Below are 70,295 nucleotides of genomic sequence, written 5' to 3' on the forward strand. Positions count from 1 at the left end.
TAAATGATCCCTCTCAGGCCTTAAGACTCCATGACTCAATTAATTAATTACTAACGATGATCCATCCCAGCCCTGCACCCCCCGGTTTGCTATTTTTAACTCCGTGTTTCCAACCCCCTGTGTTAAAAAAATCATGAGTCAGGCCTCAAAAACCTCCTGAGCGGGGCGAAAAAAAATCACCTTTTTCTTCCTTGCCAAATCCCTGCCGGGCTCTTTGCCGGCACTTCCCTGCCCGTCATGGCAGGAACCGGCAGCGCTGCGGAGCTCGGTGCAGCACCCACCTCGCTCCTGGCACACAGATGGCCATTATTAAGAAACAAAATTAAGTCTTTCACCCTCTTGTGGCAAACTTCAGAGCCTCGGATCAGCTGCACGAGCCTGTGTTAATGAATAGCGGATTGTTCCTATCATTTTGCTGAAATACACATTAACCACTAGGAATGGGCTGCACAGGAGAGTTTGGCACTTGAGGAAGAAAGGAGCAGGCTGGGGGTTGCCATCCCCTCCCACTGGGTTGGGAAAGGGGTAGCAAAGGATCCAGCGGTGCCCGGTATGAGCAGCATGGTGGCCTCTCGGGATGTCACAACACATCCCGGTGCAGGGGAAGCTTTGGCATGGATGGGTGAGCAGCGACAGTGCCCAGGGAGATGCTGGGATGTGCAAGCCCCGAGCGCCCGCCTGCCAGCCAGGCTGCAGCACCTCCAATAATTAAGTACTATCAACAATTGCATATTAATTAATTGAATATCCATTATTATTAATTAACACAGTAATTAAATCCTTCCCGTAATTAACACACCCCCCAGCAGAGCGGTCTGGCTTCACAGCCCTGGTGCGCCACGGGAGAGGCTGCGATGGGGACCAGGGACAGAGTCAAACGTGGATCCCTTGGGGCTGGCACTGGACACCCCCCCCCCCCCCCAAACCCCCCCAGGGACACGGCAAAGTCATTCCTCCAAAGCAAGGGCCTCGCACGACATTTATTTGTATTTTATTATAAAAAAATACAGAATCCAAACGGGGGGATCCGGATAGCACCAGCACGACGTCGAGGACGAAAGCGGCGTGTCTAAGGACAAAGCTAGGCAGAACGGAGACCAACACGCAGAACCAGCGCCAGCGATGGGCTGCTCCCGAGGGGCAGCCCGGCCCACAGCGAAAGCCCCCCCCCCAGGCCCGCAGCACCCGCTCGGCCGCTCTCCCGCAGTCGCTGTACACGATATAGATATTTATATATATAATCTATATATATATAAAACACAGACCAAAGGCCAGGGTTTGCTGCTCCCCTTTGCGAGCTCGGGTGGGTGCTGCCAGCCCCTCGACGGAGCCCTCCGTCACCCCCTGCATAAACACGATGCTTTTGCTCGCCTTCAAGAACCACATCTTGGTCTGGACACACACAGGGACTGGGACGGGAGGCAGGGAACGGCAGGGAATGGGGGGATGCCAGGGTTTATTGTTGGGGTTTGGGGTTTATTTTTTTTATTATTTTTATTTATTTTATTTTTTTGGTATGTTTCGGATGGTCGAGATGAGCTTATTGCGAGATTTCAGCTTCCTAGTCTAAAAAAGAAAAATAAAATAAGATAAACCCTTCCATAAAATTCATTCTCAACAATACATTAAAAAAACCGCTCACAGTACAGCGCTGTATGTACAGGGACAGAGCCCCCCGCGCCGGAAGGGTCTGGGGTGCGTTCATAAAGGTGCCCTCAGCCGGGGGCTTTGGCCGGGTCCGAGCCCATCATCACCATCCCCAGGGACCATCAACCCCCCAGGGCATGGGGGGGCTCTCACAGGATGCCCCCCCCCCGGGGTGGGACAGCTCCAGATTTAAGGCGAGGAGGGGTCAGGCCCCAAGGGGACCCCTCCTTGGGGATCTCCCACCGCTAGGGTCAACCTCGGATCGGGGTTTCACTGGGTTCTTATTAATGCAAAGAAGGAGAAGGAAAAACTTCCCAAGTGCAGCCCCAGGGACACGGATGAAGGGGCGACCATGGGGAGCACCGCGATGGTCCCGCACACGGCCAATGAACCCCTCCGCCATGGGCATTCTCACACCCCCAAGGTGTTGGGGTTGATGTGGTGCAGAGCAAGAGAATGCAGAGGAGGAAAACCTGCTCCGTGCGATCAGCCCTGCCTGGATGGAGAATCCAGCCCCAGCTCCAGCCAAACACCCCATGAGCAATCCCAGCATCCGGGCAAGCTCAGCCTGCCGGCTCCCAGCGCCTGGCGGTGCTCCTGGTGCCAGTGGCCATCCCTGGTGCTCCCAGTGCCGGTCATTCCTGGTGCTCCCCTCCAGTATGTCCGGCTTGCTTTGCTGTTCACGGAGCCGTCCTGGAGTCCCATGGGGACAGCAGTGGCACGCATGGTGCGAGTGATGGAGACAGGGTCACCCCACCAGGCACTTGGTGGGGGCTCGTGTCCGCCCAGGCCCCTCATCACCGTGTCCCCATGGTAGGTGGATGCCTGGAGAAGCGCCTTGGGGCTGGCACCATGACATCCTGGTGCCGGAGCGGTGGCTGGGCTGGGAAGGAGTCTGTGACAATGGAGCCGTCGGCACCATCACTGTGCTGCTTGGTGTCCGGTGTGAAAGCAGGGCTCCGTGCGGGGCTGAGCCCGGCCCCGTGCGGGTCAGTCTGACACGGGGGAGCCCGGGCTGGAACAACCCAGCAAACAAAAATAAACCCCTTTTTTTCTTTACAAAAACAAAAAAACCCCCAAACCAAACAACGAGGCCTCTGTATTTGGTCTGGAAATGCAAAAAGCGACATCCAAGAGGCAGAGCCGGTGCTGAGCGAGCCGCAAGCACGGGGATGGGAGCCGTCGGCGTGTGCAGCCGGGATCCATCCCGTAGGATACCCCTTTGCTCCCGGTGCCATCCCCCGGCGCAGTGGCCGTGCGGTGACAGGGACTTCCCTCGGTGGCAGGATCAGCAGCACCAACCCTCCCCGGGAACTGTCCCGGGGCACCGGAGCCGTGGCTCGGAGGGGGTAGCCGGAGGTGATGCTCCCCGGAGCTGCTCCCCGGCGCGTCGGTGTCAGCGCTACGAGGCCAGGAGTGTCCAGACGACCGGCACCACCACAAGCACGGCGCGCGGCACCCTGAGGCTGCAGCAGGAGTTGTTGCTGGTGAAAATGGGCTCCGGGGACTCGTACAGGGAATCGTCTGCAGGAGAGGAAAGGAAGGAGGTGTGAGCCGGAGCCCGAGCCCACCTCAGCATCCCAGGGGCTGGGGTCCAGATGCTGATGATGATGCTGGCTTCCCCCATAGCAAACAGCTGGGTGCTGGTGCCCCACCAATCCCAGCTTCCCAAAGGCATCGCTGCCATATGCACTGGAAACTGAGAATGTTTCAAGGACCCAGCCAAGGGTCTTTTGTGCCCAGGGTAGCACAAAGGCACCCTCTCCGTGAGGGAATAAACCCCCAATCGTGTTAACACACTAAAAACACTACCGGGAGAGCTTTCCCCACCTCCCGCTATGCCCTAGTCCTGAACAAAACAGAACGATTTTTTACAGATGGTTTCATTATACTGGGTTTTATTTTATAGCCATGCAAACACACAAAAAAAAGAAAGACATCCTTTCTAAACGGTGACATTTCGCAGGCACTCGTCCCCAGGGAGAGCTGCTGCCATTTGCTAATTACACGTTAACAGGAGAAGAAAATTATTAATTTGTTTTTTTAAATGGCTGAGTTATTTGATTCTGAAAAGTAGCCACTGTGCAGAGATTATTATTCATTCACCCCCCCCCCTTTGGAACTCGGCAGCAAATGGCCATCACCAGGCACAGCGCCTGCCATGGCACAGGCACCCTGGCACGGCTGTGACATGGATGTGGGCATTGTCCCCATCCCCATCGGGTGCTAACCAGGTGGGACCCGCAGCATCCCGTCCTCCCCCAGTCACCCAGGGCCACCACCCCCTTGCCCCATGGGCTACCCAGAGCCCCCCCCGTCACTTACTTGTTGGCCGAACATAAACCTTCAGCTTCAGGCAGGACCTGTCCACTGTGTTTGGGGGGGATGCGGCTGCAGGGAGGCAAAGGGGAGAAGCAGCAGGTTAGGGGGGGATGTGTCCCCACAAAGGGTCCCCAATGGACAGGGAGTGATGGCTCATGGGGCTCTGTCCCTGTGGTGAGGGGCTGCGAGCACAGGCAGGGCTGTGCTGCTTCCCTCAACAGGTAAAACAAGGATAAAGGCACAGAATAATACTCACTGGGAGAGAGAAAGGGAGTAATTGCAATAATTATCTTGGTGAAAGTCCCCTCTCAATAGGAGAAAATGTGATTTATATATACGTTTTTAAAAGAATTTCATATTGTCTCAGAGTGAGGGTTTTCTTTGCATTAAAGAAGGGCAGAGAGCATTATTTGCAATGAAGTTTCATTTCAGCTTAAGGAAGGAAGGGGAATTGGGACGCTGCTTGCAGGAGAGGCAGCAGCAAGGGGCACATGCAGTCCCCTCGGCTGGCCATCACCATCCCTCCCCTTGGCTCTGAGGGACGGACACAGCAGGTTCCTGTTCCAATGGTGACACCCGACAGGACCCATGTGGGTTATTATAACCACATAAACCCATGGGTCAGCTGCAGAGGGGCTGCAGCCCCCCCCGTCTCCACATGGCCCCTTGCAATGGTACCCCTGGACTCCTTGACAGGCACATCCAGCTCAGCATCATGCCCATGGGAGCGGTGGCATCCAAGAGGGGATGCTGCAGAGCCTCCACGGTTGGGAGTTTTCCCTTTTCCCCCATGGTGCTACCAGCCCCACATGGGAAGGAGAAGGTCATGCCTGCCGTGCCATGCCCCGGTGTGCCGCGCTGAGCCGCATCCCGCAGCAGCTCCATCCGCTGGCTCTGTCCCCAGGGCCAGCCCATGCCCTTGACCCAGCACCGGGAGAGTGAGCGCGTCCCTGTGCCCGCGAGGTTAATGGCATTCCAATTTGCGAGCTCGAGGAGGAGGTAATTTCTTTTCTTTCATGTCTGCTAAATACGGTTCCTCAAAGAGGCATAATTTCTAATGTTCCGCATGACAGGAATTCTAACCGGTTTAGCAATGATCAGCTTCACCATTTACTTCTGTGTAATCTCTCCCTAACGACATTAAAAATAAAAAAAAATAATAAAATAAAATAAAATAAAACTGGGGGGGGGAAGAAGAGAGAGTTGTAGCTGCTGTTATTTCACAAGTGACATTTTACAGAGGGAAAGGGAGAGGGGGGCAAAAATGGTAATTTAATATAGATAAAAGGAACAAATTAAGTGGGCTGAAAACAGATGCTTTAGGAAAAAGGGGGAGAAATAATAAGGCAGATAAGCACACGGCTGGCTCCGGCACGGGAAGAGGCCCCCCTGTCTCCTTGTGACATCGCTGAGTGCTGGGGGTCACGGCTTCTCGTTTATGGTTCTTTCACCCTTTATTGATTGCCAGACTCCCAGTGATGGATCTGAGCCCCATCAGCTGATTTTGCCATGGATCTGGTGCTCTGCCCCCCCCCCCCCCCCCGTGCCCAGTGCTCCAGAGGCAGAAATTCAATGAGGGGCCTGATCAGCCTGGTCCTGCCACCACTGCCTGGTGCCTATGGGAAGGTTTCCCCCCCGGTTGGCCAGTTTGGGCTTCATCTGTTGGGTGAGAAATAGGAGTGCAGTCTGGGAGCGCATGGGAATACACGGGAGTGTGGGGGGCCACTGCCTGGGGCTGGTAGGGCTGTGCCACTGCTTCGGTGCAGCACCATGACCAGTGCCTGGTGTTGGTCCCGTGGGGATGAGATCAGTGTCCCCATCATCCCGTGGTCCCTGGAAAGTCCTATGCACTCCTGTGGCCACCCCATGGCTGGGACTCAGCCCTGGAGAAGGCTTTTGGCACGAAGCGTGCGCCGGTTGGGATCCCCACCTCGACTTGGACATGCTGGTGCTGTCACCACAAGGATGGGTTTGGGGGCATGCAATGCAAACCGAGCTGTGGCTCAGCATCCAGGTCTGGTCTGCACTGCAGGGTGATGCGGGAGACATCCCTGGGGTGTTCTCAGCGGAACCCCCCTCCATCCCTCCCCACCATCCCTACTCACAGATGTAGTAGTACTCGTGGCCGGGTCTGAACTCAAAGCCCAATGAGAAGGGGGTGAAGAGCTGGAACTTCTCTGAAAACTTGAGGGGCCCGTTGGGGGAGTCGGGCCGGTTGCACTCCCAGCGCTTGAAGCCCCTCTGACGGTCGCAGGATGCGTGCCCCTCGTAGTTGACCATGTAGAGGATGTAGCGCTCCATCCGCTCGGGCAGCGGCTCCTCGTAGTGTGGGCAGTAGATGTCCAGGTAGTCGTTGATGCTCACTTCCACTGTGTAATCCCCGTGCTGAAACCTGAAGGAGAAACTGGCGTCAGAGGCACCACGTTTCACCGGATCCCACCATGGGGATCCCGGAGACCTCGGGTATGCCAAAACCCTTGGTTCCACCACAGCCCAGGGCCTGATCCAGCCCAGCTCTGCACCGCTCTCCTCAGCACTCCAGTGTCCCCATTAACCTACAAGATTAACCCAGATCCCCATGATAAACTGGCACCTTTTAAGTCACAAAAGGACCATTATTCACTGTGATGCTGCGGCGGCGCTGGCACCGCGCTGCAACCCCGGTGAAATCTGTGCTTCTGGCACTGATTACCTGAGACATCAAGGGATTAGCAGTGCTGGAGAGCTCTGGCACACACACTGGTAGCTCCCGGCTCCTGGGGGTGACCCCTGTGACACCCCCATCCCTACACTGCACCCTGAGGGGGGGCATTGCAGCCCACTGGAGCTCCTAGCACTGCAGGTGATGGAGCTGGCGGCCAAAGTGCCCGGCTCCCCCAGGAGCCAACCTGGCAGCTTGGCTTTAATCTCTGCTCATCGAGCTCGTTTTCTTTGCTAATTAATTTGAGGTCCCCCTCGGCACGAGCAGGGCTGGGGGCACGGCACGGTGCCAGGGCTGGTGGGGCAGCGCTGCAGGAAGGGGTGCTCAGCATGGCCTGCGGGGGTAGGGATGGTGGCCACTGCTCCCATGGCCACCCCAAACCAGCGGCCTGGGGGCTCCCTGTGCCCAGGGGGGTGTCGAGCAGGAGGGAGCGGGGCTGAGCCTGGCTCAAACTCATCACACACTGAGCACGGTGACCTGAAAAGGGAAGGGGGGGACCGCAGACAGCAAGGGTGGGGAGCAGCAGCGTCCAGCCCCATCCAGCTCATTACCTGCTTCATAAGCACTCTGAGCACACAGGGAAAGGCGCTAATTAAGGAGCAGGGTTTTTCTCTCTCTCCTTCTCTCTCCTTCCCCGAGTCAGTTGTGCCAACCCTGCCCCTGGCAAGGTAGCATTTTAAATGTAAAATTAATACAAAGGGCCAGGATTTGCTGGGAAACAATTTTCAAACGCACACAAAACAATACAAAAAAATCCCCCAAACAAAACACCTTTTTCTGCCTTTTGTTTAAAAAAGAAAATTACTTATTTTAATGATCATTATAAAAGCCCAAGCAAAGGCGACTGAAACAGGAGGGCACGTGCTTAGCAGGGGAATAATAATAATTATTCTTTTTGGAGGGGAATAAAAACATCACCTGACCCCAAGGGCCTTCGCTGGACTGGCAAATGCTGCATTAGAGCTGATGAGCTGTGATCAATGGCACCAGGCATAAAGTCGGGTTTTAAGCTAAAAACAGGTTTTTTTGGGGGGATGGATGTGGGGAAGGTTTGGAGGGATGGATGTGGGGCACGCTTTGATGGATGGATGTGGGGCAGATTTTGATGGATGGATGTAGGGCAGGTTTGGGGGACGGATGTGGGGCAGGTTTGGGGGATGGATGTGGGGCAGGTTTGGGGGATGGATGTGGGGCAGGTTTGGGGATGGATGTGGGGCAGGTTTGGGGGATGGATGTGGGGCCATGGTGGCAGCACCAGCACTGCGGCCCCAGCACAGCAGGCAAAGCCCAGCACTGGAGGAGGCAACCAGCACAGGGATGCCCTCAGGATGGGGATGTGGGGATGGGGGGACATGGGGATGGGGGTCTGTGCTACTATGCCAAGCACAGGGCACCCTATGGCTGGACAGAGCACCCAGTGCAAGGACAGCGCCTCATGGAGCTGGTCTGTGCTTGTTCCATCCTATCCCAGGCACTGGCCATATGGAACCACCAACAACCTCTGCTCAGCACAGGATGAGCTGTCACCACCTCATCCCCCCTTGGCTTCAGCTTTCCACGGCACCATAACCACACTGGCACCCCCGGTCCAGCACACAGCACCCTAAAACCTGTCCCCGAGCATCAGCGCCCACGAGAGACCCGAGCCGGAGCCCCGTGTGATACCCGAGCTAACGGCAGTGAGAGGGTCTGAGCTCATCCCTCATTCGGCTGCTGCAGAAGAGATGCCCCTTTCAGAGGGCAGCTTCCAAACTGGAGCGGGGTCCTCCCGTGTCCTGCTCCCATCTGGCAGCAGTGGGCATGGAGTGCACGCTGCCGTCCCTGCACATCTCAGACACACGTGTGGTTTCTGCCAGCCTTGGGGTGAGCTTTGTCCCCACCTCATCTGAGCCCTTGAGTCCCAAAGACACGGGGACACCAGCCCTTTGGTCCATTGGGAACTGCAGAAAGCAAGAGGAGAGACCTCCACTTTGGCACACCAATAAAGGCCAATTCACAACATTTTCAAGCCAAATGAGGAGCTCAGCTTTGAGCAAATCCATGTTCCTGTTACTGAGCATGGGCTTACCACAGCCGCACACATCATGGGGCAAGGACGATGCTATCAGCAGGAATGATGCCATGGGATAGGGATGATGCCATCACTGGGGCTGATGCAATGGGATAGGGATGATGCTATCACCAGGAATGATGTTGGGGCTGATGCCATGGGATAGGGATGATGCCATCTCCAGGAATGATGCCACTTCTGGGGCTGCTGCCAGAGTCCACCACGGCCACCAGAGCTCTGCCAATGGACACAGAATTTGCCCGCTGCCAAATGGGTTAACATGGGAGCTTTGTTTTTCCCTGACAGAGACGGATGGAGCAGCCTCCCGGCCTCACCCGGCGGGATGTTACACTTGACAATTGACTACTCTCAGCTTTCAGCTCTGTCAGCTACCATTAAGACCTGGATCCTGGCTAATTGGGTGCTTCATTAGGGGCATTCATTACTGTTAGCTCTGCCTGACAGCCAGGCCTGCTCTGCCAGCAGGGCAGGGGACACGGGCAGGCCCACAACCCCACTGCTGACCCCATTGCAGGGACTCCAGTGGTGGAAAACCCCCTGGGACACCCTGCTTGGCAAGGCCACGGCTCTCACCGATGCCAGCCCCACAGTGCAGGGGGCTGCATCCTGTATCGCTCTCCCACCCTCTGCCAGCCTGGTCCTGGCACCAGCACCACCACGTGCCGGGCCCCACGTTGTTGGCTCCATCTCGGATCACGTTTAATTGACAACTTTCCCGGTGCCATCACGCGCCGGCCCCTTTGCATGACAAGAGCAGGAACCCATTGGAGTGAAATTGCCTGGAATAAAACATTGGAGCTGGTGGAGCGGCTCCGCTGCCCGCCCTCCTGCCTGCGCTGCAGCGGCACCAAACCCTGCCCGTGTGCCCCCACACCACGCCAGGCAGGGAGACGGCTCCACGTCAGGGCCTTCCAAAGCTTTCACCTCTTGGATACTCCCTGTGAAGGGTAAAAAACCCCTCAAGACCCTGCCCTGCAAACCAGAGGCAACCTCAGCCTGAGCCCCCCGGCCCCCATGGGGCAGAAGCAACCACGAGAGCAAACCCTGCCCAGCCCAACAGCCAGGCTTGTGAGAGCCCAGCCCTGGTCCTGGTCCCCCGGCTGGGCAGGCAGTGCCTCAGCTTCCCCTCTGGGTACCAGGAGCATCCCCCAAAACTCCCAAACAAGGGCAGCCAACCCAGCAAGGGAACAAAGCCCATTTGTCCCTGGCCTCGCTGCATCCTGCAAGACCAGCCAGTGTCCCAAGGGTTAACTAATTCAGATTTTTCTTTCCTGAACAGCTTGAAAAGAGATATGATTGCACCCGCTGAAATATGGGGGGGGGAGATATATTATGGAAGGAAAAGAGCTATTTAAGCTGAAGAACAGCGTTGGCACATAAACAAATGGGTATAAACCGGCCATGAATAAATTGAGGCTGGAAATTAGGAGGTTTGTAACCCCAGGAGCGAGGGGCTTGCAGAGAGGCAAGGAGGGGGCCTGGGGCAGGGTGCTGCCGGCACCGGGGCCCTGGGCACAGGGATGCCCCAGCTCCAAGGGCACCCGTCCTTGCGGGACCAGACGCTGAGATCCTTAAAACCTCCCTTATGCTTTCATCTCCTGAAATCTCCTTCATTCAAATAGTCACAGCATGATCAGGAGTAATAAGCCTATTACAGAGCAAAATAAAACACAGCAGCCCCCCCTCCCCAAACCAGCCCCCAGCCTCACCCGCCGCCCTCTTGCTGTCTTCTAAACACAACCTGATGGAAATTGGGATGCTGTGCGGGCAATGCCAGCCCCCCGCCAGCCTCCGTTGCGGTCCCCCCTTCGGGAAATAGGCACAAAGCAGCTCCTGGGCACTGGGGGGGGGGGGGGGGCAGGGAATGGCCCCCGCGGGAGGAGGCATCCGCCCGGCCCCTTTCAGCAGCGTTACGGCTCTTTTCTCCATTAATCCTGTTGCTCGGCTGGTTGCTGGCACGTCCATAGCCAGCAATGGACTTCATGCCGGGAATGTTTAAGCTGGTTTTCCCATCTGTTTCTCTTTCTCCTTGGACAAGCCGGCAGCGCCCAGTGCCGATCCCGTGGGATGCTGCAGGCAGTGCCGGGAGCTGGACTTTGGCCATGTGTTGGTCACAGTGTCCCGGAGGCAGATTCATTCTCCCCATGCAAGAGCAGTAGTGGAGCTCAGGTCTAATGGAGGCTCTGGGAGGGGATGGAGCCAGAGCTGGATGCGCTCGGACACATGGGTCCATCCGATGTTGGTCTATCGGGGTTGGTCCTCCCACCCTGTCCCATCACCCTGCCAGCACCAAGGTTCATTGTAACCGTGCTGGTTGGTCCTGCATGGCCAGAGAACCAGCATGAGAACCCACTGCTCCCAAACTGAGCTGTGCCGGAGGATCCCAGCATCCAACCCAGCCAAGCCCAGCGGTGATGCTCTGGGGTTATGGCCACAGCCTGTCCTCAGCCTCATCTCTCCCATGGAGGTGGTGATGAGCCCTGGTCCCAACGGGGCTGTGTGTGTTCCGGCAGCATCCCCAGCACCGCAGCAGTGGGGCAGAGCGGGCTGTGGTTCATGGTACGCCTGTAATGTGGTCCTGAGGGACCCGCCGTACACACACCACCTAAATTATTTAATTTCTCCAAACTGCTGCACCTTTATAAATCATTAAAAGCTCCTTTTGATCTGTGTTAATGAGGTTTCCTCCGCGTGGTGGTTGGGAACACTCTCCGGCGCCAGATAGAGAATCAGCTAATTAAAAATATAAAGAAGGAACAAGTGGGAGGAGGGATGGGTCCGGCATGGGGCAGGCACAGGGCGATGGGCACAAGGGATCGCCACCGCCCAGCCAGGGTGCGGAGGAGGAAGGGATGCTTTAGGGATGCTCATCGTGGTTATGCCCTTTCCTCTTCTTCCCTCTCTTTTCCCCGGGGATGGGAGGATCCACGCTTGGCTCTCACCACCCATCCCCACCTCACCACATGCCCCGACAGGAGAGCAGCCAGCCTGGCAGAGCGGGAAAGACGGCGTCAAGCACAATCCATCAGGAAGGAGCCCACAGGCAGCGATGGCAGCAGCACCATCACATTTACTTGGGAGTGTCCCCAGTGTTCCAGCCCTGCGCTCTTTGGCCACTGCTCTGCTGGGCTGGCCGGGCTGCGGGTGCCACCCCAGGGGCTCCAGCACCCACTGCCCACTGACCCCCATCCCAGGGGCCTGGTTTTCCCCCCAGCCACCAAACCAGGAGCTTTCCAGCCGGGAGCCTGAGGAATGTGCTGGTCCCAGCTGGAACCGTGTCACTTGGAGATGCTCATGTTGGCCAAAACACAGGGCTGCTGGTCCTTCCTGACCATGTGTGTGGAGAGGGATGCGGGATCGCTCTGGTTTGGAACCTTGGATGCTATCCCAGAAGCTGAGAGCCTGGGGTTGTCCCTTTGTTTCAACAGCCCGGCCAGTGCTCAGGAAATGATCCCCCCTCTTTGGGAATGGTGCTGTGCAGAGCCATGGCCGCGGGAGCTGACGGGTCAGGCAGCGAGGTACCGGTGGGGCTGGTGTCAGCCTTGCTTTGCCAGCCCTGACAGCTTTAATATCAATATTTATCTCAACTACAAAACTCCAAGCCCAGCTACATATTCAGCAGCTCGATTACAGTTATCTGGAATGATGGTGACGGCTCCCACAGACGGGAGGTTAGTTTGGGCTTAATGCCATTTGACAGCCCCAGCGCAGCAGGGATGGGGACAGGGATGGGGATAGGGATGGGCAGCACCGCCTTCATCCATCATCCGACCTGAGACCGAGCTATGCCGAGAGCTGTCGGGATGGTGCTGGGACACACGACTGGCTCACATGGGGCAAGCCCCAGGGCCCCCAGCAGCCCATTGAGCCCCTTGGCACCACTCTCCCCACCAGCAGCTGGCACAGAGCAGCCCAACAGGGCCTGCCCTGATGTGCCCCACAAGCCTCTCCTGGCACCCCTGAGTCACCAGGGCCAGGCCGGCGAGCCCTGGCTTGGCTTTGGCATGAGCCTCCCTGCATCACCCCCAGCCCGCAGGCACAGAGAGTTCCAGCATCGGTAAATCATTGATGGAGTCACCATCAGCGTGGGTTTGTGCTCAGCCTCCGAAGGCTTCGCACCCTGATGGGGAAGGACCCTGAGAACCGGCTCTCTGCTGGTTTTAAATCCCTAAAACTCTGCCAACCACTGAGGCTGTGAGCCTCTACCCTGGCACTGGTTTGCAGCCCCAAGCAGCGTGTTCATGGCACAGGCAGCTCTGTGGTGAACACCATGCCCACCGCATGGGGCCGGCTCTGCTGCAAACCCCAGGCTTGCTCCTTCAGAAACCTGCTTTCTGCTCACTTTCTGGCGGTGCCACAGAAGCCACCGGCTCCCCTGTGCCGGCACCACGCGGTTCCAGCAAGCTGGAGCATGCAGCAACAGGATGAGCCGGAACATGCAGCATCCTGGCGGGCTGGGGAGGGCCCTGTGGGTGATGTGTGAGAATTCCTGTGCAGAACCAGCACTTAGCAGCCAGCAAAACACATCACCCAGCCCCATCACCCTTGAGCCTGTGTGGTCCGGCACCAGTGATGGTCAAGGACCAGTGCTGGCCCAGCCAGGACTGGGGCGCAGCAGCCCCGCAGGCTGGTTCAGCCTCGCCTTCCTGAGGCTCCCTCCTTCATTTATGGATATTTCCCTTTCCCTCCTTTTAATGTAAACGACAGAGAGTCCCAAGGCGGCGATCAGACGCAGGTAACCTCGTCCCAGCTCGGCCGTGCTCCCACAGGAGACAACGGCTCCTGTTACCTGGGGCAACAGTGGGGAAATTATGGCTGGCATCTAAATTGCCATCATTATGCTCCAGAGCCAACACTCCCCATTTACACTTTATTGTCATCTTTTGCTTTAGGGAGATGCTGAGATATTACAGGACCGGGTGACAGAGTGGGATGAGATGGGATGCACAATGAGATAGACTCAGAGATAAATGGGTACACCCGGAGCTATTATTTCAGCCTGTTTGCAGATCTAGAGAAAGAGCAGCAATCCGCACTCCCCCGGGCTAAGGGGAGGCTTTATAACACACAAGGAAACAAGATTTGCTTAAATGCAAGCGCCAGCCTGCCGAACCGGCAGCGCTTGGTGGCAAAGCACCGGTGCCACATCCCATGCCTGCTGCCTGGACACACAGCTCACTGGAGACATCTCCCCACCAAAGCAGTGCCAAAACGCAGCCAAAGCAGCCCCAGCCTCCCTCCCGCTGTGGTGAGTGGGGATACGGCAGAGCCGATGTGGTGCCACGCGCATCCCATCACCGTTCGGTCTTGTTCCCCCGGCACAGAAGCACTCAGCCACTCTCCAACACTCTCCAGACGACACACTTATCTTACAAGATGTGCCCTCGACCACACAGATTAATTTGGAGGCAGGAGCACGTCGCTGGCTCTGCATGTACCAGGCAAGTGCTAAAGCCACATGGATGGAATAAGTCCTCTCATGGGCTTTTGTGTATAAACCGATGCTCGCCGGCACTCGCAGGTACCAGGCTGGGGCTGGTACCGTACTGCAGGGCACCCCAAGGGTGCTCACGGGCACCCCAAAGCAAAACTGCTCCTGCTACTTGAAAGAGCAGGTTTATTCTCCCCACACACTTTGTGCAAAGTTGCATCAGGAAAATGAAAAACCAAACCTGGGCTTCGTTCCTCCCCCTGCACCACACGGGGACCATGGTGTGAAAAGTGGAGGGGGGAGAAACGCTGAAATGGGGCTTTTAAGTATTTTCAAGGAAAAAAAAAGGAAGAAAAAAGCAAAGAAGTTCAAAAAACAAGAAGGGGGGACATGGGGATGGGGGTCTGTGCTACTATGCCAAGCACAGGGCACCCTATGGCTGGACAGAGCACCCAGTGCAAGGACAGCGCCTCATGGAGCTGGTCTGTGCTTGTTCCATCCTATCCCAGGCACTGGCCATATGGAACCACCAACAACCTCTGCTCAGCACAGGATGAGCTGTCACCACCTCATCCCCCCTTGGCTTCAGCTTTCCACGGCACCATAACCACACTGGCACCCCCGGTCCAGCACACAGCACCCTAAAACCTGTCCCCGAGCATCAGCGCCCACGAGAGACCCGAGCCGGAGCCCCGTGTGATACCCGAGCTAACGGCAGTGAGAGGGTCTGAGCTCATCCCTCATTCGGCTGCTGCAGAAGAGATGCCCCTTTCAGAGGGCAGCTTCCAAACTGGAGCGGGGTCCTCCCGTGTCCTGCTCCCATCTGGCAGCAGTGGGCATGGAGTGCACGCTGCCGTCCCTGCACATCTCAGACACACGTGTGGTTTCTGCCAGCCTTGGGGTGAGCTTTGTCCCCACCTCATCTGAGCCCTTGAGTCCCAAAGACACGGGGACACCAGCCCTTTGGTCCATTGGGAACTGCAGAAAGCAAGAGGAGAGACCTCCACTTTGGCACACCAATAAAGGCCAATTCACAACATTTTCAAGCCAAATGAGGAGCTCAGCTTTGAGCAAATCCATGTTCCTGTTACTGAGCATGGGCTTACCACAGCCGCACACATCATGGGGCAAGGACGATGCTATCAGCAGGAATGATGCCATGGGATAGGGATGATGCCATCACTGGGCTGATGCAATGGGATAGGGATGATGCTATCACCAGGAATGATGTTGGGGCTGATGCCATGGGATAGGGATGATGCCATCTCCAGGAATGATGCCACTTCTGGGGCTGCTGCCAGAGTCCACCACGGCCACCAGAGCTCTGCCAATGGACACAGAATTTGCCCGCTGCCAAATGGGTTAACATGGGAGCTTTGTTTTTCCCTGACAGAGACGGATGGAGCAGCCTCCCGGCCTCACCCGGCGGGATGTTACACTTGACAATTGACTACTCTCAGCTTTCAGCTCTGTCAGCTACCATTAAGACCTGGATCCTGGCTAATTGGGTGCTTCATTAGGGGCATTCATTACTGTTAGCTCTGCCTGACAGCCAGGCCTGCTCTGCCAGCAGGGCAGGGGACACGGGCAGGCCCACAACCCCACTGCTGACCCCATTGCAGGGACTCCAGTGGTGGAAAACCCCCTGGGACACCCTGCTTGGCAAGGCCACGGCTCTCACCGATGCCAGCCCCACAGTGCAGGGGGCTGCATCCTGTATCGCTCTCCCACCCTCTGCCAGCCTGGTCCTGGCACCAGCACCACCACGTGCCGGGCCCCACGTTGTTGGCTCCATCTCGGATCACGTTTAATTGACAACTTTCCCGGTGCCATCACGCGCCGGCCCCTTTGCATGACAAGAGCAGGAACCCATTGGAGTGAAATTGCCTGGAATAAAACATTGGAGCTGGTGGAGCGGCTCCGCTGCCCGCCCTCCTGCCTGCGCTGCAGCGGCACCAAACCCTGCCCGTGTGCCCCCACACCACGCCAGGCAGGGAGACGGCTCCACGTCAGGGCCTTCCAAAGCTTTCACCTCTTGGATACTCCCTGTGAAGGGTAAAAAACCCCTCAAGACCCTGCCCTGCAAACCAGAGGCAACCTCAGCCTGAGCCCCCCGGCCCCCATGGGGCAGAAGCAACCACGAGAGCAAACCCTGCCCAGCCCAACAGCCAGGCTTGTGAGAGCCCAGCCCTGGTCCTGGTCCCCCGGCTGGGCAGGCAGTGCCTCAGCTTCCCCTCTGGGTACCAGGAGCATCCCCCAAAACTCCCAAACAAGGGCAGCCAACCCAGCAAGGGAACAAAGCCCATTTGTCCCTGGCCTCGCTGCATCCTGCAAGACCAGCCAGTGTCCCAAGGGTTAACTAATTCAGATTTTTCTTTCCTGAACAGCTTGAAAAGAGATATGATTGCACCCGCTGAAATATGGGGGGGGGAGATATATTATGGAAGGAAAAGAGCTATTTAAGCTGAAGAACAGCGTTGGCACATAAACAAATGGGTATAAACCGGCCATGAATAAATTGAGGCTGGAAATTAGGAGGTTTGTAACCCCAGGAGCGAGGGGCTTGCAGAGAGGCAAGGAGGGGGCCTGGGGCAGGGTGCTGCCGGCACCGGGGCCCTGGGCACAGGGATGCCCCAGCTCCAAGGGCACCCGTCCTTGCGGGACCAGACGCTGAGATCCTTAAAACCTCCCTTATGCTTTCATCTCCTGAAATCTCCTTCATTCAAATAGTCACAGCATGATCAGGAGTAATAAGCCTATTACAGAGCAAAATAAAACACAGCAGCCCCCCCTCCCCAAACCAGCCCCCAGCCTCACCCGCCGCCCTCTTGCTGTCTTCTAAACACAACCTGATGGAAATTGGGATGCTGTGCGGGCAATGCCAGCCCCCCGCCAGCCTCCGTTGCGGTCCCCCCTTCGGGAAATAGGCACAAAGCAGCTCCTGGGCACTGGGGGGGGGGGGGGGCAGGGAATGGCCCCCGCGGGAGGAGGCATCCGCCCGGCCCCTTTCAGCAGCGTTACGGCTCTTTTCTCCATTAATCCTGTTGCTCGGCTGGTTGCTGGCACGTCCATAGCCAGCAATGGACTTCATGCCGGGAATGTTTAAGCTGGTTTTCCCATCTGTTTCTCTTTCTCCTTGGACAAGCCGGCAGCGCCCAGTGCCGATCCCGTGGGATGCTGCAGGCAGTGCCGGGAGCTGGACTTTGGCCATGTGTTGGTCACAGTGTCCCGGAGGCAGATTCATTCTCCCCATGCAAGAGCAGTAGTGGAGCTCAGGTCTAATGGAGGCTCTGGGAGGGGATGGAGCCAGAGCTGGATGCGCTCGGACACATGGGTCCATCCGATGTTGGTCTATCGGGGTTGGTCCTCCCACCCTGTCCCATCACCCTGCCAGCACCAAGGTTCATTGTAACCGTGCTGGTTGGTCCTGCATGGCCAGAGAACCAGCATGAGAACCCACTGCTCCCAAACTGAGCTGTGCCGGAGGATCCCAGCATCCAACCCAGCCAAGCCCAGCGGTGATGCTCTGGGGTTATGGCCACAGCCTGTCCTCAGCCTCATCTCTCCCATGGAGGTGGTGATGAGCCCTGGTCCCAACGGGGCTGTGTGTGTTCCGGCAGCATCCCCAGCACCGCAGCAGTGGGGCAGAGCGGGCTGTGGTTCATGGTACGCCTGTAATGTGGTCCTGAGGGACCCGCCGTACACACACCACCTAAATTATTTAATTTCTCCAAACTGCTGCACCTTTATAAATCATTAAAAGCTCCTTTTGATCTGTGTTAATGAGGTTTCCTCCGCGTGGTGGTTGGGAACACTCTCCGGCGCCAGATAGAGAATCAGCTAATTAAAAATATAAAGAAGGAACAAGTGGGAGGAGGGATGGGTCCGGCATGGGGCAGGCACAGGGCGATGGGCACAAGGGATCGCCACCGCCCAGCCAGGGTGCGGAGGAGGAAGGGATGCTTTAGGGATGCTCATCGTGGTTATGCCCTTTCCTCTTCTTCCCTCTCTTTTCCCCGGGGATGGGAGGATCCACGCTTGGCTCTCACCACCCATCCCCACCTCACCACATGCCCCGACAGGAGAGCAGCCAGCCTGGCAGAGCGGGAAAGACGGCGTCAAGCACAATCCATCAGGAAGGAGCCCACAGGCAGCGATGGCAGCAGCACCATCACATTTACTTGGGAGTGTCCCCAGTGTTCCAGCCCTGCGCTCTTTGGCCACTGCTCTGCTGGGCTGGCCGGGCTGCGGGTGCCACCCCAGGGGCTCCAGCACCCACTGCCCACTGACCCCCATCCCAGGGGCCTGGTTTTCCCCCCAGCCACCAAACCAGGAGCTTTCCAGCCGGGAGCCTGAGGAATGTGCTGGTCCCAGCTGGAACCGTGTCACTTGGAGATGCTCATGTTGGCCAAAACACAGGGCTGCTGGTCCTTCCTGACCATGTGTGTGGAGAGGGATGCGGGATCGCTCTGGTTTGGAACCTTGGATGCTATCCCAGAAGCTGAGAGCCTGGGGTTGTCCCTTTGTTTCAACAGCCCGGCCAGTGCTCAGGAAATGATCCCCCCTCTTTGGGAATGGTGCTGTGCAGAGCCATGGCCGCGGGAGCTGACGGGTCAGGCAGCGAGGTACCGGTGGGGCTGGTGTCAGCCTTGCTTTGCCAGCCCTGACAGCTTTAATATCAATATTTATCTCAACTACAAAACTCCAAGCCCAGCTACATATTCAGCAGCTCGATTACAGTTATCTGGAATGATGGTGACGGCTCCCACAGACGGGAGGTTAGTTTGGGCTTAATGCCATTTGACAGCCCCAGCGCAGCAGGGATGGGGACAGGGATGGGGATAGGGATGGGCAGCACCGCCTTCATCCATCATCCGACCTGAGACCGAGCTATGCCGAGAGCTGTCGGGATGGTGCTGGGACACACGACTGGCTCACATGGGGCAAGCCCCAGGGCCCCCAGCAGCCCATTGAGCCCCTTGGCACCACTCTCCCCACCAGCAGCTGGCACAGAGCAGCCCAACAGGGCCTGCCCTGATGTGCCCCACAAGCCTCTCCTGGCACCCCTGAGTCACCAGGGCCAGGCCGGCGAGCCCTGGCTTGGCTTTGGCATGAGCCTCCCTGCATCACCCCCAGCCCGCAGGCACAGAGAGTTCCAGCATCGGTAAATCATTGATGGAGTCACCATCAGCGTGGGTTTGTGCTCAGCCTCCGAAGGCTTCGCACCCTGATGGGGAAGGACCCTGAGAACCGGCTCTCTGCTGGTTTTAAATCCCTAAAACTCTGCCAACCACTGAGGCTGTGAGCCTCTACCCTGGCACTGGTTTGCAGCCCCAAGCAGCGTGTTCATGGCACAGGCAGCTCTGTGGTGAACACCATGCCCACCGCATGGGGCCGGCTCTGCTGCAAACCCCAGGCTTGCTCCTTCAGAAACCTGCTTTCTGCTCACTTTCTGGCGGTGCCACAGAAGCCACCGGCTCCCCTGTGCCGGCACCACGCGGTTCCAGCAAGCTGGAGCATGCAGCAACAGGATGAGCCGGAACATGCAGCATCCTGGCGGGCTGGGGAGGGCCCTGTGGGTGATGTGTGAGAATTCCTGTGCAGAACCAGCACTTAGCAGCCAGCAAAACACATCACCCAGCCCCATCACCCTTGAGCCTGTGTGGTCCGGCACCAGTGATGGTCAAGGACCAGTGCTGGCCCAGCCAGGACTGGGGCGCAGCAGCCCCGCAGGCTGGTTCAGCCTCGCCTTCCTGAGGCTCCCTCCTTCATTTATGGATATTTCCCTTTCCCTCCTTTTAATGTAAACGACAGAGAGTCCCAAGGCGGCGATCAGACGCAGGTAACCTCGTCCCAGCTCGGCCGTGCTCCCACAGGAGACAACGGCTCCTGTTACCTGGGGCAACAGTGGGGAAATTATGGCTGGCATCTAAATTGCCATCATTATGCTCCAGAGCCAACACTCCCCATTTACACTTTATTGTCATCTTTTGCTTTAGGGAGATGCTGAGATATTACAGGACCGGGTGACAGAGTGGGATGAGATGGGATGCACAATGAGATAGACTCAGAGATAAATGGGTACACCCGGAGCTATTATTTCAGCCTGTTTGCAGATCTAGAGAAAGAGCAGCAATCCGCACTCCCCCGGGCTAAGGGGAGGCTTTATAACACACAAGGAAACAAGATTTGCTTAAATGCAAGCGCCAGCCTGCCGAACCGGCAGCGCTTGGTGGCAAAGCACCGGTGCCACATCCCATGCCTGCTGCCTGGACACACAGCTCACTGGAGACATCTCCCCACCAAAGCAGTGCCAAAACGCAGCCAAAGCAGCCCCAGCCTCCCTCCCGCTGTGGTGAGTGGGGATACGGCAGAGCCGATGTGGTGCCACGCGCATCCCATCACCGTTCGGTCTTGTTCCCCCGGCACAGAAGCACTCAGCCACTCTCCAACACTCTCCAGACGACACACTTATCTTACAAGATGTGCCCTCGACCACACAGATTAATTTGGAGGCAGGAGCACGTCGCTGGCTCTGCATGTACCAGGCAAGTGCTAAAGCCACATGGATGGAATAAGTCCTCTCATGGGCTTTTGTGTATAAACCGATGCTCGCCGGCACTCGCAGGTACCAGGCTGGGGCTGGTACCGTACTGCAGGGCACCCCAAGGGTGCTCACGGGCACCCCAAAGCAAAACTGCTCCTGCTACTTGAAAGAGCAGGTTTATTCTCCCCACACACTTTGTGCAAAGTTGCATCAGGAAAATGAAAAACCAAACCTGGGCTTCGTTCCTCCCCCTGCACCACACGGGGACCATGGTGTGAAAAGTGGAGGGGGGAGAAACGCTGAAATGGGGCTTTTAAGTATTTTCAAGGAAAAAAAAAGGAAGAAAAAAGCAAAGAAGTTCAAAAAACAAGAAGCAAAAACAAGAAGCTTTTCAGGGAAAAGCCAGCACTGCTTCTCCTGCCCGGCCCTGCGCCAGGCTCTGGGCTGCGCATCACCGCGCACAGGACTGGGAATCTGCCATGGATTTTGTCTTCTTCCTTGAAGACCCTTCCCACCCGAATGCCCTGTTACAAGGGAAGCCCGAGCTTGTAACACGCACGTGTTTGGGACCAAATCTGAGCAGACAAGGCAAAGCTTTTAACAGATGGGAGCTGGCTTCTCAGTGATGGCCGAGTACAGCAGGAGCGAGCCGGGTGGATGGTGCCCGCATGCTGCTGGGGCACTGACCTGACAGGCTGCTCTGCTCCTCAAGCCCAGGAGGTCACTCCCTTGTCCAGAGAACCCCACCAGTGTCAACTGGAAATATGCATTTTTGGCCCATAAATATTCCATTTTCCAGATGCCAGAGTCCATCCCAGGGGTTGAACAAGCTCCCCCTCGCAAGAGCAGCTCCGTTTTGGGGTTCTTCACCCTTGGCCCCAAACCGCAGCTCCCTGGAACCACACTGACTGCTGCAATTCACTGGCCCCTCATTAACATGGATGCTCCTTTGCCCAGCGCTGAGACTAATCAATACTGCTATTAACAGACTATCCTGAATTAATGCATTTTAACCTGGCAGGCGTTAGGATATTGGTCATTTTTCCACTTAACCTGGCAGGAAGAGTTTTTTCTATTGCTGGTGCCCAGTCAGTGCAGCAGTGACTCAGGAAGGGATGCAGGGACAGTTTTATCCCAACCAGACCAGTTCTCCCGAGATGTTATTGAAGGGAAGCAGGACCCTTGCCCAGGATCCCCGGAGAGGATGGAGTCACCACAAGGGACCCCTTATCCATGGGTTAGTGCTTCACTGCCATGCCGGATGCTCCAGAACCTCAAGGAGCATCATCAGCACAAGGGAAAGGCCCCCCTGAGAGCGCTCTGGGTCCATCACATGTCCCTGTCCCCTGTGCCCTCCATGGACCCCTGCAGCAGCAGCCGGGCTGTTCTCCCCCAGGCACCCCAGAGCCACCCTCCCCTGCTGCTCCCGCCTTCCTCGCAGTGCCTCTGGCTAAACAGAGATCAGAAATGTTAGATCTTTCTTAACATCTCCTGCCAGCACTGTCAGTGGCCCTCTCCAGAGTACCAGGGCCCTCTGTTATGTAAACACAGCACATTCTCTGTCAAAGATTAAAAAAAAGAGGCTCATTTGCACATAAAAGCAGCCTCTGCACCAGTTCTGGGCACTGTGGCATGTAAGGAAGACTGTAGGTTAAATTCAATAATAAAGTGAGGCGGCACAGAGGTCCCGGCTCCAGCTCCTGCAGCCCAACCCTGCGGCCAGCGAGCCCATGGGCAAGGGACAGAGATCCTGAGAGGCAGGATGGGGCGAACAGCCCCAATGTCCTTTAGCAGCATCAGGTTGGAAAAGACCTTTAAGGTCATCAGGTCCAACCATTACCCCAGGACTGCCAAGGCCACCACTAAACCATGTCACTAAACCTTGCTGCATGGTGCCTGGTCACCCCAGGACCCCCACTCTGTTCATCTGTGTTCCAGCTGCTTGTCCACGGCAACCCTGGACCCCAGCACATCCAGGCCCAGCACCATCCCCATCTTCTCCACTTGGCATCCCAGGCAGATCAGGGTATGGAGCCCCAACATCCCTTCCCACATGCTTTTGGGAGCACCATGCTGACAGATGCCCTCATCCCACAGCACAAGCAGTGGCACCACGTGGCATCTCCGCAGCTCACCTCGTCAGTGGTGACTGCAATGACATCTCCACAGTGGGACAGCAATGGGGGTGTCTCCATCCGCAGTGACCCCTGGGCCTCCCTGGGGAGCGCCCGCGCCCGCCCGGCTCCGGGGATGGCGGCAGACAGCCATTCCCACAGCCCAGGTCCAGCAAATTCAATCTGATCAGGAATACATTGTCAGGGAGACGCCGTCTGGGAAGTGGAACAGTAATTGTGTTAGTGCCGGCAGCGCCACGCTGCAGAGCTGAGGGCACGGTGGATGGGCACAGCATCACTGGGGACCAAAGGCGCTCCCCCCCAGTCCCAGTCCCAGCAGGGAGCGGGCAGAGGGTCAGGGGAGGGCGAGCAGAGCTCTGCAAAAGCCGGTGTCCAGATGGCTCAGGAGAAGGCAGAGCCATGCAGCAGAAGGTGTTTACAGTGGTGGCTGACAGCAAAGGTGAGAGGGGCAGCGAGGGGAGGAGAGGAGAGGCTGCCCATGGCCTCCAAATCATAGCTTGCCATGGTCCAGCATGTGTGCACCTACAGGTACCCAGCCCCAGTGTGTGCGCACTGTGCACAACCAGTCCCGTGTACAACCAGTCCCACGCACACCCTTCCCCATGCATACCCTCCCCCATGCACACCCTGCCCCATGCACACCCAGCCCCAAGCACACCCAGCCCCATGCACACCCAGCCCCATGCACACCCAGCCTCATGCACACCCAGCCCCATGCACACCCAGCCCCGCACACATCCCCGCAGCCATGCAGCATCTCCCGCAGCCGCCAGGCCCTGCACGTCGCTCCCAGCCGGAGCCCAAACATGTGCCAGCCCATGCACGAGGCCACGCGTGCTCATACGTGCTCCGGCTGCTCACGCTGAGCGCCCTAATTACCACGTCTGGCGAAGCGGGTGGGCGCTGATAACGGGCACGGGACGGGAGCTGCTGGGGGTTATCTGCCAAAGGCAGCCGGGGCCCCCCACCGCCCGCGCTGGCTCCGTGCCGCAGCCCGCGGGGACAGGCACATCAAGGCACCCGTTTGGGGGTCTCGTGCAGGGGGATGGGGAAACAGCCCCCAGAGCTGACCTCGTTAACGCTGCCACTCATTAAGGCTGCCCTGGAAAGGTGAGGGCAGAGCCCTCAGCATTTGGCCCCGTGCCAGCCTCTCGTCCCATCTGATGGGTAAGGGACAGCCCTTCCTTGGCTGCCCACTTTGCCACCACCAATGGGCTGCAGGGAGATGCTCAGAGGAGACCTTTGGTACCCACCGGGCAATGGCCATCATCTCACCTTTCCCTACCAGCCATCGCTGCCCTGATCTGCATCCTTTAGCTTACAGGCAGTGTGTGCTGCGCATCCAGCCCAGCCAAGGGGCTCACGGACCATGGCCAGGGTACAGCTGGGTTGCTGGGATTGGCGATGAGCATCACCCTTGGGTCTCCCAGTCGAACCAGTCACTGCTCTGGTGCTCCCTGGAGCCACTTCCATTGGGCTCATCCCCGAGCTATGAGCAGGACTCAGCACTGAGCTGCTGTGACGCTGCTGTACTGCCTCCATGTCTCAGTTTCCCAGTCCCAGGGCTGGACCATCCTGCATGGCACAGGTCCAGCAGCACAAACAACAACCAAGGGGAGCCTTCCCCACCCCACTTTAAGACACACAAATCACCACGCATTATTGCACCATTTCAGTCAATGGCCGCCTTGTTTCCTGGTGGTGCCTCAGTCCCAGGCAGTGGCAGGGGCTGGGGGGCAGCAGGACACACCAGGGACCCGGTAACCCTGCAACACTTCCATTCACAGGACATTCCATGCAGCAGCAGGAGCGATTCCAAGTGCATTCAGCAGCAGCAATGTGACCGGTGGGAGCCCTGCAATCACTGTGGGAAGACCGACAAGGTGGAAACCGGGATGGCACGGAAGGGCCAGGACACTGCTCCGAGGGGGACACGGCGCAGAAGGACGGACACAGCAGGAACAACCGTGACATGGGCAGGGACCTGCCGGCTCGACCCCAGCCTCGTGGCCCCTGCCTGCCCAGCATCCCTGGGGGATGTCAGGCAGGATCTGAACCCACAGTGACCCCCATCCAAAGGACAACGTGGGACTTTTCCCCCCAGCCCTGTTGGTGACGTGCTGCAGAGCCAGCAGAGCCGTAATTTATCACGCCAGCCCCTGTCAGCTCCCTTTGACAGGGTCTCGGGGGGGGGCAAGCGACGCTTTTTGTCTGCCCAACAATTAATTATTTCCTGGCTAATAATGAACTCCGACTTCCAAAGCAGGTAGCGGCTGTGTGCAGGAATGAGAGCCGTTCCCTTCGCTCCTCTCCCTGCCGTGCCCCCTCTGAACCATGGGACCTCCGCCATGGCACCCTTATGGCAGGCTGTGGCAGGCAGATGTTGATGTACCTGGGGCTAAGGCTGGAATCCCCCTGCATCCCACCACGGGCACACTGTCCTCATAAAAGGGCCCCCCAAAATCAGACAACCCCATAAGCAAGAATGAAGGTGCCAGTTCGAAGGCGCACATGGAGCGTGCCGGGATGCAGCTGCTTTGGTGGTGCCGGCAGGCGGGTGCTGTGCTGCGGCAGCACATGTTGGCTGCGCTGGTGGAGAGCAGTTTAAGTGCCAGCCGCTGTGACCGCAGCCCCAGAGCGCTCTGTGCTGAGGAGCTGATAACTGGATGATGGGTCTGTGTTAATGGAGAAAATCCATTTAGGTTCACTCAATACTCTCCCACAGGCTTTCATTACACCTCAGGGGTCTGCGGTGCACAGGGCCTTGATATGGCCAAGCTGTGAGCCCAGATCACATCTCTGCTGCTTACCTGACTCTAGGAAGAGGCTCTGGTAGGATGCAGGGAGGGATGTGCGGAGGGATGCAGTGAGGGATGAGGGGAGGGATGCAAGGAGGGATGTGCGGAGGGATGCAGGGAGGGATGTGCAGAGGGATGCAGCGAGGGATGCAGCGAGGGATGCAAGGAGGGATGCAGCGACGGATGCGGGGAGGGATGTGCGCATGAGGGCTTCAGCCCTGAGCTTGTTGCTGCAGGTGGTAAGAGCACCATCAGCATCCCTTGGCCGCAGCCCTGTGAGGGACAGGCAGCAGCAAGCAGAGGCCAACTTGGAGGCGCAGTGAGGACCCTGCCCTTGCAGGGAGCCCAGCCTGGTTCATGCTGCGGAGGGGAGCACAAGCTGGGCCCCACAACGGAACAAGCGACGGAGCCGTGAGAAGTAAAACAATTATCGGGAGCTCCCAGCTCGGCCTCCCTGCCTGGTGCTCTCTGTTTAAGGCTAGTTAATAGCTAGTGTTCTCTGGTTAGGCCTGAATGACATTTCCAGAGTTATAATAACTGAGCTATTACTTGCCGTATTGATGCATTCCCCCTGCCGGCAGCCTGCTCATCCCGCGCTGCGCCGCCCGGCCGCCGAAAGCTCCTTTAGTCAATAGCACTTCTATTTTTCATTACTCCCTGGAAATGTGGCTCTTGGAAGCTCATCCGTCATTCAATTACGCCCTGGTTCAGTCCTATCATACACGTGTCATAAAGTTCCTCAGATCTGAACTGCTGTTAATTTTCTGCGCCATCCCAAGGGGATGCCCGGGACGTGCCTGGAAAGCAACCAGGAAGCCGAGGGCATGCCGGGTATCAGCGCACTGGGGAGCAGGGGCTGCCAGCACCGCCGGGGGTACGGGCACCGGGGTCCCTTTGCCAGGCACCACACCGAGGAGCTGGGCTCCGAGCGTGCCTGCGTGGCAGAGCAGCACCAGCAGCACACGACCTTGGCAGCGCTGCAGTTTATTCCTCTGGCTGGTTTTATTCCTTTATCAGGTGTTGGTTTAACAGGGTGAGCTCCCCCCCCCTTCCCTTTTAATCCTATCGGCATCGGTGTTCAGCACATCCGTACACAGAATAATCACCTGCCTGGCAGATTTGTCACTTCAACAGATGTAATCGGGGAACTTTTTTTTTCAGGTTTGGTGGGTTTTTTTTAAAAAAAACTTTTTTTTTCTGGTTTTCTTTCATTCGCAGCTCCCGGGCAGAGGTGGTGCCTGATCCGGGTCCCTTCTCCCCTAACCCATCCCTACCTTTACAAGGAACGGCAAGGTCCTTAAAAACTCAAGCCCTGAGTTCTCCCCTCCACCAGCCCCAACAGCATCATTCCTCCTGTTTCCCCCTGCAGTCTCATCCGGGGCTGTCTGCACCCTGCGGTCCCCAGGGTGACACCAGGGTCCCATCCAGCCCCTGCATCACTGCCTGGGTGGCCTCGGCCAGGCCAGGCAGGCTCGCACGCTTCCCAGCAGGACAATGACTGCTCCAGCATCCCACTCGCCGATCCCTGTGGGGCCTCCCAGGGGCTGTTTTCCCTAAGCCGGGATGGACACACGCCCGGACGCTTGCAAACGCCGCACGTCACTTGTCAGCTCCCAGGACAGCCACACGGTGCCTCCGGCCACGCTCCTGCCGGGCCCCTTCCTGCTCCTTGGGATAACTCCGGCCACGTCAATGGCTCCAAAGCTTCCAGACATCCCCGCTCCATAGGAAAGTGATGAGCGGGGACCATTCTGCTGGGTGGGCACCTCCGCTCTCCTCCCACCCCTCCACTCGCATTCACACCTGGCTCTGGGGCATGGCTAATGACTGGTCCAATTGATCTCTGACGAGGCTCAGCTCATCACATGAGATCTATGCTGGAACCAGCTCAAGGCTCTGTGAAAAGTCATTTCCCCCTGCCCAGCTGGGCAGCACCACCCCCTGCCCGCAGGGAAGTGCCCATCGATCCGGGCAAGGATCAATGGGATGGAGAAGAGGATGGAGGGGAGGGCGGTCACCCCCTCGGAGGGGACGGGGGGAGCCTTTGCTCCCACTTGGTCCAACCCCAAGGCACTGCAGGCAGTCAGTGACCATGCCTGGGACAGGGGTGATGCTCCCAGTACCATTTCCCATCCTTCCAAGCCTCCTTCTGCACAAGGATGTGCTTGTGCCACTGCTGATGGTACCTGGCAACGGGCAGGGCCAGCGTGCAGTAGCATTCACAACCATCAGTCCTGCCGCATACGATGCTGCGCCAGGTTTGCCCATTGTGGCTCCATTGCTCCCACCCAAAACCCAAAAATCTCAGGTGCATCACTGGAGCAAACCCACGTTCACATCCCAACCCACCCAGAGCTGTCACCGGCTGTGGAGGACACACAGGCTGCCCTGTCCCATGCCACACTGGGAGGGATGGACGGACAGATGGATGGATGGATGGATGGACGGATGGATGGGAGGGAGGGCAGAGCCTCATGGGGAAGCCCCTCATTATCCCCATCCAAGGTGAGCATGGAGGAGGGTGAGCACCCAAAGCAGCAGCCTCCATCACAAGCCCAAGTGGAGGTCACAGGGCCAACAGAACCATCCTTACCTCTTTGCCTGGCTCTTCCCCCTCTTATTCCTTCCCTCTCGTTCCCCTGGCCAAATCTGACCTCATTGGGCGAGATCAGTCGGGGTCTCCACTTCTCAGGGCCCCCCCCCCTCCTCCCCACGCCTTTCAGTGGGGATTAAACCTTTTCGCTTTGTCCATTCGCTCCAAGACTAATCAGATTAAAGCCTTGCCCGGGGTCTCCCCCCACCCGCTTCACCCTTATCCCCTGGTGGGTTTTGGCAGGTCCTGGCACCACCACGCCAGGGGCCAGTGGTGGCACCAGTCATGGGGTGCAGTGGGAGCAACAGGGATGAAGGCAGCAGCATCAGTGCTCCCTGCCAGAGCCTTCCTGCTCTTTGGGGAATCCCTTCCCAGCCATGCTGCACGTCTCAAGTCAGGCTAAAGGAGCATCTAAGAACAGATGACCTTTAGAAAAAAGGGTATTTTTTCTTTTTCCCCTTCTTTCAGCCTAGAACCACGTGCCTCAGCAGCCCCCGCTCCATCAGCAGCACCGCTCAGCACAGCCCTGCCTGAAAAAGGCGTAATTCCTGGCTGGACACTTTCAGGCCCTATCCCACTATCCCACTCACCTCCCCACGTGCTCCAGCCCCCGCTCCCAGCCCCAAAAGCATCCAATGCCCCCCGCCTAAACCTGAAAAATTGATTTCAATTCACTTCGGCCCCGCTCTGCACACAAATGCATTCGACACGGGCACTCTCCCCCAGCCAGGATTGTATGCAAAGGCAGTTAGGGGTCAATGAATAATTCATACACCGCTGTCTTTCAGAATTATACTGTGGAAAAATAAATCTGAGACTATATAAAAAAAATAAAAAGAGGGAAAGAAAGGAAAAAAGAGGCTGGGGGGGGGGGGGTCGGGGGAGGCAGCGCTTGCCCCTGCACCCCCTTGGCCAAACTCGGGCACAGGGATGAAAGCATCGGCGCGTCGGCATCTCCTCTTCCATTGAGCAACTCGACATTCAGGTCTGCACGGAAACCACCTCAATTCCTTCCTGTGCTTTGTTCTGCTGCCTTTTCAAGCAAGAGTCTCATGGAGATGGGAGGGGGGCACAGAGGTCCTTGGGGGGGGGGTCCGTTTGAAGAAACCCACTCATCCATTCGGCTGGTTGAGTTCAAGGGGCAGCATGCTGGGGCTGTGCTGGCCGTGGGACCGGCATGTCCCTGCCTGGTTCGACCAGGACCCCCCCCCCCCCCCCCCCCCCCCCCCAGTACCCCCAGCATCACCAATGGACCTTGCAAGCACAGAGAGGAAGAGGAAGGCTCAGCCCCTTCCCCAGGGCCATGCTGGGTTTTGGGGTGCCTGCACCCGCTCTGGGACCAGCCATGCCCATGGGCACATGCTCACCACAGGATGTGCTAACGGGCAGGAAAGGAAGCAGGAGTCACTTTAATTTGGCTATTTAAAAATAAAGAAATAACACAGGCTTTGAAAGCCTGGAGGGGTCCCAGCGGAGAGACCTCCATCCCCCCCTTCAAAGGCCGCCTCTGCTTTCTTCCCCCCGTTAGCAGCACACAAAGGTGCACGAGCACTTTCGTCTCTGTGGAAAGACCTTTTTAATTGGTTCCAGGCAGAAGGTTAAAATCTCTCCCCTTCCCTGCACGCTTTTCTAAGAGGGGAAAGAAGGGGGGGGAAGAGGCAGAGGGAGGAGGCAGCAAAGAGGGTTTGCATCAAGGCAAAGCCCAGCGTGGGGCAGCTGAGCCAGGGGGTACCCGGAGCCAGTGTCCCCTCAATAGCGCCCAGAGTGGCTGAGGGTGATGGGGATCCCCAGCGAGAGCAGGGAGATGCTCGGTGCTCCCATAGGAACAGAGGGTTGAGGGGTTCTGCAGGGATTCCCATAGAGCGGCTGGAGACATGCTGCCGGGGCAGCGCACCCGGCACATCCTCACCGGGCCCCCTCTCCCTCCCCATGGAGCTGCCACCTCCCGGCACTTGGGTTTCCTTTCACGGAAGGGGGAGCTGAGCAAAACCGCATCAATTATTGAGCCGGGGCGCGGCGAGCTCGACGTGTCCCCCTTGCTAATGCCGCTCAGGTAGAGCGGCGCGGAGCCGCAGTCAGACACCTCCTGACGCCTCAGCCGCAGGGCTCTGCCCGACGCTTCAAGGTCAAGTTCTCTGAGCCTGACAAAAAGCACCACAGCCCTGAGCGATGCCACGCGGCCAACAAGACCCCCACGGCAGGATGGGGGGTCCCCGATGGGATGGGGACACTGCAGGGTGCTCCCAGCCATGGGATGAGGACCCAGAGCATCATTCTTTAAGCAAAGCGACTCCCATCACACCATGCAGGAGGAGCGGGTCTGGCCTGGCCGGCTGCACATGGAGCAGCAATTGGATCCAGATGTTTCCCACAGCAGCCAGGAAACCGCTTCCCCCCATCCGGAAAGAGCTCAGCAGCCCCTTTCCACCACCCGCAATGGCTTGCTCTGATGCGCCGGCACGAGCATCCCTGCGGCAGAAGCAGGGCTGGGTGCTCAGCAGGCTGGGTACCCGCTGTGCCAGGCAGATGGTAGCAAAGCCAAAACCTAACTCCAAACCTCAGTCTACGAGGACCCAGACACAACGTCCAGGTGCAAAGAGGTTGGGAAAGGCTGGCAGGTGGCTCCATCAATGGGATACACAATGCAGATCACCATCAAAGGCATTCCGAAGAGGACACCACAGCCCATAGGTCCCTGTCTCCCCTTCGAGTTGCATCCTGCTTTGTACTGGGTGCCCAGGGCAGTGTCCCCACACGGGACAGCAATGTGGCTTTCTACCCCTCCAACCTCAGACCAGAGCAAGGAAAACCACAAGAAAACCTCAGAAACCCATTTGAAGAGCCAGAACCCGAATTCACCCACTCTGACGTTATTTAGAGGCCATTCCAGCTTCCAAGTCCTGCAATGATGTGAGAATCTCAATTACCATTAAAAGAATGCATTTCTGCTCTTTGCATTATGGAGAAAAGCCTGAAAACCAACCCCTGGGGATTAAAACAACTCTAGAAAGAAGAAAAATAAAAAATTCATGTAATTCTTATTATTTAACACCTGGCAGTTGGCAAACCAGTCAGTGAGCTGGGGGAACTGGGGCCCAACACACCTTGGAGAAGGCAGTGAGACAGGGCTGGAAACCACGATCCCAACTCGGCGGCCATGCAGCCGCCAGTGCCGCCCGCTCCACACCCCACACCGGGCTGACGGCAGGATCTGGTTTTAAATGGGTTTTTAAACACCTCTGAGCTTGTGGGACGCACGCGCTGCGGAAGGACAGCGTGTTATTTTTATCGTTGCATTAGTTCCAGTTTAATTGCCGGGATGTTATTAACTGCACGGAGCAGGGGCCAGGCAGTAGGGATGCTGCTGTCAGTCTGTCCTGCTCCGGGCTGCCCGCGGTTGGGATGGGGTTTGGACCCAGCACGATGCCTCTTCTCGCACTGCCGCAGCTCTAACTGGTGACGAGCAGGGACAGGAGCCATCGATCGGCATCAGAGCCTCCTAATTTGTCCTCTCCCACCTCCTCCAGCCCCAACATCCTTTCCCTTCCAGCACCAGGATGGTGGCTCCCCCCAGACCTCCCTCCTCATCCTCCTCGCTCCAGTGCAGGTCCCAGTCCCCTCCAGTGCTCTGCCACTGGCACAGATTCTCCATCGCACCCCACCCAGGACACACCATCCATCACCAGCCCCTGATGGAAACCACAGGTCTCCAAAGCGGCCAAAAGCCCCCATCTCGTGCCAGCACTCACGGCTGGGCTCCCTCTGCTCCTCAGGAGCTAGGAAGCACGCTCAGCTCTTGTCTTGGCTGCTCCCATGCAGGAAAACCTCTCATCAGTGATAACCCTGAGATGCTCAATAACCTGGAGATGAGCTAATCCTGGCTTTCACACCCAGGGCCCACAGGGACCCCAAAACCACTGCCGGGACCCCCAAACCACCGCCGGGACCCCACCACCATCACCGGCTCCATCTCCACAGCGGCGGAGCAGGAGAGCGCGGCGCAGCAGAGCCGCTGCTGAGAAATCATCTCGGAGGAAACAAAACCTGCCAGTCAGCGATCTGACTAATGGCATACGGGAATTAAGACACCAGAAAATGCCATCCCGTGCCTGCCAGCAGCTTCCCAGGCAGGTGTGTTCCCAACAACCTGTTTTCACAGGGAATGCCGCATGTGCGCGCCTCAGCTCACGCATCCTGACCTTCCTGGGACTAAGCCACCCTCCCACTCCGACCCCTGCAGTCCCACTCCCAGCCCAACAGTCCCCAAGATGCTGAATGGGACTGGGCCTGGGATGTGGGATTTGGTGGGGGCGGTTTCCCACAGCATAGGTGGGGATAGGAGCATCCAAGTATGTTGAGCCTGCTGGGGATGGGGGTGCCAGAGGTGGCTGAGCAGGCTGGGCAGGGATGAGCAGCATCCCATGGAGGTGACAGTGGCATAATCCCAACACACAAACTGCTTCTAGGAGGGAAAAAGAGAAGGATGAGGCCCAGGCAGACACAATGGGATGCTCTTGGACAGCCCTGGTGGGGCGGCTGCCACAGAGGGTACCCACCCCAGGGCCTTGCTGTCCTTCCAGCACCAGTGGCCTCCCAGTTCTACCCTGGGGACACGCCTCGAGCAGAGGCTGGCACCGTCCCCAGGCAGATTTGCTTTATAGGGTCATGGAGGAAGGTACCGGTGCGGAGATCTTGAAGCGGCATTTTACCAGCAGCAAATATTAGAGCCACAATATTAATTAATCCTCAAAGCACTTTATGAACATTAACTAATTACACCTCCCAACCCCTCTGCAATGGGGGAAAGGTATCACTGGCCTCGTTTTACAGCCAATGAAGCATGCGTGACTCACCCAAGGTCACTGCGATCAGGTGCAGGTGGGAAGGGGACCCCAACAGGACCCTGCAGCACCCCAAATGCATCCCATCCCCATGACCCAGGTCCCACCCAGGGCAAAGAGTGGGTCACGAGGCACATCCTGCCCCATCGCAGTGGGCAGAGCACCCACCAGAGCCTGGGGCAGCCAGTTAGAACAGAAAACGCTGAGGGGCTTTATGGAAAGCACAAACGACCCTGCGCGGTTTAAAAGCGATTAGAGGCCCTGGCTGGGTTATCAACTGGTGTCTCAATCACGCGGCATCGATCCAGATAATAGCCAGCAATTGTTCAGATACAATATCATAAAGTCACTTTAACTACAGCCATAAAGCTTCCCCCGCCTGCAGCCACCGCTGGGCGCTCCCCACGCCGTGGGGATCGATGGCAAAGCCTTGGCCATCAGCACGGGCTGGGGGATGAGGGGGCTCTGGGCTGGGGTGCAAGCGAGCAGCATCTTCAGGCACCAACCCCAATGGGGTTCCCTGCCCTGTGGTGTCCCCCAGGATGCTCCCTGCTTCTGCTGAGAGCAGGAGGGACACAGAGGCCTCCCTCAGCGCCCTTCCCGAGCACCGGGGTTAGGGGAGCTCAAAGGCAGCCGCTGGGATTTGCTGTTTCAAGCTTTAATCCGTGGGATTTATGGTCAGGAGAAAACGTGCAGCAACAGCCGCAGCCCCCGATGCACACAACGGCTCCCGACCATGTGGCGCTGGGATGCAGCTCCTCTGCTCCCCACAGCACCAGGGGGAACTTCCCACCATCAGCTCCCAGCACCAGGGTGATTCCAGGCCATGGTCCCTGCTCCAGCACAGCAGCAATTACTGGCTCTGCTTCCCAGTCAGAGCTCGGGGGGGGCTTATTCAGTGGGGGGACACCGCCGGCAGCCCCTGCCCGAGCTGGAGCCACATCCTCACCCGCCGCTTCCCACTGCTTAATGAGCACAAAATAGTTCCATGTTGCCAATTACTTGGTTCGTTTGTGCTGCTCTGGGCAGCGCTGGCGCAGGGAAAATCCCACTGGAGCTGTCCCAGCCCCCAGGAAAGCCCCAGGGGGGTCCCTTCAACACCATGGGGCTGAGCATCCCTGTCCCCACCAGCACCCCCAGGACCCACCTGTCCTGCTGACCGCCGCTGATGCTTTCCCACATCCCCAGCGTGACTGTGGAGGGAAGGGGAGACCTTCCCGGGATTTAAATTGGGCTTGGAGAAGCCCCAGTTCTGCCCCACTCATGCTCAGTGTCCCCACACTGAGTCACAAATGCCCTCAGGACCAGGGCTGTGGCCACCCCAGTGTCACCAGGCCCCAGGAACAGAGATCCCTGTTTCCAGGTGCCAGTCTTGGCTGAGGTGTCAAAGCCAAGTGCAATTGCACAGGCCAAGGCGCCCATCGTGCTCCTTGGGTACTGATGCTCCCTAAGCATCGCGGCAGGATTCAGCCCCCATAGAGCGGCTCCAAGCCTGAGCTCACCAGGGCACGGATCAGTGCCTCGCACAGCTCCATCACTGCAGAACGATGCCAGGAACAGCTCAGGGAGCTGCTGGACCCATCCCCAGCCTTCAGAAACCCCAATTCCAGCTCATCCTCCAAGTTCCACTCTGCTGATTGACACAAGCAAAAGACGCTTTGGTGTGTGACCCACTGCCGTGCCAGCACCACAACCCCTTCCACCCCGAGCAGCACCACAGACATGTGCCGGACCTCGCGCTGTCCCATCCCATCCCAGGATTTAGAGCCAGGAGAGCCCTCTCCCCTCGCCGAGATTGCTGCTGCAAACACCATCATTATAAAAACATTAAACCAGACCGGTCCCCATGAACACCGCTGCTCTCGCCGCTGCTACACCTGCACCCATAAATCCTCCCTCTACGAGGCAGCCCGGGGGTGATTTATAAGGTGAAGTTATTCACAAATATCACAGTGTTTTAAGGAAAAAACAATACAAACCCCAGCCGGGCTCCCCCCCCACCACTGGGAATGGGGGCTCCCGGCGATGCCAGGGTTTTGCCCACTCAGGACAGTGATGGTGCCACCACAGCCCCATCAGCACCCCAGGGCAGCCCAGAGGGTGCCCCAGGCTCTGTGGCTGCACAGCTGATGCCATCAGCACCGCTGGCTGCTGAAATCCCTGTGTCCAGCATGGAGCATGGGGAGAGCCACGCAGCAAGGTACAGTGAGGGAGACCGATGTCCTTCTGGATCTCTCCATGCACTCTACATATATTAATTGCTTAATTCAGCCTCTGGCAGAGATCCTCACCTGAACAGTGGCAAAACTGATGCTGGGAGTGGGGAACCCATTTGTCTCCGTGTAACGAGCTGGAGATCGGATCCAGAATCACACGGAGCTCGCTGTCTTAGTGATGAGAGCATCCCTCCACCTTATCCAAAAGCTTTCTATTTCAAAAGACAACATTATGATTTATTATTATTAATCAGCTTTGAAACACTTTCTGGAGTCCAGATTCCTGCTGGGGGGGCCCCGGCATCCCCCACTGCCACCCAGCCCCACTGCACTTCCCATCCCAGTGCCGGGGAGAGCACTGGGAAAGAGCCAAGGCAGAAAATGAACGAGAGTGGATGGGGATGAGCCCAGCCAGAGAGGCTGCATTTGGGTGTCTGCACCTCAGAGCTACCGACCCCGAGAGCCCACATGGACAGGGGCAGGGAAAGGCCAGGCCAGTTGGAGGCAAAGGGAATTCATGGAGATGACGCCCTGGATGCCGCTCCTGGAGCACACATCCCACACAGAGCATGATCCCAGCTCCCATCCCTCGTTTTAGCCTTTAATTCCACCTCATGGGCTCGGGCAGCCGTGCAGGAGGATCCCGGTGCTTCACAGGACCTGGCACCGGCCTGGCTACAGCCAAACCAAGACCTGCAAACCCAAAGCAACCCAATGGAGATGGCATCGGATGGGAACTGGAGCCCAAAGCCATTTCTGTTCAGGATTCTCTGTGAGAAACCAAACTCAGAGCACCGTTCTGACCGGGATCTGCAGCTGGAGCCGCATCCAACAGCGGCTGTACAACCGCAACACGGTGCTGATGGCAGCGGGAGCTCGGAAAACCCAAGGAGAGGGTTTGGAAGGTTCCAAGATGGATCCCAAGCCCCGACACACGAGGCTCTCCCGGAAAGAAGAACCCCGCAGGGCTCGGGATGACAATTATTTCCCCAAATAAAGGATTGCCAGGCCCGGCCAATTGTCTTGGTAAAAATAAAACTACATCAGCAAAGCACATTCGTGTGATGGGGAGCAGGGGAATTTGAGCTGGAAGGCCCAAATATAGAAGAAGCTGATATTCCTGGTGTGAAGGGGGAGAGGAGGCTCATAAAGGTTCCCTTTAATTTCAGGGCAAACGGTGACGTGCTCTTTCCAACCACCGGCCATTTCGGAACAACGCCGAAATAAAAGCGTCCATCCCAGAACTGGGCTGGTTCCACCACATGAAGCCCCGGATGCAGCCACCAGCACCGACGAGGGGACAGACAGCCTGCCCTGACCCTGGAGCACAGGGATGGGGCAGAGCCCCACAGCATCACTTCCACAGCCTAAAGCCGTAGGGGACTGGACCAGCAGCATCCACCGGCACTTGAGAATGGGATGCTCTGCCCCATGTTTTTCCACTCCATTTCCTTCCCCAGTCAGCAGCAGATAAATCCCTCTGCCGAGGCAGGCGGCCGGAACAGCAAAGCCATCGGTGCCAAGTTTAATAAGCAACCCTGATCGAGAAACCAGATAATAATTGGGATTATCGAGCTGGCTGGGAAAGAGCTTCCCTGGCTCCCGATGGCCCCTGGCAGCCACTTGGGCTGCTCCTGACCACCCGCTGGCAATGACACCTTGGGAAGGCTACCGGGCTCGGCGAGGCCGGACCCTGCCAGGGAGCTGCAGTGATTTAAGATGCGCCATTTATGGTCACAAAGAAGCCAAACAATAACCCCCTTTTTGGGTCTGTACCTGCAGGATGAGGGACCCACCACCAGTATCTCCCTGCACCCCCCATGTCCCACAGGAGCACCTGGGGACCCCCACCTCCTTTTCCATATCCCAGCTCGGGGGGTGCCGCTGCGGGAAGCTCAGCAGCGGAAATAATCCATCGTGGTTGGATTCTGTGCAGGGCGCGAGGGCCAGAGGCTTTCTTTCCTCAGTGGAAACAGGATTGAGGAAAGGAAGAATTGGGATTTTGAAGAGTTCTCGTCAGGGTCAGGCTTGGCTGATTTCATTTTCCTGCAAATTTAAAACCCTCCTATTTATAAATAAATAAAATTAATAATAATAATAATAATAAAATCAAATCAAATCAAACCAGGCTCAATAAAACCCCACTGGAAGCCACCACCAGAAATCCTGCTGGAGGCCAGGCAGAAACAGCTGTAGCCAGGCAGAGCGCTCAGAAATATTTGTATTTGCTGTCTAAACATTTTATCTCTTTCCCAGCACATGGGAGAGTTTTGCTCTCTGTGTAACGGTAAAGGAAAAAGAAACCCCTACAAACAATTCCTCCTCCTCTGCAGGAGGAAAAAACCCAAATCCAACAAAACTTGGTCGCACCCAAACCAGCAGGAATTCCACCAAAACGGAGCTGGACACCACACGAATCAGATGGCTGGAGATGATCGGGAGGGATGGGATCGAACCCGTCTTTCCCATCTCCAGCCGTTACAAACCCCGCATGCAATTCACTCGCCTTTTTGACAAAGCTGGAGCCAAGGAAGAGTTACAACAGCCCTTGAATAGAGAGTTCAGTCCTGGGGGGATTTCAGGGTCATGTGGGGAAGGAGCTGCACTAAAAGCACGTTCCTGTATTGAAATCAGAAGTACTGAGCGATGGTTTTAACCTCAGCAGGTGCCGGTAACACTCCTGCAGCGCGCGGTGGGAATGCCGGTGGTGTCCGTGCGGATGCTGCAGCCTCACCGTGCACCTCAGGGACCTGCGGCTTCGTGCCCAGCACCAGGCTGGTGTTTGGTGGGTCTGACTTCACACAGGCAGCCCGCGCTTGCACCAACACATGTGTGTATGCGTGTGCATGACACACACATGTGCACGGAGATCACGGCTGCGGGAAAAAGATGGAAAACACCAAAAATGCAAAGCAAAGGCAGTGGTTTTCTGGTGAGGAAGAGCTCCAACCACGGCCACATCCCGCAGGATCTCATCACGGCCGCATCCCGCAGGATCCCACCACGACTGCATCCTGCAGGATCCCACCACGACCGCATCCTGCAGGATCTCACCATGACTGCATCCCGCAGGATCCCACCACGACCGCATCCTGCAGGATCCCACCACGACTGCATCCCGCAGGATCCCACCACAGCTGCCCCTCTGGCACATTCCCACCAGGACATGGCTTGGCTCTGTGGCCGCCCTCGCCCAGCAGTGGCATCGCTCGCTGTTCCTCTGCTCTTGCAGCTGGGCCTTGGAAAGCAAACATGGGAACAGGGGAAGAATTTAACAGGGGGAGGAATATAAAGGGTCTTAATCCCGGTTTCTGCCTGTATCCCTATCTCTCCATGAGGGACACATCAAACAGATCCAAGCAAGGCTCAGGGATAGGAATGTGGTTCTCGCTGGCCCCAGTGCTGCTTGGCTTCACTAGAAGCCAGGAGGCATCGACAGCCTCACTTTATGACATTTAAATCACTGCCTGGGATCGGTATGGCAGCACACCTTGGGTGCCCAACACCACCATCACCAGCCTCACCAGGCAGGCAAGTAAAGGGCCAGCTGGGCAGTGTGGGGGCCAGGGAGCCATGCCCGAACCCCAAACCCCTCTGCCCAGGGCCCCACATCCACCCTCCGCTGCACTGCCCAGGGGACCCCACCAAAGCCATTCCCTGGCCCAGGGCTGGACTCAGCCTTTGCTGGCAGCCAGGGAGGGTGACCCCAGAGCTCCCAGCAGCTCAAACAGGCCCATTGCCCTCTCCAGGGGTCAGACCCCACTGGCCCGGATGCTCCCCAAGGGCACAGGGGAAGGGGAAATCATTCCCCATCTGCGTTATTATTCTAGGGGGAAATTCCCCCCCCTTTGTTTCATTTTCCCCACTGCTGCTGCTTTGACCACCTCATCCCGCTCTGAAGTTCAGGATCCTCCCACCCGCCCTTGGCAGGGGTACAAAGCCCAGCTTCAATCAGGGGGGCAGGGCGGAGGTGGGTGCCTTCCCAATCCCTGTGGAGAAGGATCCTTTTTCCCCCCTCATCACATCTGCAGCATTGCCATCCAGCACATGGAGGAGCCGCATGAGCCACCGCTGCCTCATGCACGGCGCTGCTCCAGCACCACCGGACACACAGGATTCCAGGGGCAGAGCCAGGATCAGGCAAGTGGAGACCCTCCATCAGCTCCCTCCGGCCAAAGTGAACCCTGTTAGGGGCAAGGGCCCAATCCAGCATCTCACAGAGGATGGGATAAGGTCAAGAGAAGAAAGGCAAAGCGGAGCAGGATTTATCCCAAGGGCGCACACTGGAACCCTGGTTTAAGCCCCAGAATGAAAGATGTGGCTTAAAGGTTACCCACGTCCATGATGATGAGGTGATGCAGAGCTGTTGCACCAGAGTAGACACTGGGAACTGCTCCTGGGCCCTGCTGAGCACCAGCACACCAACCCCATGGGGTTTCCATTCCTCCCCAGTAGGTAGGGATGGTGTTTGGGGCTCAATAGAGCAAAGCCATTCCCTGACCACCCTTTGGGATGAATCCCCAGCCCAGAGCCTCCACTCTCCTCCGCTTTTGAGTAAGGAGCCTCATTAAGAGGTAATTAGCTCTGGAACAATGGGAAGCTGTTTAGCAGCCCAGCCACAGCAGCAGCAACAAGCAAAGGGGGAAAGGAGGGAGGAGAAATAAATAACAACGCTCTGACCGCCCAGGAACACGCTGGGACTGTGGAGGGCCACAGCACCCTGCCCAGCACCAGAGCCTAATGGCTCCCTCCTGCCTGCCCTGCTCTCACAGCCTCATCCCTTCCCAGCTTTCCAGGGGGTGGGAAACAGCCCAGGAGCATCACAGGGGTGAACAAGCCCGAACGGCCCCATGGAGCATCCCAACGTGTTCTCACCCAGCTGGCAGCACAGTGGGGATGGCAACAGGGACCCCAAGCCCATCGGCCAGGGTAGAACAGTTCCGAGGCTGCTGCCAAAGGGTTTGCACCCGCACGGCACCAGTGAAACACCAGGTGTGGTGTCAGGGATCCCTGGCTTCAGAGGCACCTCCTGACGTCCCTGGCAATGACCAAAGCATCGGTGGTGGCTGCCTGCTCGCACCGGCACTTCTCAGGCTCCGGATCCCTTTGCTGCTGCAGCTCAGACCACGGCACAACTCGGACCACGGCACAACTCGGACCACGGCACAACTCGGACCACGGCACAGCCACAGAGGCAACCCTGGCGTCGATCTTGGCTTCATGATGATGCTCAAGGCCCAGGGAAATGGCCAGGCCTGGGCTGGAGCACACTGGGCTCAGGTGGGTCACGGCGGAGCAGGAAACTCCTCTTAGGGGGTGAAGGGAACAAGGGGAAGATCTGCTTGCCCTCCATAAACCCCATTGCATCAGTGGAGCAGAGCAAGATCTCTGCCCCTGAACAAGGGTAAGATTTGCTCGCCCTCCATAAACCCCATTAAATCAACAGAGCAGGGCAAGATCCCTGCAAGATCAAAACGAAGCCTCTCAAAGTCATGATTAATACCTAACACAAAAGAACCGAAATTTCCACCATCAGGAACGAGGAGCTATTTAAAGAACAATTGCTGCAATTTTGCAGCCAACCCGACAGATGAACCTTGTCAAACGTCGGCAGGTACGGACACAGGGAGCCACACCGAGACGGACAGACAGACGGATGGCTGGGAGAACAGAGCGGGATGCTGAGACCTGCCCTAACAGCCATGTGAAACCAAACCTACACATGTCCCTCAGCATTACATACATGTACAACACCAGGGTGGTTACAGCCACGCCAGAGTTTAGACATCTGTGTTATTTATGTGTGTAAGCTGTATGTATGCATGTGCACATACACACACGCATACATATGAAAGCACTTTTAAAGCTTGCCAATGGTAACAGGAGGCATCTCTCTCCCCCTTTCCCTTTGCACCCTCCTCACTCCCCATCCTCTTTGTGCCTCCCCACTCCAGGACAAGCAGGGGGACACTGTGGGCTCTGGGAGCCGCTGACCCACCAGTCCCAGCCTGTCCTCACATTAGGATGCTGCGCATGGCCGGCATTTGGATACCAAATGTGCAACCAGCAGGGAATGTAATTGCGGTCCCTAGAAAGGGACAGGCAGAGAGACGGAGACGGGCAGGGAGAGAAAATCTTGTCAGAGACGCTGGACCTGTTTGTATCTGCTCTCCATTAACCACGCTCGCCGCAGACCTGGGCTGGTGAAGAATAGCTAACACGGCTTAACGGGCTGGAAAAGAGGGGTGGGGAGGGCTGCAAATGATCTCGGCACAAAGGGAAAATGAAACAGATGAAAACTAAAAGAGCAGTAATTGCATGGACATGGGACGTGGCGGATACCGGTACCCCCAGCCCGGAGAGGAGACTCGGCCTGATGCCGACACAAGAAGCACACAAGCACTGGAGTTAAAGCACACGTTAAAAACCGCTCTGAGGGGGAAATGGGGTGTCCTACCTAAGGGAGTGGGGACACCCAAAGGTGCCAGCCCAGGCAGCCCCAGACAGAGCCAGGAGATGGAGGTTTGGGGAACCCACCCCAGCACAGAGACGCGGGTGGGCACATCCAGCGCCATCCCACTCAACCACTCCTTTCCAGTGCCAAATTCCCTGGAAAAGCCAAACGTGCATTGTCCCGGCTCCCTCGGAGGGCAGCACACGCGGCTGCCATCGGCCTGGCCCCTTCATCCCAGCTCCACCATCCCTGGGCATGGACCCTCCACAAAGGTCCTGCTCTGCCACCACCGCGGACCCTGAGCATCACCTGAGCTCCCACCAACTGCAGTAAATCCCTTGCTAGAAACCATTTCTCCGGCTTCCCAGTGCCGGGATTGGGGAGTGCGGAGCAGCAGAACGGAGCCCCTGCTGTGCTCACCACCAAACCAAGACATTGACAGGGAAAAAAGGATCGGAAAAGAAACCTTCCGAGGCAAAGAAATGACCTCCGTTAAATATAGGCCACAAGCAAAATCTGGATCATTTACAGCATTTGTACCTGTACTGTAAACAGAGAGGAAAATACCCAATACTGCACATTTCCCCCTCTGGAGATAGCGAATACGGGAATTGCGTTTGGCTGCAGGAACACTGTCATTCTGGAATTACTCTAACCTGCCCATTACGTAGCTGTAGGTAGAACAGGGGACAAAAACGAATCTCAAATCCTCTGTCCTTCCTCGGCCTTCCAGAGGTTTCCAGTCGCAGCCCCGAGGCTGCAGGCTGGGAATCCCGGGATCAGGGACCCTCCGAGGACAGGTCGCTCCTTCCCGCAGACCTTTCCCCTCGTACTGAGGAGGATTCCCAGACCCCTGATTTTTTCCCACATTGTAGTTTCATCCAAGACACTCATCCCAATCCTACTGCATGGGGGTCACGCCAGCAAGGGGGGAATGGAGCTGGAGCCCCCAACCTGCCCAGGCAATGCTGTCCCACCAGCAGACACTGGCTTGACATGCGGTGGGTCCCAAGGCTGCAAATCCATCCCAGAACCCTATGGGCAGCTCCTGCGCCTCCGGCCACACCGGCAGGAAAACACGGAGCGGCCACATGGCCCCCAGGACCCCATGGAAGGAAGAGCCCTGTCTGCAACGCCAGACCCCTACCCAGCTCTTGTGCCCTCTGGTCCCATCTGCAGGAGCATCACATGCAGAACCTTCACCCATGACCAGGTGGGAATGAAGCAGCGTTAGCGAGCCTGTATGTGCTCCAAACCCCACAGTTATCTGCACGTATCGAAACAGTGCATCATTATAAAGAGATGTGTTCTTCCTCCTTCAGCTATTCCCAGGATAACCCAGGAGTTCCATCCGGCACAGCCCCAGACACCCTTTTCCAAATGCAGCTTCCAAAACCATGTAGAAAAGAAAAAGAAAGCTGTGAATCCCGAGCGAGCGGCTCCAGTATCTCCATGGAGCAGGGGAACTGCAGCATCCCGAGGTAGCGCTTATTTTTAATTTAGACCCAATTATGAAATATAGAATTATTCTAATCTGGGCAAATCATATCGACCAGGAGATTTATTACTGCCTTTTATAAAATATAGATTGCAATAGAAAGCCAACGAAAAATATTTATTAACAGATCAGGTCTGTGGGTTCAAACAAGCACCGGGCACGTTCACCTTCCCTGTTTTTTAATCCTTTTTGATTTCCCCTTATTAAATATTCAGGGTGGGGGAGGGAGGAGAAGGAAAACAACGGACTAGGAAAAGCATCTCTACTTTGTTCTTCATTTTCAAGGATGAGGTAGTTTCCTACCAACTCCAGAGACAAAATCAAATCATCGCTGGGTTCAAAAAGGAAACCAGGAGAAAACTCAACGGCGATTTCTACCTTTGCAACACCCAATAAATCACCTCGAATCCTGAGACCCAAAGGTGCACCCAGGGAGCGCCTCGGCCAAATGCGACACAGGGTGCTCCCGCGTTGGGGAAATATGGGTCACATCCTGGCGCTGCGACGTGCCTGCGGAAACCCACCAGCCATTGTGTGCTCATGCCTCCGACCCCGCACAGCTCCTTCCCTCGCTTCAGTTTCTCCTCAAAAACATTTTCCCTGCTAACGTCAGATGGAGGAAAAAGCCGGATCCGTGGAATCACGACCCACTACCTATTTTCAAAGGGAAATTCCCCACTGCCTTTCTCTGCAGCGCCTATCTCAGCGCATAGAAGGGGCGATGGGACACGGGCAGTTCATAGGGCCGAGACGAAGCCATCGTCAGGTCCACACCAGTTACCGGGACATCGGTCACCCAAGGACCAGGGGCTACTTTGTGCTGTAGGAACCTTTGGGTACTCAATCTCAGCCACGGCCCCGACCACGCAGTGATGCCGCCCTCATCCCCAGCAGCCGGGATGCCAGAGTTTAACCGGGGAGCCCCTGGCACATGTTTGGCATTTGGGAGAACAAAAGAGAGCCCAAAGTGTGGGAGCTGGGGAGGACCAAGAACTGTAACCAAAAACTTTGCAATGGGCAAAAAAAAAAGAAAAATAGGGAAAAAAATTTCCCTGCCTCTTACAATCCCCCACAAAAATGTGAGATAATAAAATCCATATGCACCGCAGGCGGCCCGCGGCGAAGGCACCGCGCGAAGGCAGCGCTGCGCACAAAGGCACCGCATTGCCCCAGTTTTGGGGCAGCACAAGGGGCATCAGACTGGGGACAACGGTGCCTGGATGGTCCCCCCCAACGGGACACGGTGACTGCATGGACACCGACACTCACCAGCATCCTTGGCCCCACGTGCATCCCACAGGCTCCGAAAGGCAACCGGGAACTTCAACGAAGTGCGATGGTGTCACCGGACACTGCTGGGTATGTGGGTGGGAGAGAAGGGACCACCATTGCCATGGCCCAACTCCCACCTGCCCTGCCCCAGGGCCAGGCCCCACTGCACAGGCACCCACGGGTGACCACGGAACATGCTTCACACCAGAGCACAGAAAAGTCCAGAGCTGGAGGCAGCAGCGCCCGCTGCAGAAGGGAGCTGAGCATCGCCCTGTGCCCAGCGCAGGGGAAACACCCCAGGGCCTGTTTAGCTTTGAGGAACTGAGGGGGAAAATGTGGTTTTGGTCATTTTTGTCTTTTACACAGGTCCCCAGAGCCCAGCCCGGTCAAACCCTGCTCTGATCACAGAGGGGAGCTGAGGGGGGAGTCTGGGGGGGTCCCAGCCACCTGAGCCAGGAGCAGAATAAATTCATCCTCACTTCCAACTCTCCAACGGGATTTTTTGGGGATCTTCGAAATGTGGAACAAAGAAACGCAACAGAAATTAAACTCTCATTGGGGGAAGAAATAAAAACTGCCTGGGGGGGGACGGGACGGGAACACCAACACGAAATATTCAGTCACTCTAACAAATCCAAACACGGAGCAGGGAACTGAACCGACGACGCAGCCATTTCTTTTCCAAGCTGCAAACCAAGCGGGGAGCGGCGGCTGCGAGCTCCGGCCCCGCACCCCCGCCCCCCGCACGGCCCCGTTTTGCCGTTTCACCCCCAAAACCGTTGCTCCAAACCCTGCCGGGGCCGCTCCCGGTGCCTCCCACCCTCCTTCGGGTCGTCCCGCAGGACCCTGGCGGGACGGGACCGGGGGAGAAGAGACTTGAACTTCCCGAAGTTGGGCGCAGTGGAGCCGGGGGGGGGGGGGGGGGGGAGCCGCAGCCTCCTTCGCACCGCTCCCCAGCCCCGAGCACCCGCAGCCGTGCCGGGACCGCGGGCGATGCTCCCGGCGCTGCCGCAGCCCCCGGGGACGGCTCCCGCAGGGAGAACTTTGAGAGGGGGCACCGGGACCGGCGCAGACCCCTCGAGGGCCCTCCCCCCCACACCCCCCTTTTAACGGAGCACAGCGGGGCCCGGACCCGCAAGGGCCAGCGGCGGCCGCCTGTCATCGACCGGAGGCTGGGCAGTGAAGAGCGAACCCCCCCTCCCCGCCGCTGCGGCCCCGCGCCGCCAGCCCCGGCTCACCTGGGGTTGCTGCCGTTCCAGTACACCGCGTACCGGTCCGAGATAACTTTCCCGGTGTCGTCGGTCCAGACGCAGACGCCGACGAGCGCGGCGAGCAGCGCGGCCGCCTCCCAGCGCGGCATCGTCCCGGCCGCGGCGGGCGCGGCTCCGGCCGCTTCAGCGGGCGGCGGGGCGGCGGCCGGCGGAGCGCTGGGGCCGGCGGCTGGCGGCGGCGGGGGGGGGGGCGGGCGGCCCTCACCATCGCCCGCGGCCCCGGGCGCCGTCAGCGGCCAAAGTTGGGGGCGGCCGCGGCGCGGCGGCTCCGGGGCAGCCGCATCCCGAGCCCGGGGACCGGCCGCGAACCCGCGGCGCCCCGGGACGGCCCCGGCACCGGCGGCCTCCCCCCTTCCTCCGCCGAACTTCGGCCAAGTTCCTCCGAGCCCCCCCCCCAGCCCCGCCCTGTACCGAGCCCCGGCGCTGCCGCCGCACCTGCGGGACGGGAGCGGAGCGGGACGGGGCGGGCGCGGACCCCGTGCGGGCTCCTGCGCTCAGGGGCCACCGGAGAGACAAAGGCCGGGCCGGGGAGGCCGCCGCTGCCTCAGTGCCGCCGCGCCATGCTGCGCCCGGCCCCGCCCCGCCCCGCACGGCCCCGCCCCTCCCCGCACGGCCCCGCCCCGCCCCGCGCGCCCCCGCCGCTGCGCGCGCCCGGCCCGGTGCCAGGGCGGGGCCTGGGGGGGGGGGAAGGCACCGGAGGGAGGGGGCTGTGGGAAGGGGGGGGCAGGCTCCGCATTGGGGGTGCGGTACCTGGAGGAAGGGGAGGGCTCGGGGTTGATTTGTGGGGGTCACATCAGGAAGAGGCGGGGGGGGCAAGGGCAGGGCGGGGGCAAACGGACAGACGGACACGGCGTGCAGGGGAAGGGCTGACGGAGGGGGAGCCCCCCCCCTCCCCGCTTTGCATTTATTCACCTCCGATGCGGGAATAAATTAACCAATAATTTGCATCAAGGAGTCGCGTTCCCTTGCGGAACGCTCGGAAAACGCTGATGTGGTGATAACGGCACCGGGCGGCACCGCGGGCCGCGGCCACCGGCACCGCCACGGCCACCGTGACCCCTGCAATGGGTGGTGGGTACCGGAGCCCGCAGCCCCGCAGGCGCAGAACGCTCAACAGATGAATCCCTGTTGCTCCAGGAGCGGACTCGGGCTGCTCCAGACCCCCCGTCCTCAGAGGCTCAATCCACCGGGACACCCCCCAAGCCCCCCCTGCCGTGCATCCAGGTGCGAGCACACATCCAGTCGGATTCACGACAGCCACAAGGTGCCCATTAGGATCCACGGGAGCAGCAGCCGAGGCGCTTCCGCAAATCCAGCTCGGCGCCTGTCTTTATGCTTCAGCATCCAAATACCCCCGTAAAGCTGCCTCCACCTAATGCGCCTTTAGTTGTGAGTTTGCTGCCGTTAAAAGGGAGAAAGAGGTTGTAAAACACCCCCAAGTGCTGCATGTAGATAGGTGGGATATAAATAAAAGATGGATTATTGTCATTATTTATTTAGCGGATCTATTTTGGAAACCTCAATGGGCTGTGGGGCTCTGCATCCCCCCCCCCCCCTTCCCCCCACCTCTGAAAAGTAAAAACAAATAAAGGAGGAATTATTTTGGAATAACGCCGCCGCGGCATCCTCGCACACAGCAAATCCTCATCCTCCACCACCAAGGTTACACATCCCTTTATCCGACTCCCATCAAGATATTTCTCTATCAAGCCACCGACAGCCAATCTTTCTCCCTGTCAGAGGGAAGCTATCATAAAGCTGTCTGCTTGTCTGTCACCTTTATTTGTTTTCATTTATCCAGCCAAACCACTAAAAGCCTTTCCAGGCACACTGAGAGGACCAGTGGTGGCCATCCCCTGCGATAGGCAATGATGAAGGGAGTCCCCATAGAGCCCATCCAGAGGTCTCAGGGGGTAAACTGCAGCTCAGCAAAGCCCAGAGCCAGCACCACCCACAACGGGGATGTCCCAGGGACTGAAGTCCCTGGAGCTGGGCCACCAAGAGCCTGTGGCATCCAGTGGGAAAACCTCTGGGATGCTGGGGGAAGCTTTTATGGGGTGGATGCAGCAGGAAGGTGCACACTCACCCAGCCCATTCACCATGGGGTTCACCCACACTGTGGCTGCTCCTGGTTGTGCTGGGGCAGAGCTGCTCCAAGGGCAAACATCCCAAAGGATATCTGACCCTGGATCAGCTCCCCCAGTGACCTACTGAGAGGCTTCTCCGCCCCACAACACCAGAGGGATGGTTCTCAACTGAGAGGTGCCCACTGCTCAGCATGAGCAGGACCTAGAGCACATCCTCCACCACCAAGCCAGTACAGGAGCTGTTGGGGAACTGGTTCCCACTCCCTAACATTGAACCATTCCATGCCAGGCTCTCATCCCTTCTTTTTTCCCCCAGGCCTTGTTCTTGGAAATGGCTGAACAAATTTGGCTGAAATTACAGGAAAAGACGCCTCAACTCAGAAATTCAACCCTAACAGTAAAGCCATCAGCAGCTCAAGTCACAGGGATTCAATAGCAGGATCTGCTCCAGAACTGCTTAAAGCACCTCAGGCCAGGCTGGCCAAGACAGGCAGCACCTTTTATTGGACCCACTGACAGAGCTGGAGAAAGCAGAGCAGCTTCCAAGCATGAGGGTTTCCCAGGTCCCTGTTCCAGGGAATAGTGCAGAGCTTGGCACACGGGGACTGGGGACACCAGCTCCGGAGCAAGGGGCCATCCTGCCCCATGGCACCCATAAGGGGCTTTGGATCAGGATCTGGCCCTTGTGGAGGGAAATAGCTTGAAGTCATCATTACCAAATTAATCAAGCTTCACCATATCCCTTGAGATGAATCAATTCCATAGTTATTTTGTGGACTCAGGAAGAGAAACAATGCAAAGCCCATTGTGCTGCCCTGTCGAGTTTGGGTGGCTGGGGTTTGGGTGCTGGTTCCTGCACTCAGCACCGGTGCATCCGTGGCCATTCAGCGCAGTGTGGCTGCATGAAGAGGCTGCGGCAGCGCTGGGCAGCACCACTGAGCCCTGCTGCTTCCTCCAACGCATCCCAGGGCTTTCCTCTGCCCAATTCTGCCCAATGCATCCCAGCCCTGCCCAGCTCAGTGCAGCGCATCCCATCTCCACGCAGTACAACAGCTCATGCTCCAATGGTTCTGTGTGAGGTCATGGATCAAATTCACTGGGAAATGGGAAGAGCACAAGGAAAGAGCCCAGCTGATCTGTGCCATCCAGCTCTGGGTGGGGTTTGTGTCCCAGCCCGATGCTGGTTTAGTCTCTACACGCCTCTGCCCACACGGAGCCCAGCACCAGCTTGGCATGTAATGACTTCTTTTTCTTCCCCCTTCTTGGTAATAGGAAGGAAAACACTTTCCAGCTGTTTCCTTGCTTCTTTCGGATTGTTTTCCTTACCAAACAAAACCAACTCTGTTAAAAATACTCATCCCTGCAGCCCCCAGATACTCGGGGGTTGGGGGATAGCGAGGCTGAGTGCAGGGAGCTGCAATTTACACCTCCATTGTGTCAGCCTAGAAATGATGGGAAGCATGGAAAAATAACCCCCATGGAAGAGGTCGCTGCAGGAACACCGGGAAGAGCCGGCGCGAGGCCGCGGCTGCCTCCTCACAAAGCCTGGTTATAATTTAGCTGCAACAGGAAAAACAGGGGCCCCGGAGGGTCTCTCCGCGCCGAGCACAAACCCTTGCGCAGCCGCAGGTCCATGCATGGGGATCCCGGCTGGCAGCGGGTCCATCCCTGTGATACAGCACAGGGATTGTGCTGATGCCCCCCTCAGCTGCCCCAGAGTCCATTTAGTGCATTGGGTACTTAAGTAAAGATTCATGTGAGAAAGCAAGGGCTGATTTACAGCTGGTCCTGGGCAGCCACTGGCAGCAGAGCAGGAGGACATGGAGGGGGAAGAGACAAATCCATTAAGTGACCCAAACATCAGGAACCTCAGAGCAATGCAGAGCCATGAGTGGGTTGCTGCTGGCTCAGTGAAGCTTGGGCCCCTCTGCTCCCCAGATAATGCGGATGGCAAAGCTCCTGCCTGCACCAGGGAATGGCTGCTCCATCACTCTGGCACCAGCGCCGGCAGGAGGTGGGCAGCACATGGTGAGGGCAATGAGCCGCTGCGGTGAGCTCCGGCAGTGGCTTCTCCATCACCCAGCGTGACTGGAGCCAAGCACTGCAATGCCGGGCTGGGAGACAGGCCTGGCTCAGCCTTATCCCTCATACAGGGATGCTGACACTCGCTGCTAGCTTCATCTCCATTCATCGAGCTGCCTGCAGTGGGGCAGCCTCACAGGAACCCCCAGCCCAGAAACCCCAGCTCTGGTGGGGACCCCTGGGGACCCCGAGGTGCTGTCACCCCCCAGGAGGAAGGGTGGGACAGCCCCAGAACCACAGCTCAGGGTGGGAACCCAGCGGAGGGAAGCACCCAAACCCTTCCTGCACCATCCACGCACAGACACGCTTTGCCTGGGGCCGTCCCGGGCGCTGCCTCCCCAGAGCAGGCACACACCTTTGCCCCAGCAGCACCGGGCATGTTCTGCTGCTTCATGCGATGCTTATTAAACCACCCAGCCCTGAAATCCAGCTGCAGATAAAGGCCCTGCCATGGCCGAGTCATCCCACGCCAGAGCTGTGCCAGAATGGGTGAGCTCAGCTCCATGGCAAGGAGCACGGTGGCCATTTGTGGCCACGGTCCCTGGGAGATGCTAGCACTCAGCTGCTGGATCCGCACACCCCTCGCAGCAGCAGTAGCCGCTCTCAAAACAATTTGCAGACATGAATGAAACCACAGCCCCTTCACGAGGGTGGATGGGAAATGATACAAGTGACACCTCTAAACCCACCCCGCTGCAGCACAGGAGACTGAGGCACATGGGGACATCTGCCAAGGTCGGATGGAGGGAACTCAGGAGAGCTGCCCGGGTCTGCGCCCCCTCCTGCCCGCAATGGTGTCTCTGGGTGCCAAAGCCCAGATGCTCCTTACTGGGGCTGGTCTGCTCCTGTATCCAGCCCGCAGGCAGGGCTGGGGCAGATGCCGCCAGGGCAAGGCCCATTCAAAGAGAGCAGGGGTGAGGGTGAGGACCAGGGGATTGCCGGGCTGAGCCCTTGTTCCCCCTGGGATTTAAGCTCCCAGAGGATCCAAGCTGAGCTCACTGAAACACAGGGAAGGGAGCAGCGATCTGTGAAGAGCCTCCAGCTCCCCACGTGTGCCCGGGCAGTGCTGCCTCCTCCTGCACCCCCAGCGCCTTCCTCCTTGGCGAACAACCCCAGCCGGGGCTGCACCAGCAGCAGCCAGATCTCGGTGCCAGCACAGACCCAGGGCTGAGCCTGCCGAGGGCTTGGCAGGGATGGACGGAGCCATCCCCCCCCTCCGGCAGGAGAGCATTGCGCAGACAGACGGATGACCCCGCGGCTGCGGAGCGAGGAACAGCTTGTGCAGATCATGGCAATGACTGCGCCCTGTTAGCAGCAATCCGCTGCGTCCTCGGGAATGCTGCACCTCCGGCTGCTGCTCTGACACCGCCAAGTCGGGAGGGTCCCTGCATGGGCTGATAACACCGCCGGCACCGACGCAGCGGGACACAAGCTCCAGCGTGGTCCACCCAGCATGGGCCAGAGCCCAGGCCATCGGTCCTGTGCTGGTAGAGGTTTACAGGAGTCCGAGTAGCGTTTTCCCATCCTAATGCCCCTGCGCAGGGCGAGACCCGCTCAGGACAGCCGTGCCAGGAAGGGTGGCCGGAGCCAGGAGCCCCCAGGAGGACCTTGGGACCCCCGAGACCCCTTTCCAGGCGCTGCCTCCTCCGCCCAAGGCGATGGAGACGCATCCCAGAGCCTGCGGCAGACCCGCAGCTCCCCAGGGACGCTCCACGGCTGCCGCATGGAGCCCCAGGGCCCGAGAGTTCCCAAATCTTGCAGATCTCACCCAAAGCGGAGGCCGGGCGCTGCGGTGGCGGCGGCGGCAGCGCGGAGCAGAAGAGCACCGCATGGCTTAGCCAACACCCCCCCCTAGTGCCGGTGTCCCTCCGCGGGCTGCCCGGCCCGGGGGCCGCATCCTGCCCAGGCGCTGTGCCACAGCCCACCGCCCCTGGAAGGGATGCTGCGGCCATCACCGTGGCTTCAGCTCGCTGGTAACAAGCGCTCTGCGCAGCTCCAGCGCTGTTGGTTTGCTTGGGGGAAGTTTTATCACCTAGGAAAACAAGTGAAGATCCCCCACAGCTTCACAGCCCCACAGCTGTAGCCCCTTTGCCCCTATTGGGTAGTGGGGGGGACCCTCCACTCCTGCACAGGGCAGCACAAGTCATTCTCAGAATCACCCCATTCGCAAGGACACTGCTCAGTGCCATGGCCACAAAGCCCAGGCATGTGGTCCCTCTCCCAGCATCACCATCGACCCCACACCAGGTGCCAGCACCATAGGTACCCGACTGCACATCGGGAGCTGCTGAATATGGAAAGCACAGGGGAAAAGTGTTTTTTGTTTGGCCTGAACCCACCCAAGTGGAAGGGGAAGGGGAGGAGGAAAGGGCAGCCCAAAGAGTTAATCCACTTTGAATTGCAGCGTGGCTCCAGCCAACACGCAAACACGCCGGGGCTGACAGCTTGACAGAGACGGATTGGCAGCTCCCGAGGTGAAACATCCCGGCCCGAGCCATGGATCCGTATTAAAACCCGTCTTGAAGGGGGCAGCTTTCACGGTGGCGTTTTCCACAGAGGGAAAACTAAGTTAAATGAATCAAAGTGCGAGGGGAAGGAGAGCAGGGAGCTGGAACGGGGACCCCTGGGGTGAACTCCCCACGTTTGCCCCCCCCTCCCCCAAACCTGCCCTGGGGTTTGCCGAGCCCCCCAGTGCCGCAGCTTCCCCCGTGCCGCCCGGCCCCTGGGACCAGCACAGCATCATTCCCGGCTTCCATCCATGGGCTGAGCTGCTCCAAGCGTGCTGCGGGGCCGAGGCTCCCCCCACTCCCAGCAGGATTCATGCGGGGTCTTGATGCCCTGGACGGGACCCCACAGAGCTGCTCAGATGCAGATAAATGACAAAGCAGGAGCAATGGGAACTGGCTCCATAGGGCGATGCCGGCGTGGGGCGTGCGGGTGATGCAGACGGGTAAACGCAGTTCCTAGCGGGTGTTAAAACCCCTTCATGTGGCAGAAAAGGCGTTTTCCAGGATGAAAACGGGCTCGGTCCGCTCTTCTCCACCCCCTCCCCCCCAAGGGCCGCCTGCTGTCAGCAGCAGGAATCACTGATCTCCAACGGGTGTCTCTGAGGGATGATAGGGCACCGACCCTCATCTTTTCGGCAGCGAGCGCTCCCGTAAGCTACCTTTGTGCTGGAAAGATAGGAATTCATTCCAGACCACCCCCCGCCGAGCCGGGCTCCCAAGGGAGGAATCCGCCAGCTCTCTCCAAGCCTAAATGGGATTAGGTTATCTCCCAGCACCGAAAGCGAGACATGCACAAGCCAAGGAAGTCCCAGAGGGTCTCACTTGGGGGGGGGGGGGGGGTCCTCCTCCCTGAGATACGATGGCACATGTGATGGCATTGCCACCGGTCCCTCGGGGCAGAACAAGCCCTGCATATGGGGATCTGCTCCAACATGGGCACAGAGGAGAGGTTTGATGGTGATGCTGGTGCTGGACACCTTTAGTGTTGCTGTGGATTTTTGGCAAACACCATCACCCCATCAGTCACCAAACATCCCCCCTGCTGTCACCCACTCATGTTCCTGCAGCTTTGGTCCCACTCTTGCTCAGTTCCCAATCCTGGTGCAGGGCAGAGACCATGGGAGAGGTGGGTGCAGCCGGGTGAACCATGGCTCTGCCAAGCACTGGTGATGCTCTTCCCAGGACCATCCACCATTAGTGGCAATGCCCAGCTCCTCAAACCACTCAGAACTCCACCTCAGGCATGGACCACTCAGCATCCTGACCCTGCAAACCCTCCCTCTGCCCCACTCACAGCCCGCATCCAGAGGCATTGCAGCCTCCTGAAGACCACCGTGACCATGTCCATAGCGTTCCCAGCACAAAGCATGGATGGGCCCCCCTTCAGCTCTCCCAGCACCCACCTCAGCACAAGCAAACCAGTTGCCTGGCTTGGTTTAAGTGCTGCTGCTTCTGCAACCGTTCTCCCGTCTCCCTGTGGCTGCTGGATTCCCTCTCCATCATGTCAAACAAATCCAGAGGAAAACATGTTTGACTGCATCAAAGTTCAAACCTCCACCTGTCTGTGTCCCCGAGCAGAGGCCCTTTAATGCTGCAAAGATGTAAACTCCCCCAGGTCTTCATTATGTCTTACAGGCCCGATATTATATCAGATTATGGAATCATTAAACAAAAAATTGTACTCCTCACTGTCCAGAGGGGCCTCTAGTTACCTTGTCTAAATATAACAGCATCATTTTTAACCAAGGAGCTGGTACAGTCCCTTGGGCCTTCATTATATTTCATGGGCCTGGGCTGGAATACCAGCTCACTTACATGCTGGGGAACTCATCCTGCTCTTGTGCTGAGGCCAAGGCCCTCGCACTTGGGCCAGCCATGGAAAAGGCTCTGGCGGTGGAGCTCCGAGAGGAGCCAGGTGGGGACACGCAAGGGGCTGCCAAAGTGGAACAAAAGAGGGAGAAAAAGCAGATGAAGAGAGAAAAGCAATGGGGAGGGGGTGAAATCAGAGCTGGGTACGCACCCAATTATTTTAATTGCATGTAGGTGCCCTTTAGGGCTCAGTGATGCATCGCACATCAGCGTTTACTGCTCTGAGCACAACCAATTATGTTGGAACATCGAGGGGCTGAGAGACAGCAAATAAACAAGCAGGCGTGCGGTGGGATCCGCTGTACGTAGCTTTGCACCCATCCGTCAGTGACCAGCCAGGCATGGACCAGGGATGGGGGGCACAGAGCGATCCCTCCCCCCACCAGGGCACCATGGATGGGGTCAGGAAAGCCCCATGGCACTGCATGGCCGCAGGCGGGAGCACAGCACCTGAGGGCAGAGAACAGAGATCTGTTTAGGAAACACGGGGAGATAAATAAAGACATAAAGATATAGTTTCTGGTGGGGTTTTGACATGAGTTGTCAGAGTTGCTGGTGCGTGTGCTCCTGGCTTTACAGTAAATAACTGTCAGCAATTAGATGTTGCGGGTGCTGCGGAGCAGCAGCTCTGGCACATCAATCACAGGTGCGCGGAGTGGGGACCGCATCCCCCCCAGGGCAAAGCTGCCTTTGGACCATGGCTTGCCCAGGGCCCAGCTCGACATCAAGGCTCCAGCTCCCTTCCCTGGGGCCACCGTGGGACCGGGGCTGTGGCAGAAACCTGCACCCAGGGGCTGCACTGCAAACATCCTTGTTCTGGGCAAGGGCACTGTCTCCCATTGCTCCTCACAGCCCCGTGGTGGGACAGTGCTGGTGCACGGCTGCCAGAGCTGGGTTGTTCTGTGGGATGTGGGTATGAAGCTCCTTGGGCAGCTCCAGCACCACGTTAGTGCCAAAGCACCCGTTTGGTGCCAGACTCAAGAGATCAGAGCTGGAGCCCCAGCCCTGCTCCAGCATCCCATGGGTAGAGCTCACAACAGCAGCCAGCACAGAATCCATGGGATATGGGCCTTTACCTGCCTCGGGAACCTCCAGGAAAACCAGCCACCAACCTGTACAGGTAAGTATATGGAGATACATGGATGAATTCCTTACAAAGGGTTTACAGAAGGGTTTAGGGGGGCACACCAATTAATGTCCCCATTCCACGGTGGGAAGCTGAGGGCTGCAGCCTTATCCCTGCCAGCAGCCAGGCTCCTAGAACAAACACACCCATGGCAGAGCAATGGATTGCACCTCCAGCCTCATCCCCCATCCTCCCCACTTGCCCTCCCTGTTGAAGACATCTCCATCCCCTTCCTCCTCTTCCTCCCACCCTGCCCATCAATACCTGGCTCCAGCTCCAAGCCTGCGCTCTCCCCTTCCCTCCTCCCTGTTTTGAACTCCCCTCTGCTAAGAAGACTGTAACAGCAGTTTAGCCTCTCGCTCTGCAAGTTCTTTGACACCAATAACCTCTGCCTTTGTGCTCCTGGCTCAGACAAAAACTCTGCCTTTCAGGCTGGCAGCAGCCTGCGCTGAGCGCACCGGCCTTGGGGCCGTGTAGCCCGGCCTTGATAAGCCCGACTTCAGAGGCTCGTTAGAGCACAGCCCCAGGAGCTGGGCCCCGGGGGAGCGGGGCGCGGGGGACCCCCAGCTCCCGTTCCTATGGCGACCGAGGATGCCGATGTAGCAGCCCGAGGCGGTACTTTTGGTACTTACAGATCAAACCGGCAGGGCAAGCGGTGCTGGGGAGGAATACACAGAGAGCAGGAGATTTAATGACTTGAATTAACAACAGGGGAGCCAGCGACTCCCCTCAGCGCCGGGCGGGAGGAGGCACAAACTTTGCCTTCTTGGGTTACAACTTTGAATCTCTCCTCTTTCCCCCCTGCCCTTGTTCTCCCACCCTGGTTTAGCATCTGTTTGGGAAACACACACCTTGAGGGCAGCAGGCCAGGATCTGTGGCATGGGCTGTAGGGCCCCATCCCAGGATGTTGGCCCCATCATGCAACCAAAGACCAAGATAGGTCAGGAAAAGGCTGACAAACCCCAAACCTCCAACCCCTGAGCGTCCCCATCCCAAAACAGAGCCACAATCCATGCCCTGCTCCAGCAGCTGGGGACCAGCTTCTGCCCTTGTAACGTGCTCACCAGTTGTGGGATGGAGCTGGAAGGCAGCGAGCAAAGCACAGCTCTGCCCTGGGGAGCAGCAGAAGCCAGAGGGACCCTCAGCATTCAGGTGCCCTCACACAGTGAGGACTGGGTCTGTGTGAGGAGAGAGAGGGACAAGAGGGCTTCTCCCTGGTTTTGTCTCTCCTCACAGCCTTTTCTCTTCGCCTTTTCCATCGCTCTCCTTTCCCTCGTATGCTCTTTCCGCTCTAGAGCATTCTGTGCTTTACAGGGGCATTAAGAGGCAGCATCTCAAACAGTTTAGCAAAGCACTAAAGGGGCATGAAAACGCTCACATTGCATCTGAGCACTGAGAGCCCTGAAGCATCCTCAGCAAAAGCAAGAAAGCAACCTACCAATGCTGTGAAACAAGACACATTCCTGCGCACAGAACCCACTCCCAGCGCCAGGCAGCATCCACATCCCAGCTCCATTGCCAACCCATCGGGCATTTCACAGCTCCTGAAGTCGATCCCTCCCCATTCCCAGCCGGATCACTCGGGAGCACTTGGGCCAGCAGCAGCCGCTGCCACCATCTGCCACCATCCAGCCCAGTGTCGTGCCCAAAACCAGGGATACACATTATGCCCAAATAGAGGCTGCACACGTTAAAATCATCACTGACAGAGCACACAAGAAGGAACCAATTCCTCACACACCCCCCCAACCAAACCCAACAGGCACCTGCAAACACTTTGGGTGCTAAAAGGGGATTTTCCCTCCATGCCCAGTTTCTCTGATGCCACAGGCTCTGATGATGGGTTCCCCTTCGTCAGGCTCCAAAGGCAGCATCAGACCCATCAGCAGTCACTGGAAACCAGCTCCATAAGGGGCTGCCCCAGGGCTGCCCCATGCGAGTCCCTCAGCAGCCAGCTGAGACCTTTTTCCTTCCTCCTTTAAGGTTCTGACTGCAGTGAAACCATCCCTTGGCCTTGGCTGCTTCCATCCTTGTCCTGGGAACCCAACATGGAAGCGATGCCTGTGTCCCACCACAGAGAGATGCTCCCGGATCAAGGGTGAGGAAGACAAGAGGGCGTTTGGCTTCACATAGCACAGTGGCACAACAGGGATGAGGATCTGATCCTGTTCCTTCCCAAGCTCCAAAATCAGCCCCGGGGCCACAGAGCATCGCCTGTTTCTGCTGCGAGGCTGCAGACATGAGGATGACCCAGGATACCCCTGAACACCCCCCAAAAAGGGCATCCCTGCAGCTGCAGGGCTTTGAAACCAGAGCCTGGATAAGCTGGAAAGCTCTCCCCTGGGATGAATAATTCCCAGAGAACACGGCTGGGAGCAACGCGGCATCGTGGCCTGAGCATCACCAGGCGCACAAGCCCCGGCTGAGGCGTGAAATGAGGCAGGATCGGTGCTGCTCCATTCCCCCCTTCCCTTCTTTGCATGGATTTGCATCTCTCTTTTGGGCAGCTCCATTTCCAGCACAGAAAGGGCTCTGTTCAGGTCTCCCCCCTCCTTTCCCAGCAATTGTTATGTTAAAATCCCCAGGACATGTTTCTGCAAAGAATTAAAAGCGGGTGAGGAAAGAGATTGTTTTCGTCAGTGTCTCACTAAGTCTCTGACCTTGAGCGTGAATAGAAAACAAGAAAAAAGGGACTTTATGCTAATATCACTCACTAAGCACAAGGGGGAAAAATAATAACGGCAAATGAAGATTATGAATGCAAATCAACTTAATAAAGAGGCAGGCTCTGTGCAGGAGCCTTGTTTTGCTCTTGTGCAGACGACTCGCACTGTCTGCTTGTGCTGCACCCCAGGTCTAATCATTACAAATTATATCAGGAGAGGCAAAGAAAGGAACAGGAAAGGTTTAATTCTCTAATTATGACATTGTTCATTTCCCCTCTCGCTCTTTGAGAGGCCTCTCGCACCGGCCCTTCGCAAGCAGCTCCCTCAAGTGAACTTCCAGCCGTTCCTGCCACAAATGGGCCCATCACACTCAGGCCCAGCTGTGCCAGAGCCGGATTCCAGGCTCCCGACCCTGGTCCTGCATTATGGAGGCAGGTCCAGGGGGATGTCGTATCCTGCTGCTCGGACACCAGCAGATCAAAGCCACTGATGTACCTTTGCTTTTCCCTTCCTTTTCCCATTCTCTCTTCAGCCTTTTCAGCCAAGGCCCTCACATCACAGCAGGGGGACTGGCTCCCAGCATCCCAGAATCAAGCCCTGATCCTGGCAGGATCCTGGCCATCATCATAGCACCATCATCATGGCTTTAAACAAGGACCAGACAAAGAGCAGCCTTGTCCACATTCAGGTCTAGAGCAGCAGCAGAGCCCACTGGCTCCTTTTGAGTGGGCATTTACACACAGGGAAGTTGTGATGGACCCAGCTGGGGCTGGTCCTCACCATGGCACTTGCAAGTCTGCACAACTTCAGCTGCCTCTTTCGACTCCCTAGATGGGCCTTTGCCATGGGTGAGACCCTCCAAGGCAACGCTCTGCTTTGTAGGAAGGAAAACCCCTGCGCTCAGCCCCACATGCATGAAGAAAGGTTGGCACCTTGCTGGAAGCTGCTGCAAACCCAGCTCCATGTGAGAGGGTGATGCCCACGGCTGCTATTGTGTCCTACCAGGAACTGTTGAATCACATCCACAAATCAAGGTCAATTCTGTTGAAACAGAGCCCCACGCTGGCCTGTTCAATTCAATGCAAACCCAATGCCTTGCTCACTGGGAGTCCCAATGGACCAGCTGAAATTCACTCCTGGGCTTCCAGGGCCTCCAGCACCGTCCTCCATGGACCCAGCATGGCTCCGGCTCCGAATAGACCAGGATGCTCCCCCCTGCTTCACGCTGCTGCAGACCTGGGGCTGGTGCTGCCCTCAGGATGCAGCCTAAAAGGCCTAAAGGATCCATGGAGTGTTTAAATGATGACCCCGGGAGCATGGACCATTCCTCCAGCTCCGGGTCACGCTTCTCCATGGATGCCACGGCTGGAGTTATCCTCATCCCACAAACACCCCCCTTCCCTCCCCTCCCAAACAACACCCACAAGAGAGTTTCAGCTGGGAACGCAGCTCTTTAATCTCCAGCAAGCCTTTGACAACCTGTCTCGTCCTGGCTTTTAGCTGCGTGAGAGCTGTTCGTTAATGGAGCATTAACCTTGGAGAGCTTCTGCAATTACTCCAACACTAATTCTGACAGTTTTTGGTGTATCTGTTTGTTCTTTTGACAGGCAAAAGGAATTTCTTTCTAAAAGCCGTTTGATACATTTGAGACCTTCTGTCCACATCCTTTCTTCCTGCTGGAGAGGGGAAAGTGGGGGAGAATGAGCAGAGGTAAAGATGCTGCCTTCCCGCAAACATGGGCTCAAGTCGAGCTATTTCCCCCCTTCCAAAGCCCTCCCACCCCAGCTTTAAGTCACACAAGCTTTGGTCTCTCCTGACCTCATTAGGGTAATTAGTAAACCTTTTGAAGTTGGGAGAATGGCTCTGAGCTGTGGGAAAGCCAGGAGAGCAAAGAGCCTCTGAAAGGAGCATGCGTGGATGGAGGAAGGGGAGAAAACATCTTCAGCCCAAAGAATGACCTGTGGAAACAGAGGGGAAGGGGAGGAGGATGAGGAGCATGTTGGCCCCTTTGTTCCCCTGGAAATCTCCTTAAATTGCCTCTTTTCTGAGGATGGAAAGCCAAGTCCTGGCTATCCCGCAGATGCTGAGGACAGGCAAAGAACAGGGAAGAAAACTGGCACTGGGGCAGGCTGAGACCTGAGGATCCCCCTTCAGTTCCCTGACCTGCTACAGCTTCCCCTGGCAAATCGGTTCTTGCTGTGCCTTAATCCCTCCTTCATCTAAGAAAAGGATCCTCACACCTTGTTTTCTACATGGAAAACACCCTTTGGAGGGAAAGTGCTACCTGTGACCGCATGCCTGCGCCCTCCTAGCAAAACCAGGCTTCTCCCAAGGACTCCACGTGCTCCTAGAAGCGCATCCAGCCTGGACGTGTGTATAACGAACACCTCGAGCTAAAGCCTGATAAGGCCACGGGGATGTTCCTGATGGCTTCAGATGGAGCAAGGAAGTTATTTGGGTTTGAACGCTGCTTTCTAACGTGGCCTGAGCCTGCACACACACATGTGAGGAGAATGGGAGCCTTCATTGAGGACACACGGTCCTCCCGGCCCCTAATGAACACAGAAAACATTTGCAGTGGCTCATCCAAGCCAGCTGAGAAGCCAAAACGATGACTGTGGAGAAGCTAAAGTTATAACATGGCTAAATCCCTCTGCTTCAACAAGAAAAAAAGCAGTATCTCAAACTATACATTGCAAAGGGCACAAACCTAAACCCTCTCTGCATTCCTCAGAAAGAGGGAGTTTGATGTGAGAGAAAACCAGAAGAAAATAACACCAAAAAACCACCAGAAGGGAGATGAAAACACACCAGAGAACTGGCACCATCACATCCCTGGGACCTGCCACACACAACCACCACGCTGCGGTGCTCTGCTCAGTACCCATCAGGGGTTTCACTACTGCAAATGGTATTTACAGCGCTTCTGGCAGAGAGGGGGTGTGCACTGAGAGAGGATCAAACAATGGGATTGTTCCACATGAGCTCAACAATCCCAGTACTCATCCTGATTGGGATTAAGTCCGTGAGGGTTTTGCAGGAATGAGCCACCAGAACACAGCAGGGGCGCACTGGGGATGCAGCAAACGCTCCATCACTAGCTTGATTCAGATGGAGCTGGCATCTGTTCCAACCGAAACCTTCCAGTTTCACCACACACAAAGATGCCCCAATGATGAGCACAAAGGTGTCTTTGAGCTGCAGGACCTGCAAATCTCAACACCCCCATTCCCCAGTGCCTGCGGATGGAAGCATTACTCTGAGTCCAAAGGGAGCAAGAGCATCCTGCGTGTGGCGGCAGCAGTCGCTGTGGTTTGCAGCATGGAAACGTCCTGGAATCAGGAGAAGCTGCCAAGAAGGGAATGAGGAGGCGCTGGGCACAAGCGGATGCTCACATGCACGTCCGATGCCGATTCAGTTCCATTTGCCAGCACTCAAGTGACAACACGAACCTCTTCGCATCCAGGAGCCACCACCAACATGAACGTTGGCGTGCACCAACACCTCAGCCCCCCATCTGCCTGCAGCCCAGAGACTGATGGTACTTAAAGCAGCCAGTAAATGCCCACAAGCACTTCTACATGGGCAGGGGGAGTCTCCAAACCCAGAACCCCTGCTGAAGCCAACAAGATCCATCCAGATGCACAGTAGTCCCGCAGCCCATGGAAGCACTTCCACCGGATTGGACCCACCATCCCCTTTCCTCCCCATTTCAGCTCGTAGGTGCATTGAAGTTTCATCCTCTCAACAGGTATCCTTGGACGTGGCTTTGATCTGGCAACGCAAAGAAGAAAACACTGAAAGTGTAACATCTGAGACGTTCATCTCCAATTTAATTGTAGGGACATCTTCCCCTTTCCTGCGCACAGGCGCACATTAGCATGCAGCAGGAGTACCGCATCCCCTTTAATGTTTACTCATCCTTAGATTGCAGAAATTGTTGTGTGAATTCCTTCTTCAATTAGCTCTGGTACTCCAAAAAAAATATTGTTCCGTTGCCAGCCCCGTTATGATCATTTCCTCCCTTTATACTTCTATTCCCCAGTGGAACTTGAAAAGAAAACCCTTCTCCATCCTCCCCTGCAAAGCCCCCTTTAAAAATGGTTAAAACAAAACCACCCCACGTTTCCAAAGGGAAGGCGCTGGTGGCTGAAGTGCCACTTCCAGTCACCTTTCCATCATGCGAGGGGAAAACATCCAGATCAGAAGAAGGATTTAGACAAAAAGCCAACTAAGGAAAGCTAATTTTCCATACAGAAGGATCCTGCTCGTGGTGTGGAGGAGCTTTGTTGAGTGGAACAGAGAAGACATCAGAGGAGGCTCTGCAGCAGTTTTCAAGTGCTTCCATCCACCTTCCCAGCGCACAGCCTGAATCCCACAGCACAGGAATGAACGGAGCCAGCTCCAGCACCATGGAGCACTGGGGGAGCACATCTAAAGGAGGAAACTGCCCCAGCTGCTCCCTGCAAAGGGGCTGGAGGGATGGGAGCAAAATTGTGAGCACATCCTAAAACATGTGTGTGGATGCTCTGCTTCCAAGAGCTGCTCAGCAATAAACTGACCAAAACACCCACAGCACAGAACCCCAGACGGGGCTGGGCTGGAAGGGACCTTAAAGCTCACCCAGTGCCACGGGCAGGGACCCCTTCCACTGGAGCAGCTGCTCCAAGCCCCTGTGTCCAACCTGGCCTTGAGCACTGCCAGGGATGGGGCAGCCACAGCTCCTCTGGGCACCCTGTGCCAGCGCCTCAGCACCCTCACAGGGAACAGCTTCTGCCTAAGAGCTCAGCTCAGTCTCCCCTCGGGCAGGTTCAAGCCATTCCCCTTGGCCTGTCCCTACAGGCCCTTGTCCCAAGCCCCTCTCCAGGTTCCCTGCAGCCCCTTCAGGCACTGGAGCTGCTCTCAGGTGCCCACAAACACCAAAAAAAGCCCCAGTCCTATCGTGAACCCTCATTAAAACCCAGCCAAGTGCTTTTGTCCGCCAGCAGACAGCCAAGAGGCAGCTCCTCCTCAGGGCCGTGCTGCAGAGGTTGCTTTGCTCTGCATGGAGCACAGCGAAGGGCAATGCTGCTGCAGCAAACAGGGCAGCGAAACCAGGAGAGCTCAGTGGCACTGAGCAAACGGCCCCGGCTCCCGTTTCAAGAGAGGAAATCTGCATCCAAAGCATCAAGAACACTGTAAGTGGGAGTTTCAAATGAATCCAGAGCAGATCCATGCCGCCAGCTTGTGTCTGTGACTGGAATCCCAGCCAGCACCAGCTGGAGACCTCAGTGAGAGCCTCCCCTCGGCAAGAGGTGAGAGCTCCATCCTGCAGCACAGAGCAGGGACAGGGAAATAGTGTGGAGTACAGCGTATGTGCAGGTAATCCCACACGGACAGGCCACAGCCATTAGTGCTAACTGGGGCTACCAGCCCCCTGAGACTGAGAATGGACAAGAATCATCAAATCATGGAATGGGTTGGGCTGAAGGGACCTTAAAGCTCCTCCAGCTCCAACCCCTGCCACGGGCAGGAACCCCTTCCACTGGAGCAGCTGCTCCAAGCCCCTGTGTCCAACCTGGCCTTGAGCACTGCCAGGGATGGGGCAGCCACAGCTTCTCTGGGCACCCTGTGCCAGCACCTCAGCACCCTCACAGGGGTGGAAGGTGGACACAAGGGAGAAATTCTTCCTTCTGTCCACCCCACGCAAGCACTCGGTTTGGATCCTGCTGCATCTCCCACAGACTGCCCCGGCCAGTGCTCTCCATGCCTTTGTGAAGCACTGCAGCCAGCTCTGCACAGCAGCTCCCCAGGGAAAGGCAGAGGGTGCTGCTGCGGTGGGGCTGGGGTCCCCCACGCTGGTGTAACGCTGCACTGTGCTTCCCACAGGCACATGGACCGGGAAACACAGATTGAAGGAGAAGGGAGCAAACTCTGGGCCAGGCTTTATCCCCTCTGGGGCTTGGACCAGCCCAAGACAACTGTGCCCTGCAGAGACACAGAGACAACCCTTTCCTTAGTGGTGGTGAGCACCGGTGCGAGTGAGGAGCTTTCATTCAACCAAATCAGGGCTCTCTTAAGGCTGTGTCTGTGCCAGAATCACAAACACAAGCACTGAAAGGTCCAGGTTAACCCAGCAGAGGTGAGGCCAGGGCCAAGAGCATCACCCACATTGCTCTCCAGGCAATCAGCTCCCCAAGAGCTGCCCCAAACCCTGCTGCTCCTCAGCCCTGAGGCCAAGAGAGCCCAAGGGGGGCACTTGCACCTCCAAGGGCAGCCTTTGGAAGGCAGCAGGATCCGTGTTCAACCTCTGTCGGTGCTGCCAGTGGCATGTTTGGTCTGTGAGTGCCATCTACAGGGTTCCCCATGGCCTGGGCCCTCACCTGCCCGCTCCAATGGAAGCTCCTGTCAAGAACAAGGTTCAACCATGCAGCAAATGCAGCCACTTGGCTCCTGTGGGGCAGGAGAGCAGGGACATGGGGAACTCGGCTTCTCACCTCTTCAGTGCCACTCATCTGTGCAGCCAAGCCTCCACAACCACTCTCCTTCATGAGATGGGTGAAAAGCAGATGTTAGGGAGCATCCTTCATTTGATCCAGGCTTTAGTTGTTTGGAGTGGAGAGCCAGGATATCCCCACCAGGCTTCCAGATAAGCAAAACATAACTTGGTTCTCCTGTTGCAGAGAGGCTGGGACCACCCTTGTAAGGATTTTACTGAAGTCTTCTGTGCAAGAGAAGGGATTAATGTCACACAGGGAGGAGGGAAAAGGAGGAGATTTGGGAAACTGAAACCAACCCTGAGATGAGAGGTGACAGTGAGCAGCAGGCAATGAGAGGTGTGTGGCCCCAACACACTGGGCAGAGTGATGGTGTAACTGCTGCCAAGCTCAGGCAGAGGGAGGCTCCACAAAGGCACCAGTCCCACAGAACCACAGGGGGAGCAGGTGAAGGGAATGCTTTATTCCACTTGTGTCAGGATACAGGAGGGGGGATGCTGTAAACCAAAGTAAAACAATCAATGGATGCAGGGCTGGTCGCTATTTAACAGTAAATCAGCAATTGAAGCAGGAGGGGAAAGACTCGCTCCTCCATTCCTGGGAGCACAGGCAGCACGATGCACTCAGGAGCTGCCTTATTGACTTCTTGGCAATGTGCTCAGACCACAGGTCCCTCTCCCAGCACGGCAGATCCCGCATCCAAGGGAAACAAAACAGAAGCACGTTCTTAGCAACAGAGAGCTGATGCTCAACTCGCGCTCAGTCAATCTCATTAACCTCAGCAGACGGTGCAGTCGATTTGCCTCGCAGCTCAGTAGCAACAGCAGAGCACTCGATGGAGCTTTCCAAGAAGATCAGAGGGGCAATTACATAAACCTAAGAGATGAGGCTTTGGCTTGACACGATTGGGATTGTTTCAAGCGAACCCTGTAGCTGTCGCTTGTGCCACAAGCAGGCTGCAGCATCATCCTCATCACCCTGTGCCCATCAGCACCATCACCCGGAGCCCTGCGCAGGCCAAAGTCCACAGACCCCCTCCTGCCCCCCATGGCTCACCCTGGAGGAAGAAAAGGAGCTGGTGAGGCATCAGCCTGCCCAGGGACAGGCACACGCTGCTCTGAGCACTGCTGTGTGTTCACACAGGCGCAACCCTGCAGCCACGCAGCTCCTGGACCAGAGCTGCCTCGCATGCTCAGAGCACACGTGTGGCTGTTTGCATCCATGGATTTAAACCTCGCCTGGAATGCTACTGGAAGATCCAACCGCTGCAGAGACCTCGGAAGCTATCAACACCGGTATCAAATACACATAAAGTACCTAAAACTATAACTGAAGTAGCTACTCAGCTGCTCTCTTATTACAGGAACAATGAGAGGCTTTAAAAGCCACTCTCATTAGCAAGATCAACCCCTCCCAAAAGAGCCTGCAGCGATTCCCATGGGCTGCTCCACCCCTGGGAGGAAAAGCTGCTCCGACAGCTCTGCTTTACTCTTCCAGGAGGCATGGAGCAGCAATGCCAAGCAACAGACTTGTCCTCAAAGGAGCCTCGCATCTGTGATCAGCATCATTGTCTTCTCCTCTGAGAAAATGCCTTGAAGGATACTTTAGAACAGAGCAGGAATGCAAGGCCCTGGCCTGCAAAGAGCAAATCCAAGACCAGGCCTCCAAGATTCAGGATCCTTCAGAGGGAAAGAAAACCAGCCACAGAGAGGCATTGATTATAGCTCAAACCAGGCTCCAGACGAAACAGGATCAGAGCAGAAGTGACAGCAACGCTATGCTATAGCCCCACCATCACCTTTTTCCTCTCTACCCTTTAGACTCTGAAGACACGTGCCCCCTGGGCTGGCAGACCCTCCATTACCATGAGCACACACAGCATCAAACCCCAGAGCTCATTATGTGCTCTGGCTCATTCCTTCCACACCTTTCCCTGCTCAAATTCTAGATTATCTATTACAGCTAAATCAAATTCTAGCAAAAGCAGCAGGATCTGCGGCTCAAGGTCTCCTCTTACCAAAATCACCCAACTTTTAACACTAAAAAGAAATCATCCACTCCTGCAAGGTAAAGAAATGGGCAAATTGCAAACCCCACCTGTCTAATAAGCAGCAGAGCCTAAAGAATGATCAAGCTCATTCCCTCAGGTAAAGAAAAGGCAAGGAATGGTGGCCAAAACACTGAGCAGGGGCATGTCAGTGGACCCAAGTAGAGCCAGGCTGATCCAGCTCCGGCACAGAGCCCTGCACAGGGAGCTGAGGAGCCAGAGAAGGTGATCAGCACGTGCATAGGCCTGCCGGGCTGTGCAGGATCAAGGAGGACACACTACCACGAATCAAACACATCAGTTCTCTGATCACCCAAGGGGCAGCAACGGCCAGATTTAGCCATTACTCCATCCTCACAGAGGAAGGCAGCGAATGCTTTCATCTCTGCATCAGCTAAACAAGCAGAAAGTACCTAAAAGAGGCATGAAAGGATACAAATGATATGAAATTAGGGCACATCCAGGTGCTGTGTTCACATGACAGCATTACTAAAAATATATATATTTAAAATCTTTTGCACGTGTGCAAGACAGCACCTGAGTGATGCTTCTCCAGGAAACCTCACCCACTGCACAGAGGAACACTGCCCCTCACCTGGGAGAGCACCAGGATCACACATCACTCCCTCAGCCACTGCAGGAGCTGCCCTTGCTGTTTGGGTCAGGACAGCTCTTGCTGCTAAGGTTTGTCCCCTTATGTGCAGAGGATTTGCTAGCTAAAAGGAAGGAACCATTAGTCCAAAGCTTTCTCAAACTTCATCTCAAAGGCGAGGTCAATGGGGGAACTCCCTGACCTGCAGGGTAACTCCCTTGGGTTCTCCTAACAAAGGCACTACCAGTTTTGGGTGGGACAGGACCTGAGGATCCAGGTCTGCAGCACGCATAGTTTTCATGGGTGGGCCTTCCCTTCAAGCCTAAAATGTGCCGTAAACAGGAGCACTGAGCAAGCAGTTTCACCATTGTAGCAGCAGCTCCACCTAACAATGACCTTCTAACACATTCACATTTGGTCCTGGACTCTAAGAACCCAAATACCAACACAATGGGCTGCACAGAAACATCCCAGTTTGCTGGGCAGGCACTGGGACACAGCTTGAGTACCAGCAAATGGAGTGAAACTCCAGTACCCTTCAAGAAGAGAGTCATTCCAGCTGTCTTGGTTTAAGAATCACAACCTGCAGGGGTTTGAGTCCTGCTTTTCCAGCCATCAGATGCTCAGACAGCTCACTCATCACACCTGCAGTGAAGGTGCCCAAGCCAAACCACAGTGCTCCAGCTCTTCCTCAGGTGATCACAGACAGAGAGAGCAGCTCAGCATCCCACAGCTTGGTCCATGTCACACACTCCCCTGGTGAGCACACCATGGGAGCTGGGCAGAACACTCACAACACCCATGGCCCCACAAGACTGATTCCTCTTTCAGGGACCTGCTTCTCTGGGCTAAGTGGCACCTTTCATTTGTAAACATGTCTTTGTAAACTCATGTCATGACCTGTTACTACCTCGTGTATCTGCTCACCCTGCAACTATGAGCAAATCAATGCATTTATCTCATTCTTGGAACTGACACAACACTATCCACACCCAGCATTAGCGGAACAGACAACAGGAGTTCTCCCAGCTCCTACCAGATCAGAGCTGGTTACAGAGACACTTCCAAAAGAAGTAACCTAATGCTGCATGAAGGAACGAGGATCAGCCAGTAAAGGAACCCACTTGCCTGCATCAAGCTGACTGCCACAGTAAGTAGAGAGGGATATGAGCACCTATAAAACACACAGCTGCAGCACTTGAGTCCAGAGTGGTAAGATGACAAATGCTGAGCCATGTTCTCCTCAGCACCTCCCTATGCAGGTAACAGCACCTAAGGCAGCATCCCTTAGCTTGCAGCTCCACCTTTCCCTAAAAATGTGTGTGAAGAAAACAGCTTTGGTCCCCTTTCCCCCGCCCCAGCTATGGAAGTGTTTGGACTGTTAATTAATAGTCATTTGAAGCAAAGATAGAACACAAAACTCGAGCACTGGTAATCCCACTGGACTTGCAGCCCCTTGGTCAGTCTGCGCCATGGATGCCGCTGGTCCCACATCATCTAGAAAGAAGAAGACAGCATCAGTGTGAGCAGGGACAGGGTGGCAGATCACTACCGACCTCAGAACAGCTGGGGGAGCTGAGGGGCCAGGCAGCCAGCACACCCAGGCAATGTAACCTGACAGAGAAACCCGACTGGTGTCATCCAGGGGATGAAATCACAGCACTGGGAAAGCAGGAACGGGTGCCTCAATGGCACTGGGAGGTTTAGCTTAGGGGAAATTCCTATACTGGGAAAACAAGGAGGTTTTGTTTCCCTGTCTAATGTGGGGAGCCTCAGCTTGGACACACACGGGCTCTGTCCCTCCTAGGGGCCAGCTCGACACAAAGCAGTGCTCCAAGCAAGCCAGGGTACATCCCTTCCAGAGCGCTTGGTCACACAGATGAAGAAAGGCAAGAAGCAGCCTGGGTGCCAACACAGACAGACCACACACAGGAGTGTGATTTATGCAGCTCTGGTTATGGGATCTGTGCCAAAGCTCCCACGTCCTTAGGAAAGGAGCTTGAGCCCCTTGCGAGGAAGAGAGAAACAGACGAAGCAGCCGCTTACCGCCGCAGGTTCCTCATCTCAAACACCGTGTCCTCGTCGCTGTCGAGCGAGGCCATCTCCGTGTTCTCGTCATGGCTCGACAGGAGCCCGTATTTCCTCCGCTGGGGTTTCTTCAACCTGAAATGAGTTTTTCGCTGGTTTTTGGGTCCCTGTGACCTAGGGCTGGGGAACACAGAGCGCAGGGTGAGGGGAACGGGGCCGGGTGGTCGGTAGCAGTAACTGCGGTCAGTAACAGCGCCGTGAACCTGCAGAAGCCTCACCCCCACTGCAACGGGGATGCTCGGGAAGCAAAGCTGCGGTCTGGCAGAAGGAGGGAAGGGGAACCCGAGGCAGACGGGGCTCGGCCCGGGCCGCACTCACCGGCACGCCCGCAGCAGGAAGTAGAGCGCGGCTATGGCCGAGAGCGCGCTCAGCACATAGACCGCCCGCTTCAGCACCGGCAGCCCCGCGCCCGGCAGCAGCCCCAAGCCCGGCGCCCGCCGCGGCTCCAGCGAGGGGCTCGGCCGCGTCCCGTTACCCGCGGCCGCCCGGGTGGCGCCCGTGGCGTTGCTCGGGCCCGGGGTGGGCGGAGGAGCCGGGGGGGGCGCCCGGGCACCGTGCGGGGGGAGGAGGAGGAGGAGGAGGAGGAGGCAGAGCGGCTCCGGCCGCAGCATGGCCGGGCCGGGCGCTGCACAGCGGAACCGAGCCTCGGCGGGGCGGGCGCAGGAAGGCGGCGGGACGGTGCCGCGCAGCGCAGGCCCCGGCCGGGCCCGGCGGAGCCGCACGCCGCGTTCCGGGGCAGCGCCGTTCCGGGGCTGGGCCCGGCGGTCTCCCCCGCGGACACGGCCTGGAAGCGAGCGGCGTCTCGTCTAGAAACGGTCCCGTCCCACCCCGGCCAAGCTCACGTCGCAGATGTCGCGACAGGATCAGGCCCCTTCATCCGTATCCAGCCCCCCATCCCTGCTCTCTCAACCCACCCAGCGCCACAAGGCACCGGGTCACCCGTTTTGCACCTATCGA

The 70,295-nt window shown here is 57.1% G+C and overlaps 2 protein-coding genes across 2 annotated transcripts; both read right to left on the reverse strand.

Moving 5' to 3' along the window:
- Positions 1–954: 954 nt before the first annotated feature.
- Positions 955–45,929, reverse strand: EFNA2 (ephrin A2). The gene is made up of 4 exons (XM_034070686.1): positions 45,765–45,929; positions 6,075–6,361; positions 3,973–4,038; positions 955–3,171 (listed from the first exon to the last, which is right to left on the reverse strand). Exons 1-4 carry the CDS (start codon positions 45,884–45,886, stop codon positions 3,050–3,052), a joined length of 597 nt encoding a protein of 198 aa, XP_033926577.1. The 5' UTR covers positions 45,887–45,929; the 3' UTR covers positions 955–3,049.
- A 23,363-nt stretch (positions 45,930–69,292) lies between these two features.
- FAM174C (family with sequence similarity 174 member C) lies at positions 69,293–69,949 on the reverse strand. Its single transcript, XM_034070775.1, has 2 exons — positions 69,657–69,949; positions 69,293–69,452 (listed from the first exon to the last, which is right to left on the reverse strand). The coding sequence occupies exons 1-2, from the start codon at positions 69,947–69,949 to the stop codon at positions 69,293–69,295; spliced, it is 453 nt and encodes a 150-aa protein (XP_033926666.1).
- Positions 69,950–70,295: the final 346 nt, after the last annotated feature.

This window comes from Melopsittacus undulatus, chromosome 19 (assembly GCF_012275295.1).
Source record: "Melopsittacus undulatus isolate bMelUnd1 chromosome 19, bMelUnd1.mat.Z, whole genome shotgun sequence".
Classification (NCBI taxonomy): Eukaryota; Metazoa; Chordata; class Aves; order Psittaciformes; family Psittaculidae; genus Melopsittacus; species Melopsittacus undulatus.

Bases quoted from the DNA above. Each gene is read 5' to 3' on its own strand.
- EFNA2 (XM_034070686.1), bottom strand. From the start codon at position 45,886: ATGCCGCGCTGGGAGGCGGCCGCGCTGCTCGCCGCGCTCGTCGGCGTC. The intron at 6,362-45,764 runs GTGAGCCGGGGC...TTTCTCCTTCAG, and splicing joins TGGAACGGCAGCAACCCCAG to GTTTCAGCACGGGGATTACA. The intron at 3,172-3,972 runs GTAAGTGACGGG...CCTCTCCTGCAG, and splicing joins GGTTTATGTTCGGCCAACAA to ACGATTCCCTGTACGAGTCC.
- FAM174C (XM_034070775.1), bottom strand. From the start codon at position 69,949: ATGCTGCGGCCGGAGCCGCTCTGCCTCCTCCTCCTCCTCCTCCTCCTC. The intron at 69,453-69,656 runs GTGAGTGCGGCC...CCCCAGCCCTAG, and splicing joins TTCCTGCTGCGGGCGTGCCG to GTCACAGGGACCCAAAAACC.